This window comes from Hypanus sabinus, chromosome 15 (assembly GCF_030144855.1).
Source record: "Hypanus sabinus isolate sHypSab1 chromosome 15, sHypSab1.hap1, whole genome shotgun sequence".
Classification (NCBI taxonomy): Eukaryota; Metazoa; Chordata; class Chondrichthyes; order Myliobatiformes; family Dasyatidae; genus Hypanus; species Hypanus sabinus.
The window spans coordinates 56,456,359-56,528,447 of NC_082720.1; the positions used below are offsets into that span (position 1 = coordinate 56,456,359).

At 42.4% G+C, this 72,089-nt stretch overlaps 1 protein-coding gene across 1 annotated transcript; it reads left to right on the top strand.

The window, feature by feature from the left end:
- Nucleotides 1-16,689: 16,689 nt before the first annotated feature.
- Nucleotides 16,690-56,128, top strand: LOC132405240 (uncharacterized). Its single transcript, XM_059989925.1, has 4 exons — nt 16,690-19,190; nt 47,995-48,212; nt 51,412-51,657; nt 53,467-56,128. Exons 1-4 carry the CDS (start codon nt 16,811-16,813, stop codon nt 55,948-55,950), a joined length of 5,328 nt encoding a protein of 1,775 aa, XP_059845908.1. The 5' UTR covers nt 16,690-16,810; the 3' UTR covers nt 55,951-56,128.
- Nucleotides 56,129-72,089: the final 15,961 nt, after the last annotated feature.

Genomic DNA, 72,089 nt, shown 5'->3' on the forward strand with positions numbered 1-72,089 from the left:
TTGTTCATCATGCTTCTTGCATGAAAATAAACACATCTTAAACCACCGGTCTGAGCCTCTCCTCTCTCTTACACTGTCTCCAAGCTTTCTCTATTTGTGAATCAACCGCCCGTTTCCCCCGTCTCTTCAGTTCAATTCCCACCGCCCAACAATACGAGTTTAAATTCTTCTGGCCTTCCCTGTCCTGACTGTTACCCACTTATCTGTCCTCCGAGGCTACAGCTCCTCTCTATAACCTCTTCACTTTCCAAGACCAAACGAAGGTCATCGAGATGCAGCTCCATTTCCCTAACTCTGTCCCTAAAGCGCTGGAGCTTGACGCACCTGGTGCAGATGTGGCCTTCTGGGAGGCTGAGTGTCACGGAGACCTCCGTCATCTGATACCCAGCACGGAACACCAGCCTCACAGACATACTTCCTGTTTCTATTCTTCTCAGGTAACCTACCTGTTATCTCCAGATGAGGCATACCCACCTGCTCTGTCTACCTCTATCCACCGCGCGCTCTATGAAGCTGTCTCCTTTAAACAATTCACACTGGTTTAACTTGCAGACGTCCGCACGCTTGCGCAGTCGTCCCTCGATCAAATCACTGAAGAAAACACTGTCTCCTTTTAAACTCTTTGAGCTGCTCTAACTCGCTGACGTCCATGTGCTTTCGCAGTCGTCCCTCAATATTGCCTGGGAAACCATGTTCGTTGGTAAACGCGATAATAAACTACAACAGTCAAAGAAGGGAAAATATCTCCAAAATAAACTAAAATTATTTTTCTTTACTATACCAACCTCGGTGGGTTACTGGATTACTGACTCCACTTATTTATTCATCTTTGCCATCTGAGTGAATTGGTAGGCCTTTTCTAGACGATTCTATGTAAGGGCTGAACGCTCGAATAGTGCGTTATTGTTCTAAACCGATAAATATTTAACTGACCCAACAAACTTGGCAACAATGCCATCGATTCCAACATGCAAAGCATTGACACATAACGTAAACATAGATTCGATAGCAACACAGACCCCTGTGGAGCACCATTAGTCACCGGCAGCGAGTTAGAAAAGGCTCCCTTTAATCCCTCTCTTTGCCTCCTGCTAATCAACAACTGTTCTATCCATGTTAGAAACGGTCCTGTAATACCATGGGTTCGTAGCTTGTTAAGCAGCCTCATGTGTGATATCTTGGCAAAGGCCTTATCAAAATCCAATACATCAACCGATTTGTCCTTTGTCGATCCTCCATGTTATTTCAAACAATACTTCAAATAATTCCAACTGAAGAAACCATGCCGATGACGGTCTTTTGTAACATGTGCTTCCAATTACCTTGACACATCATCCCTAATAATCGGCTCCAACATCTTCTGGACTACTGTGGTCAGATTAATTGGCCTATAGTTTCTTTTCTTCTGCCTCTTACTCTGCGTGAAGAGTGGAGTGACATTTAAAATTTACAGACTTCCAGAACTATTCCAGATCCTAGTGATTCTTGAAAAATAATTACTAATTCCTCCACGATTTCTTCAGACATTTCTTTCAGAACCCTGCCTTGTACACTATTTTGTTCAGATTGCTTAGTTACCTACAGACCTTACAGTTTCCCAAGAGCCTGATATCCAGTTATGGTAACTTCATACCTCTTGACACGAGAAGCTTCCAACATGCAGCTGGCACCTTCAACAGTGAAGGCAGAACCAAAATACTTATTCACTTCGTCTACGTTTTCGCTCTCCCCCAATGCTAATTCTCCAGGTTCGTTTCCAGCGGTCTATTATCCACTCTTACCTGTCTTTTACACTTCCTGCATCTAAGCAGACATTTGGTATCATCCTTAATATTATGGACTAGTTTAATTACGTATTCCATCTACTTTGTTTTATTCTGTTGTTTTTTTTTTATATCATCCCAATCTTCTAACTGCCCGCTCATGTTTGCTCTTTTTTATGCCCTCTCTGTTGCTTTTAAATCGGCTTTGACTTTTCTTGTTATCCACGGTTGTATCATCTTCCCTTTAGACAATTTCTTCCTCTATGGGATGTATATATCATGTGTCTTACGAATGGCTTCCTGAAAGTGCAGCAATCGCTGAACTGCCATAATTCCTGATAGTGTTCTTTTCAAATCAGTGTTGGCCAGCTCCTCTCCCATGGCTGTGTAATTCACTTTACTCCACTGTTATAATGATGCATATGCAATGGCATCGTGACTTGGTTTGAGATGTTTTATGGACGACCTGAAATGGAGGAAACTTTACACTGTCCTTGAAATGACCAAGTGATATGCGTGCTAGGTCTGTCTCAGTACTCGTTATATCTGTGTGCCGACTAAGCAAAAGGCGCATCACTTTCTTGAAGCAGTAGTGCCTTCCACATTTCAGCCCAATGTTAAATTTCAGGGATATGTAACATCATGGCATGGCCAGCTAATGAGCGCTATTTTTTGTTTACCTGCGCAACTTGCAGCGGATATTTGTGCATTTATTGGTTTTCTGTTACGAGTATAATTATTTCAATGGTCAAAACGTTCTGAAAGGGTCGCCTCTTTTCCTTTCATTAGGAGAGAGAGAGAGAGGGCGTTTACTGTGTCGAATTTTTGGGCGAAGGATTAGTTTTGTTATTCTGCAAATCATGGTCTTTTGGGGGTTTTGATATTCCATGTTTGGTGGGTGCAGGGTGCTGTTCTCCTTTTTCTGGAAGTGGGCGGGGTTCGGGGATATTAGTTGCTTTGCCGCTGCTCGTGCAGGACTAAGGGGAGCTTTGGGGTTCTAACGTTTAAACTGTCACAAATTCTTTGGGACATTATTTTGTTTTCACGCATATCTGCGAAGAAAATAAGTTTCATGATGTATTTTTGTATTTATTTCTCATATTAAATGGAACTATTGAAATATCGAACATTGAAAAAAAAATCCGGACAACTGGTGTCACACCATCTGATCGTGGCATTTCTGAAATCAGAGAATATCACCTCTTGTGAAAGTATGACGTATACAGACAGGTTGCTATGACACTAGTTCCACAAAAGGACTTGCTGCGTGGTTCCAGTGATACGTTTGAGGTACTTTTATTTGAAAATTTAACTGAAAATATTCGTCATCGCGTTGAGTTGCATAACAGATGAAGTGCTGAGTATTCTTAAAATTAAAAGTGAAAAGATAAATGGAGATGCCGGATTTAAAACTATACATAAACAATAATGCAGTGTATTAATATATAAATGATTCAAACACTCCTGTAGCACAAACCAAAAACAACATCCATGCTTATGATATTCAGCTCCACCAACATTGAGATACAAAGCAATTATAGCGGTTTCAAAAATAGTACACCACCGTTCACTTTCTTCTTCTTCTCTCCCCGTTTTCAGTGCTCCAAAGCTATCGTTCCTTATTGAAGCCCCAACCACCTACGACCCAGCATTGCATTTTTCAGAGAAATTGCAGGTGATACGCTTACAGTCTCATACCTTTTGCTTTGGATCGGTCAGAAACTTGCAGTTTTTGGCGAAACTGTGATTGTTTGAACCTCTTGCAATTAAATCCAATATGATAGTTTGTTGCATAAATCCCTGGAAACTGATCTGGCCATTTCTGTGATATTGTTTGGAAGTTAGCAAATAAATTATAGGGGCCCATGTTTCAGGCATCTGAAGAACGGCCGATGGCCAATATTGTACCATTACTAGGAAGGGCTGCAAAGGAATGCCAAAGTCCAGCAGGCCTCTGAATTTAACAGCAGTTAAAAGCTGCTGAGGGATTGGATCTACCAGGATTTAGGCAAGGAAGGTTTTATAATGGGTTATTAGAATGGCTTTGTGCGCAAGTAAACTGGTGTGTCTCAGAATGGGCAATTTTGCTTTGAATTAGTTGAGAAGATTAGAAATGGCGGGGTGCTAGATGAATCATTATGGACTTAAAAAGTTTGCGCCAAAGAAATGGTTCTATTTTGACATTTAAGAAAAACTTGGATAGGTATATGGATGAAAGGGATTTGGAGGGATATGGCCCAGGTGCAGGTCAGTGGAACTAGGCAGAAAAAATGGTTTGGCACAGCCAAGAAGGGCCAAAAGGCCTGTTTCTGTGCCGTAATGTTCTATGGGTCTATGGTTCTATTGGATTGAAAGTTTGTATTTGCGAGTGTACAATTTTCGTCATCTAAACTGTGGCAGACTTGCAAATTAAATGCTGACAATCTGGAACAGAATTCTACGGTAGCTCTGCATATTTCTCCAAATATAGTGGCAGAGGCAGACAGGGGTTTGGCGTGTTTACCTTCGCTATTGAGGGTACTTATTACTGAGTTCGTTCACCGTGTTGCAACTGTTGGTGAGAACGCACTTGGATATTATGTGCAACGTTGGTTCCCCTCTAAACGGAAGGATATCATTAAGCTAGCAAGCGTACAGAAGGATTTAATAGATTCTGCCACCGTGACAGATGTATTTGGGTTATCAGGAGAGTTTAGTAGACTGGTAATTTTTACCTGGATGACAGGAAACGGAAAGTTGACTTCATCGAAGCTCCTGGGGGAAAAAATGGGCATAGGTATGGCGTATGATCAGAATTTTTTTTTCCGGGAGAGAATAAACAGAACTGCGAAAGTTTAAGGTGAAAGGGGTGAAACATAATCAGGTTCTGTGGGCAAGATTTTCACAGAAAGTACGGCGATTGCATGGAAAGCGATATCAGTGGAAGTTGTAGAAGTGGTACAAATCCAAAGTTTGCTAGGATACTTGCACGAATACATCGACGAAACAGAAATCACATAGTCATCTTCGACGGCATAGAAGAGCTCAGGTGCAAGATTTCTTCTCAGCTGTATTTCTTCATAATTCCAATGCAGTGAATTTTGCCTGTGCAATGTGGCAGTTCTAAATTTGAAAAACAAAGATCAAATGGAGATTGGTAGATGGGTTTGCAGAGGAAACGCGTTTTGTCGGCAGGAATGAAATATTCTCCCAGTTGCTTATCGCAAGTATTTGCTGTCTTCGTACACTCTGATCCTCTGAAAGTGGCCACCCGCACATTTGTTCATGTTAATTCTATGTCCCTCACCTCTCTTATTCTGGGAGTTTGACTTTGTGTACGATCTTATGGTTCTTCTTGGAGAGGATATTTGTAAACATTGTTGCTGAAATGGGGACAAAGTAGGATTAATAATGTGCGTGTCTACAATCTGAATTCATTATTTGGTTTGCTTTCAGCATTTGTCCACCGCTGTGTATAACACAGTTAATCACATTCAACATTTTGAAAGCAACATATTTGTTTTTATTTTATAATGCAGCTGAATAATTCGCTATTCATTATTTAAATGTGTTCATTCAGTGTAAACCTTTTGTGCTGGTCCTATTGATTTTGCAAATTGATTTGATTTTAGTCAATGCAACTCGGCTCAGTTATCATACGGTCATACGATATAGGCACAAAATGATAAAAATCCCTTCATTTCCTGAACAATCAACAATCTATCAACCTCTGCCTTATCTATACACAACTGGGCATTCACAGCTGCCTGTGGCAAAGTATCCCACAGAAACACTTCTCTCTCGGTAACGAATTTCCACAACACCCTTCTAAAAGCATGCCCCACTATTCTGAGGATGTTACTGATGGCTATAGAATCTCCCGCCATAAGAATCGTCCTCCCCATGTCCATTCTATTAAGGCCTTTCACAACTCGGTAGATTTCAATGAAGCCACCCAACATTCTTTAAGTTCAAGTGAATGTAGGCCTAGATCTATCAAGCACTTCATATGACAAGCTATTCAACCTTGGAATCATTTTCCTCAAACTCCTTTAAATCAGTCCTTGACGAATGGTCTCCATGCGAAACACCGACTGTACTTCTTCCGATAGATGCTGGCTGGCCTGTTGCATTCTACCAGCATTTGACTTAGGGAATGCAGAGCCACTACGTGTGGATGCGCCGCCATTTGCTCCATGCTGAAGAAAGCTGGTCTATCTGAACGGAAGCTGGTGACCTTTTACCGCTACACCATAGCATCTTAACATACTGCATCTCTGTCTGATATCGCATTGGTACAGGAGCTAATAGGAAAGCACTTCAGCGGGTCATCTCTAGCGCACAGAAGATCATTGGGACACAGCTCCCAGCCCTGGAGGACACCTACAGCTTACACTTCCTAGGGAAAGCTGCAAGCATCTGTAAGAACAATACACACCCATGAAATCATCTGTTTGAACTTCTTCTATCTGGCAGACGTTATAAGATTTTCTCTGCCCGCACGTCCAGACTGAAAAATAGGTTTTTCCCCAGAGTTATAATTGCTCTGAGCCAATCGATCAAGCATCATTCATAAATGTGTTATAATGCTACTTTTAATACTGGTTTTATGACTGTCTTGCATCTGAGTTGCGCTTTTGGACTGCTGAACGTCGCTTGTACTGGCTGGTTACTTGATTTTATTTATTGTTTATTTATTTTATTTGTTGTTTTATAGCATTGAGTACGAAATTTGCAAACTCATTTTCGCTGTATTGGTGCATGACAAATTGTGCTATGCAATGAAACTAAATATATTTCATTTCATTTCATTTTGTTTGTGTTGTTCCTTTAAACCCTCTCCATTTTCAGCACATCTTTTCTATGATAATGTCACAGTGACGGATTCAGCAGCACAGCAGATACGACAATTGTGCTCATGAATATGCACGTGCCAGCTAATTACTATTTAATTGTCAGAGTATTTAATTCCATTCGTTCCATCGTAGTAGTTGTCGTGACTTGGAGCCAGCAACACTTTGCCGCCTGCTTTCCACTTTACCTGAGAAGTTAGACTGTCGAGTTAACCGACTCTGTAGACGAGCGGTATTCATTTTATTCTTAGTTGTTCAGCCGCAGTGTAGACTTTCTTTTCCAATTGAGAGTTTTAGTTAACGGCCCTATTTGGTCCAGCATTTGTTGTTTTATTTTCCCTTTAACACTGTTCACATTAAACTCCGCTGTTGGACCATATCAGCACCAGGTGAAAGCAAGTCTCGACACGCAAAGATGGACCCAGCAGAGAGTGAACAGCTGGCCTTGGCCATCAGATTCATTGGTCAGCGTGATTCGTCGAGGCAACATTGTTCCGTTGGAATTCCTATGTACGAACTCTTGTTTGTCTCCAGCGTGGCAGAAGGATCTTACCAAGTAACAGACTCAGCAAAGTTTGAACAGAAACCTTTTGACATTGGTAGCCTGGGGAGAGAGTGCCTTCTGTTCTCAGTGCATGTCATGACTCCACATTCCGAGAGTCCCAAGTCTACATACCCGAGCTTCTGTAGTTTACACTGAGTCTCTTCGGTATCTATTCCAAGTTTTTCATGTCACAAGTACCCAGGTTCTCAGCTTTGTGGTTCGTTGACTTGGATGTGTATAACAAATGAGAACATCAAGCGCTCTTTTTAATTGATTCAACATATCATCATTGAAGTCAAAAGTGTAAATTCTGGAAGAGCCGTAATCCAAACGCTGATGTCTAGCTGGAATGTGCAAATACACAAGTAATGTCACCGTATCTGGAGTAATTTCAAACCTTTTGATGAAAGTCGCTACACAGAGAGGGAAGATTAAACATTTGTGTATTGATCAGATCTACAGAGAACCAGCCAGCTTAAGTGATGAAAGAAACCTGTCTATATTGTATAGATCTGTAAAATTGAGAGTATATCCTAATTGCCTCTGCAAAATAATAACGTGAAAGATAAAACACTGAGCAAAGTTTGAAATGTTCCTTTCAAAGTTTTCCAGGGAATTTTTTTATGTTCCCAGGATTTTCTTTTTCCGATCATTTTCAAGACATATTCAAGGTATTTATGGTTTTTCAATGTCCTCCCCATCTCGGGGACTCCAAATCCTGCATTTCGGCCGCTAAATGATAGGAGAAGACCAGAGGGTGTGGGATGAAGCTAAGAGCTGGAAAGGTGATTGGCGAAAGTGATACAGAGCTGGAGAAGGAAAAGGATCATGGGACAGGAGGCATTGGGAGAAATAACGGGGGAGGGGGGAAGCACCAGAGGGAGATGGAGAACAGGCAAACAACTAAATATGTCAGGGATGTGGTAAGAAGGGGAAGAGGGGCATTAAGGGAAGTTAGAGAAGTCAACGTTCATGCCATCAGGTTGGAAGCTACCCAGCCGGTGTGTAAGGTGTTGCTCCTCCAACCTGAGTTTGGATTCATTTTGACAGTAGAGGAGGCCAAGGATAGACATATCAGAATGGGAATGCGACGTGGAATTAAAATGCGTGGCCATTGGGAGATCCTGCTTTCTCTGGCGGACCGAGCGTAAATGTTCAGCTAAACGGTCTCCCAGTCGGCGTCCGGTCTCACCAATCTACAAAAGGCACACCGGCAGCACCGGACGCAGTATACCACACCAGCCGACTCACAGGTGAAGTGTCGCCTCACCTGCAAGGACTGTCTGGGGCCCTGAATGATGCTGAAGGAGTAAGTGTAAGGGCAGGTGTAGCACTTGTTCCGCTTACAAGTATAAGAGCCAGGAGTGGGATCGGTGGGAAGGGATGGTGTGGGGGGGGGGGGCGAGTGGACAAGGGAGTCGCTTAGGGAGCGACCCCTGCGGAAAGCAGAAGTGGGTGGGGGGAGGGTAAGATGTGTTGGGTAGTGTGTTTTTTGGAATAGTCAGTTTGATGCTGTATCTCCAGAGAGTGGATCTGTAGAATATCTTCGAAGTGGAGTCTGGTAGCAGCTGCGGTTGAGCCTTGGACGGAAAAACAAATCTGGATTGGGTATTGTGTACTTAACCAAATTTCATCAGGGAGCTCAAGTTAAAGGAATCCTTAGAAGACTGTGATCATGATATGTTATTATTCACCCTGCAGATTGACAGGGAGATCATGAATACAGATGTATCGGTATGACAGTGGAGTAAAAGAAATGTCGGAGTCCAGAGAGGATTTGGTAAATGCTGACAAGAAGGGGCACTAACAAGGATGACGGCAGAGCTGCAATAGCTGCAGTATTTCTGGGGAAAATTCGGAAGGAGTGGTATACATACATCCCAACGATAATGAAGTATTCTGAACGTCAAACGGAGCAACCGTGATTAACAATAGAAGACAAAGATAGCACAAAAGATAAAAAACTGGAATATACTGTAGTATAGAAAATAAAGCAGTCGGAATTTAGAGGATTTGCAAGCTTTCAACGACGACGGCAACTAAGAAGTAGTAAGAAAATACAAGGTTAAATGTAAAGGCAATCGAGCCAATAATATAAAACAGAATGCCAGAATAATTGTTTATATATATTAAGAGTTAAAGGGAGACAAGAGTGAATATTAGATCGCTGGAAAACAAGTTTGAGGAGGTAGTATTGGACGCAAAGACATGACAGACGAATCCAGTAAGTATTTTACGTCAGTCTTCACAGTGATGGACACTAGCAGAATGCTAGAAATTCGAGAGTGTCAGGGGAAGAGGTACTGTAGTTACCATTGGTAGGGACAATGTGCTCGGAAAGCTGAAAATACAGAGGTTAGATGTCATCTGGATCAGGTGGACTATATGCCGCCGTTCTTAAAGAGTTACCGGAAAAGACAGTGAACGTCATTCGCAATGATCTTTCAAGAACCGCTGGTTTTTGGAATGGTCTGGAGAACTGGAAAGCTAAAAACGTCAGTCCACTCTTTAACAAACAAGGGAAGCATAAAAATTGGAATTGTAAGCAATTTAAATGGAATTCAGTGATATGTAAGATAAGGATGACGATTCGGGGTACATGGAGGTACATGAGTCAGCATGTTTTTGGAATTTTGTGAGGAAGTAATAGATAGGGTGGGTCAAGGAGAGTTGATGAATATGCTTCACTTGTATGTTCAGAAACTGTTTGACAATTCTGGATTGGGTATTGTGTAATGAACCAAATTTCATCAGGGAGCTCAAATTAAAGGAATTCTTTAAAGACAGTGATCATGATGCCACACATTAGGCTGCTGAATAAGAGTCAATTGCATTACAGGGGAGCTATTAGCATAGATAGAAGATTGCCTCACTGGTAGGAGACAAAGAGAGGCAATGAAAGGGGCCTTTTCCTTGTTATCTGGTGGTGACTAGTGGTGCTTCGCCTGGGTTTGTACAAGGGCCTCTTCTTTTCTCGCCATGTCTGAATGCCGGAATTTATGGCTACGTGGCCACGTGTGCAGATAATTCAAAGATATTTTAATGGACATGAAGTGTTGAGGAAGCAGGAGGTTTGCAAAACGACTTGGACAGATTGATAAATGGGGTATAGTTGACGGAGGTGCAGTTTGATAGGAGGAATATAGGCATAGACAAATTTTCTAACTGTGGAGAAATTTGAAAAATTCAGAGGTGTGAAAGCCTTGCGATGTCCTGGTGCAGGAGTCACTAAAGGTTAACTTACAGGTGTAGTCGGTGGTAAGGAAGGATAGTGCAATGCAATACAATGTTCTCCTTCATTTTGAATTTAAGACCAAGGATGTAATGTTGTAAATTGATAAGGAATTGGTCAGGCCGTACTTGAATATTGTGTTCAGTTTTGGGCCCCTGATTTAAGAACAGATGTGCTAGCATTGGAGTGTGTCCATAGGAGGTTAACGAAAATTATTCCAGGACTGAAAGGATTTACATATGAGGAAGGTTTGGTGGCTCCTACTCCCAAGTGTTTAGAAGGATGAGGTGGTCTCATTGAAGTCCATCATATATTGAAATGCCTAGTGGGACTGGATGTGAAGAAGATGGTTCCTGCAATGTGCCTGTTTTCGACAAGATGGACCTGACTAAGAATGGTGGCACATCAATTTTGGGCAGAGTAGAGAAAGATTTTCTTTAGCCAGATGTTGTTTCCATGATCGCTTGCAAAGCCTAATCATAGACAATATTGGAAATTGATCAATAACCTTAATTACTGGGTGTCTCTATCTCAGAGTACCTGACCTGAACCTATCATATAAATGTAATTGCAAAGAAAGCACAAGTATGGGAACATTCAGCGTATCATCAAAAATCTATAACAAACTTCTATAGTTGTGTGGTTGAAAGTGTTTTGACCAGCTTGCACCCTGGTATGGGGACACAATTAAGCGAACTGAGCAAATACAAAACTAAAGTAATAATATCAGGAACATGAGATGATGAGTCATTGACAGTGAGTCCATAGATTGTGGGAACGTTTCCGTGATGGGCCATGTGCGGTTGAACAATGTTATCCCCTTTGGTTCAAGAGCCTAATGTGTTAGGCATAATATGGAAATATGGGTTGCCACAATCCCGTACCTTCTTTCAGATGCCAACAGCGATAAAAGTGCATGGCCTTACTGGTGGGGGACCATTTTCATGGATGCAGCTTTCCGCGAAAAAAACAGAGTGCAATATGCTCAATGGTGGAGAAAAGTTTAGCCGTGATGGACTAGGCCATATCCATTACTTTTTGAGTATTTTCCGTTCATCTGCATTGGCGTTTCCATACTAGTGTAAGCTGCAGCTAGTGAGGATACTCTCCATCAGATTTATTAAGTTCGTTCGAAAATTACATGTCATGCCGAGTCTTTGCAAACGCCTAATGAATAGAAACGTATCGTGCTTTCTTCATAACTGCGCGTATGTGCTGGGCCTCGGGCAGGTCCTCTGAAATGATAACTCGCTGAATTTAAAGTTGCTGATACTCACTACCTCTGATACTCCGATGAGGACTAACTCATAGTCTTCTGGTTTCCTCCTCCTGAAGTCAATAATCAGCTCCTTGGTCTTGCTGGCATTGAGGAACAGGTTTGTTGTTGTGGCACCAGTCAGTTAGATTTTCAATCTCTCTTCTATTTGCTGATTCATCACCACTTTTGATTTAGCCTACTGGGGTGGTGATGTCAGCAAACCTGAGAATGACACCAGAGTTGTGCTTAGCCACACTGTCGTAAGGGTAAAGCGATTAGTGCAAGCGATCAGTACAGTCTAGTTGTGCTCCTGTGCGGACGGAGATTGCCGAGTAAATATTATTGCCAATCAAAACTTCCTGCAGTTTCCACGTCAGTAAACCAGGGTTCGAAGTAGACATTAAGGCCAAGTTCCTGAAGCTGCTGATTAGTTGTGAGGGGATGATAGTATTGAATGCCGAGCTGTAGTTGATAAAGAACCTCCTATTGTATGGGTCTTTGCTGTCCGGATATTCCAAGATGAGTGAAGAGCGAACGAAGTGGCATCTGCTATGCACCTTTTGTTCTGTTAGGTAAATTGCAGCGCATTCAAGTCACTTCTCTGACAGGAGTTGATATGTTTTGTCGTCACCCTCTGAAAACATTTCATCACTGCGGATGTAAGTGCGACTAGACGATAGTCGTTGAGACAGGTTACCACGCTCTTCTTACGCACTGAGACAGTCAGACAGACATACTTTATTGATCCCGAGGGAAACTGGGTTTCGTTACAGTCGCACCAACCAAGAATAGTGTAGAAATATAGCAATATAAAACCATAAATAATTAAATAATAATAAGTTATGCCAATTGGAAATAAGTCCAGGACCAGCCTATTAGTTCAGGGTGTCTGACCCTCCGAGGGAGGAGTTGAAAAGTTTGATGGCCACAGGCAGAAATGGCTTCCTATAACGCTCAGTGTTACATCTCGGTGGAATGAACCTCTGGCTGAATGTACTCCTGTGCGTAACCAATACATTATTGAGTAGATGGGAGGCATTGTCCAAGATGGCATGCAACTTGGACAGCATCCTCATTTCAGACACCACTGTCAGAGAGTCCAGTTCCACCCCCACAGCATCACTAACCTTACAGGTGGGTACATTGGACTACCGAAGCGCAGTTTAAATGTCTCAGTGATCACACCAGTCAGCTGATCGGTACAGGTATTTAGTATTTGACTAGGTACTCAGTCTGGACCGGATGCCTTTCGTCGTTAATACTACTGAAGGATGCTCGCACTTCGGCCACAGAGACAGACTTCAAAGCTTTATTATACTCAAAGGACTTTATATTCACAGATGAGCTCAGTCCATCGACTGAAAGTAATCTCGTAGCCGTTCCGTAGTTTCCGGCGTCCACTTTTTTGTTTTCCTAATCTCTGCAGCCTAGGTCTTTAGCCAGTATCTCTATGCATGTTGGAGGACGATAGCAGTGATTACATTTTCTGAAATTAGATCTGAGCATCGTACGGTAAGCATTCCTTATCTTCTTGTATTGTGGCCTTTGTCGCGACAGGATAAATGGTGATGGTAATTCGGCAGAGATTTCTTCAAACAAGCCTGGTTGAAGTTCCTGACTATAATTTTAAATACGTCGGGATGGTCTGTTTCTTTTTTGGTGAAGGCATCATTCTGCATATCAAGCGCTTGATTATAGTTAAGCACTGGTGATACATAAAGCCAGCTGACGATCACGAATGAGAACTCCTTAGGTAAGTAGCAGGAACAGCATTTGATTGTTAGGTCCGAGGTCGGGGGTACACGAGTTCGACAAAATCGCTGAGAGTTTAACATGAGACACATCTCCATTTTTTGCCATTTACGAATCAGCAGTTTAGTCCGTCCTGTGGGTCTGACCGCCACGCTAGGTGTAAGACGTTTTTCGGTTAAACATAAAGCACAACAATCTCTCATATCCCTTCGATACTACAATCTTGCCCTATGGTCTTCAGATGTGTTCACCAGCCACTGCGCATTTGCTAACAAGATGCTGAATATAGGGGGTGTCATTCCTCTGTGTTTCCGCCTGGGTTGGAGTCACCCCCATCCTCCGCCTTTTTCCTCTTCGTACGTATCTGTTTGAGAGTTAGGTCCACCGGGCCCATCAAAGGATCGCAATATCTGTAGTTTATTAAGTAGATTTAAAAGTGCATCGCCTAAAGGGAAATTGCAGGGTCATTTTATAAACAAATACATTTCATGGTTTTACAACACTAAATATTTAAGAATCTTCTACAGCATTACACCCCGTATGCCAACAGGAATTCGCGGAATTAGTCTATTTGTAAGCAAGATATACATTTGAAAATTACTACTCTTTCGGAAAATAAGGGATAGTAATATTGTGTTCTTGCCCACGTGAATTCTGAAAGAATAACCTCTCTTTTAAGTATTCAGATTTGGTTTTAGGAGAGACAGCAATCAGCAGGATTCAAATGTCAGTGGAATTGCAAGAAACAGAAGTGAAGACAGCTGCACAGTCCTTCCAGGTGAGGACCGTATCTGAGTACATTTGAATGGATATGGCTGTGGTAATTAATTTCCTCTATCACCGTAGAGATGAGCGATACCAACCAAATTTCATTTTGCATGTGGGAAAAATTTTACAAACAACATATCAGTGGTAACGCCAAGAGTAAGGGCAGAATGCAGAGAAAAAATGGAAGATAACAGTGAATTACGGAATGATTAAGTAATTAAACAGATGGAATAAAAGAGAATATTGGAATTTCTATGGATGGTAATCGATGTATATGTAATGTGTGAATCTGTTAAAATTTCATAAAAGGTTGCCACTTTTCTTACAAACAGGGAAAAAATGGTTAACTTATTGAATTATATTATGTTCGGACTGTTGTAGAACACCCACAGAACCGAACAGAGGGCGTAATTCCGTCATCGTCTTTGAGACGACAAAGAAGCCAGTCATTGAGCAGATGGGAGATGGACAACTAACGTGACGCATAGCTGGAAACATGGGTGCATTTTTTGAAAATAAGTAATCCGATCTGTATTTAGTGGCATCAGTGTAAAAAGGGTTTTATTCTGAACATTGAATATCATGAGTCTCATTGATGAAAAAAATACCAGTGAATCGCAACTTCGCCTAAAAATGTTTAGGATCCTGAGGACTAAAAATGACGTGATGAAAGGGCAGGCAATATATTCGGCTCAGTTTTAATTAAAACTTTTCAGCCTTGATTTTATATTTCCATTTCGTGAATACCTTCGGAATATAGAACAGTTGTTGACATCAAAATGATTATGTTGGCGAATTCCCAACTTGAATATCTTAAAAAAACTACTCTGAAAATTTCAAGGATAGCTACGTTGAACGTTAATGAGGATATTATTAATTAAAGTTATATCACTAAAATAATAATAAATAATGTTATGACCGTCCGCGATAACAGAATGGATAACAACCGTCTGCGTATAATAATACAGGATAAACAAGCATGAACAACGTATTCAATAGATACAGCCATTCCAAAAACACATTACCTAGAGAAATCAATAAGTGAAAAGCACCAGAAATATATTGAATTGAAAGACTTTGGAACATGAACAAGGTATTCATTTACAGCTAGTAATACTTACTGATGGCGTCATCCTAAAGGCACTTCATATTAGCATATAGGAATTATAGCACGGAAACAGGCCATCTCCGCCCTTCTAGTGCGTGCTGAACGCTTACTCTCACTGAAGTCCCACTTCAGAATAGCATTAAACAATTAGGATGACAGAGTGATATCTATCTAAATCTTGAGAATCCTGCAATGCTGAACATCACTAGAACTTATCCGGGATTGAAAGACGTATCATGTGAGCAGCGTTTGGTGGCTCTCGGCCTATACTCACTGTGATTCAAAAGACCGAGGGGTGTTCGCATTCAAACATACCAACTATTGAAAGACCTCGGTAGAGTGGATGTGGAATGGATGGTGGAGAAGCAAGTGAGTGGCGAATCTGTGGACTTCGTTGCCATAAGCAGCTGTGGAGGACACGTCACAGGATGTATTTAAGGTAGAAGTTAATAGATACTTGATTACTCAGGGCATGACGGGATATGTGGAGAAGGTGGGACATTGGTGCCGAGAGAAAAAAAACATAATGAAATGGAGGGCCAAATGGCCTAATTCTGTTCCTATAGCTTATGTTCTTATGACGTTATTGCATACAGAAATCATGAAGTGCAAAGCACTAGCAATATGCTGAATTCATTGAGGGAATTGAAATACTACGGAGCATGAACATGGCATACATTGTCCAATAGTAGTACATATATAACTGGTATCATCCCAAAGTTACTGCACAATAGTAATCAACTATCAAACCTGCACAGCAAAATTTATGTAACTTTTCAGAAAGCAGAATAGTAAACACCAATTGAGTAGTCGGAACGTTCTTTGTAATTCAGGAGATGACTTTGCTTGGCTATGATCGTATCTCAGGTTTTACTAACTTGAGCTGAGGAAATAATAATACAACTAAAATAAAGTCCAGGTGCAAAGGAAAAGGCATTTATGTACAGCTTATTTTATTGCTACTCTTAACTGCATTTATCAGCCTCTAAAATAAATAAGAATATAAGCAAGTAACTTTTCTAGTGTAATATATTGGATTATAGAAATATCAATGCAGCATCTATGGAATATTCCCTTTTGCATTCTGAATTAATGTATACGTTGTACCAAATTTAAGACCAAAAAGCCACCCAAACGCTGGTGTCAGGACTTAAGAAGATAAATGCTGAAGAACATTGAATGGATCAGTTTTTGAACAACTACTGTATATTTTTTATGGTTGTACAACATTAAATATATTTAGGAGAGCAGTACAGCTTTAAGAATTGCAGTTGTAATTGTCGAAAAGAACTGGTCGTGTCGCTGTCTACCAATGAGAAGCGGAATTCCACAGATGGATCCATTGCCCCTCCCACATACACAAAATCAAAGGACAAGAGTCGACGAGAAGGGAAGATCACTACGTGCGCTTCTATTACGGATTCATGCGGAGGCTGAAACGTCCTGTCTGTCTAGATTCAGAATTTATCTGTAGGTGTTTTGTTTTGTAGGAAGGAAGGTGAACGGATTAACCAAGAGACGGCCGATTTTCTAAATTAATTGTCTGCGGAACAATGGCGTACGTATCCAGTTTAAGCCTCACTGTAATTGCTTCCATTTTTATCGTGTGTGCCCATGATCGAAGTCCCGGGCATATTAGCTATTCTATTGCCGAGGAAATGGAAGAAGGGTCAGTTGTTGGGAATATCGCTGAAGATTTGGGACTGAATGTACGGCAGCTAGCTGCTCGCAAATTTCATCTCAGTTCTGATGACGGAGGACGGTACATGACGGTTGGTTTAGATAATGGGCTTTTGTCTATTCGTGAAAGAATTAATCGGGAACGTCTTTGTGGAGAAGCAGAGATGTGTACTATACCCTTTGAAATAATACTGGAAGATCCGTTGGAGGTGCATCGCGGAGAATTAGTGATTTTTGATGTGAATGACAACTCGCCCGCTTTCCGGGAGAGCAGTATTCCCTTGCAGATATCCGAAGCTGTTTCACCTGGGGTTCGCTTCCGTCTCGAGAGCGCTGAAGACCCTGATATTGGAATAAATACAGTGGCCGACTACGCAATCAGTTCGAGTGAGTACTTTAATCTTGAGACACGGAGAACCGAGGAGGGAATAATAATTGCCGAGCTGGTCTTAGAAAAATCTTTGGACCGAGAGCTGCAGACATTCTTTCAGCTGGAGCTTACCGCGACGGACGGTGGGAATCCCCAGAGAACCGGAACAGCTCAGATTCTCATTACTGTACTGGACAACAATGATAATCCGCCGGTATTCGAGCATGATGTATACAGGAGCAACATAAAGGAAAACACACCACAAGGTACATTAGTAATGAAAGTTATCGCAAATGATTTGGACGACGGGCTAAATGCTAAGCTGACATACTCATTTAGTGAGCTAACTTCACAAAGAGTGCATGGTGTGTTCAGTTTGGTCCCAGACACTGGGGAGATTCTCGTTGAAGGGCTGCTAGATTTTGAAGAAACAAAAGGATATTCACTGGACATTGAAGCTGTTGATCACGGGTCTCCTGCGATAACAGGACACTCCAAAGTGCTGATAAAAATTATTGACGTGAACGACAACGCGCCCGAGATAAAAGTGAAGTCATCCACAAATCATGTTCCAGAAAATGCTGCACCAGGAACTTTAGTCGCCTTAATTGATGTTACCGACCGTGACTCTGACGAGAACGGTCAAGTGCGCTGCGAAATACAACAGAACGTCCCCTTTATGCTGCAAACATCATCCAATCATTATAAGTTAATTACAAGTGAAAAGTTGGACCGTGAAACGATGTCTGAGTATAAAATACTTATTTCATCCTGGGATTTGGGGTCACCTTCGCTGTCAACAAATAAAACCATCCTTATTGCAGTTACTGATGTAAACGATAACGCCCCACGCTTCGCTGAACTAACTTACAACGTATATCTGCCTGAAAATAATGCCCTTGGCACGTCTATCTTCGCAGTAACTGCGTCTGATCCTGATCTCGAGCAGAATTCATATGCTTCGTACTCTATTCTGGACAATCATATCCAAAATCTGCCAATTTCTGCATACCTCAGCATTAACTCTATGAACGGCACAATTTACGCCCTGCGCTCATTTGACTATGAGGAGCTAAAAAGCTTTCAGATCCATGTTCAAGCCCGGGATGCTGGGGTACCCCCACGGAGCAGCACCGCTACCGTGAATATAATCATCCTGGATCAAAATGACAATGCTCCAGTAATTGTTACACCTTCTGGACACAGTGGGTCATCAGCCGCAGTGACCATGCCCCAGTCAGTGAGCCAGGGATACCTGGTGACGAAGGTATTGGCTACTGATGCTGATTCGGGTCAGAACGCTCTTCTCGTTTACCAAATAATGAAAGCTACCGATCTCAATTTGTTTACCATTGGTCAAACCTCTGGAGAAATCAGAACCGCGCGGAATATCTTGGAGTCGGATTCCACAACACAAAGCTTGGTTATTCTGGTAAAAGACAACGGGCAGCCAAACCTATACAGCACGTTAGCGATTCATGTCACAATTTTACAGAATAGCACTGATACTGTCACCGAACGTGGTAATTTAGTAGGGAGTCCTGAATATTCCTCTGATTTAAACCTTTATTTGTTGGTTATTTTCAGTTGCACTTCCATAGTCTTTCTTCTGATTATCATACTGTTGATTGGCGTCAAATGTAAACAGGAGAGAAATATCAGCCAGGAGTATACCTCTTGCAGTTATAGTTATAAACGTGGAGATATGCACGGCATGATTAATCGAAGAACAAAGATGGAGAACACTTTACAATATCCTGGTACTGACCAGCTAGTTCGCATGCCAGTTTTGCCGCAGTACTCGGTCTGCCTGTCTCCTGAATCAGCAAAGAGTGATTTCCTTTTTTTGAAGCCATGTGTACCTCCCACCTCTCAGGCTCAATGTTAAATAACAGAGATGAGTAACATCAACACATGCTCGGCTTACGTGCACTTAACGTTGTTTATATTCTATCGTGTGGTTTGGTGGAGTAAACCGCTTCAGAAAATATTCCTTTTTTGCACTTTTCTCTTTCACTTTCTGTTGAAGAGGAGTATAATTGCTATTATGATCAAAAGTAAAGTTACCAACAACATCTGTTCACTGAATAACGTACGTAATTGGTTCGATTAGGTCAATTATGTATAAGGAACGTGGCGCCGGGATTTTAATGTTAAGTAGTATTACTACAAAATTGTGATATATAGGCATGTACACGATTGGAAATACATTACTGATGGTTGTATAATTCCGTAGTCTAAAAACAGAACCAAAAATGCCCAAAGGTGAACAGAAACGTACACTATTTACGGCAGGCACTCAATATATCAGGCTACATTTGTGGGGAAAAGCAACGGTTTTCTTTGTTTCAGATTTGGGAGTAAAAAAGTAGTCGGAGTTGGTTAAAAAGAACAAACAGCTTGCTGTTAAAGTACGAGAGCAGGCGAGAGCGTAATGAATAATACAAAGTGGAATGCTTGATATGGTTAGTCCAATTGATGGAACATGGGAGGAACGAATCGCAGTATTTAGGTTTAAATATAACGTTTCCGTTTGCTCCTTTGAACGCACTTTTAACCACAAGTATTTGGGAAATCCTGGTATTCGAGAGGGGATCTGTTCTCAATCTGCTCTTGCCCCCTCTCCTCTAAAAGAAAACACAAAAGCAGTACCCCTGCTTATTACTTCCCACACCACCAGGTTTCAAATTGAATGCAATTTACAAGTAGCAGGAAGATTCGTTTCCCAGAGCTTTTTTTTTTGGCCTTTCAAATTATGACCAGTTTACGACTTCTACTTTGTTATTCTAACTCCAGCAATCCCTTCCCCACCTTCAAAGCGGTCTAATGACCGGCAGCAGGTGCAGAAATGGCCCTTGCTACCGTCCAACGATCTTTTAATTCCAGGAAGAGGTCGTTTACATTCTACTCTTCATTCCTACTTTGAAAACATACCAGGATGGATAAATCTTCGTTACCTGATACAACATTTATTTATAAGGGAAAGTTAGATAAGAAATTGTAATAGCCTGGCGAAAATACTTCCATCATTCTTTGCCGAGTGGGATGCACCGGATGGCGGCTACGGTTGCGCTTATATTTAAGAAGTGTATCAAGAGCAAACTGGGGATCAGCACCCCAGTGAGCCGAACATCTCTGTTGAGAAATTTACCAAAGGTTTTTTTTGTAGAGATAGGGTCTACCAGCATTAGGAATTGAACTATTTATAGGATTGTTTAGTATTATTTAGTGACAGGGAATTCGCATCGCATCAGGGGGGCTAGGCTTTTTGAACAGAAGGGAAAGCCTGGCAAAGGTAGGGCAGTTGACATTATCCGTATGAATTTAAACAAATACCTTGAATGCGTTGAGCATGGATTGGCAAGATTGGAAGGACAAATCATATGGGATCCCAGATGATGCTATCAACTGCATAAGAATGAACACAAACGAGTCTGAGGGTCGTAGCAGAAGGTTGCTGTTCAGACTGAAGGGCTGACACTGGCAGTGTGCCTTAGGGTCGAGTTCTTTTTTTTTTGTTATTTACATTAACGATTTGTACTAAATCATTGTTAACAGCATCAGCATGAACAGCGGTGGGTACAGTTCCCAGCTCCCAGCAGCACAGTTTATTTTTTATTGCTCTTCTTTCTTTATATTTGCTCAGTTTGGAGCAGTAGAGTTGCCTGGCATGATAGTGGACTGTTTTTCTTGCGGGAGGTGGGAAGCATAGTGACTTCCAATGTCCCTGACGAGTGCAACTGCGAGCTGCATTTGGGGCAGCAGCTTCTAACATTCTGTGTTTAGGAATTGCAACTGTACCTGGATAAACACGCGACCATTCGGGAGGCTGCAGGGGCAATAGATACAAAATATAGAGACGTTGTGGTCTCTCAGTACAGACCACAGGAAAATGGGTGACAGCCAGGAAGGGGAGAGTGGTTAAACTGCCAGTGGTGTACCCTTATGTCAATACCTCAGAACAGCAGGTATATCACTATGGATACAGTTTGGGAGAGTGGGATGGAATAACCTAGCAGATTAAATTCACAACGGTCAGGTCTTTGGCATAGAGTCTGAATCGTCGGCACAAGAACAAAGGGACAGAAGAGGCGAGCTGTGGTTATAAGTTATTCTTTGGTGAGGTAAACATAAAGGGGGTTCTCTGATAGATAACAAGGTTTCCGAATGCTATGTTGCCTCTCGCATACAAGAGACTAGGACATCTCGCATCGTGTCTTCAGCATTCTTAGTCTGAAGGTGAACAGTTAAGGTCGTGGTCTATATGACGTAGGTAGGAAGAGTGACGAGGTTCTGTAAACTGAGCTCAGGGAGTTAGGTGCTACGTTAAAGGGTAGAACCTCCTGGGTTGTGATCTCAGGGCGGCTACCTATGCATCGAGCAGTTGAGGCCACAACCAGGAAGATTATATATTTCTTCCCATGGCTCAGGAGTTTATTGGATTTTTGAATAGTTGGGCACTCTCTCTCCCAGGGAACATGAGACCAGTACAGAATACATGGCTTATACTTAAACTAGAATCGGGCGAGCATCATAGCGGAAGGTTTGATGGTGTTATACCGTGGGGTTTAAACTAGTATGGTAGGGGGATGGGAGCCAGAGTAACAGAGCAGTTAGGAAAGAGGTTGTGGAAACAGATGCTGTTAAGAATTCGGACAACGGCTGAAGAAAAAAACGTTGAGCATCGTGCTACTACTGTCATGAACTGCGAATATTTGAATATAAGAAGCATCACAGGAAAGGCAGATGAACTCAAGGCAAAGATCAGTACTTGGAATTGCGGAGACATGTTTGCAGGAGTGGCAAGACTGGCAGCTCAGTATGCCGGGGTTCAGATGCTATGTGCGGGACAGAAAGGATTAGTGGAGGACGGGTGGCTTTACCAGAGTGGGAAAATGTCACTGCACTGCTCAGTCAGGACAGACTGTGTTCAAAAAAGATTACCTTAATCAGTACCTGGAAGCCCCAACGGAAGAATACGTGATAGATCATTTACTATTAGGGAATGAGCCAGGGCACGTAGCAGAAGTTTAGATTTATAGTAAACATACAAAAAAGATGGGTCTGGTCCATGGGTTAAAATTCTAAACGGGAGAAAGGGCAATCTTGATGATATCTGCCAAATCCTTTCAGAAAGTGAAATACTGAGAGTAGAAAGCTTGCAAGTGCCTATCAGAATAAATTGTAAAGATAGAGGGCGTTGGGAACCTTGGTTTTCAAGAGATATTGAGGCCCTGTTTAAGAAAGAAAATCAGGAGGAGCGTTGCAGTTTTAGGTAAGTAGGAAGAAATGCTAATGGAGTATAAGAAATGCAAGGTAACACTTAAAGAAAACAATCAGGAGGGCTAAAAGAAGGCATGAGGTTACCCTGGAAGACAAGGTGTAGGAGAAACCTAAGTAGCTATCACGGTGAGTAGAATGGCTGACCCTGTGGAGAATAGTGGTGTGTTTACCCTTGCCTGGGTGATAGTTTTCCCTCGAAGAGGTACCCTTTGTGATAAGCTACGTTTGGTTAACTGAAGAGTGGATTCGGAGTCCGACGAAGGAAAACCAACGGCATTTGTTTATTTGTTCATCTCCTATTGTGTATTTCACTTTGGCTTACACATTCCTCTCTCTTCTCCCCCCACCAACTCCGTGCATTGAACTGAACTTTTTTACATTACCATCTTAAGACTTTAAACCTTGCCACCGAGCTTAAATGAGTTATGGAATTAGATTTAGCCACACATATATGCATAGCACTGCTAACTTTTGAATTACTTGTTTTATGTTACTATATTAAGTAGTTACTAATAAATGGTGTTTTTTAACATCAAAACCAGACTGTAGGCGTGGTCTATTGCTGCTGGTTTATTTAAATCCTTGCGTGTACGTAATAAAATTATGGCCCGCATCCAAGATATGAACAAATTTGGAGCTTATAGATTGATCAAATGCCAATTTGATTGGGGAAATCCCTTTTGGATTCACTTGTGTGAGGGAAAATCAGTAGCATTAGATGTTGGTAAATTTATGGAGGCACCAACCTCTGTGGCATTAGAGGACGCCCGAAGTGATTATTTTCACTTGAAAGAGTTGGTTTTGATTGAGGAACTAAAAAAAAATGTATCCCTGATGAGTTAAACTCATATGAGATAAAGACGTCAGAACGTTTGACTTCTTGTGTATTGCTAAAAAATTAAAACTTACTAAGATGAAATCGTCAATGAGGAGTGCACAGATGCAGAGGATAATAGCCGTGTATTATGTATCCGAGAATGTGTTTGCAATGGAGGAGTTGGAATTGTTTCTAGAGGGTAAATTTGATGAGCCTGGGTGCCAGTATCAGATAGAAAAAAATTAAAGCAACAGTTCGAGGCAGAGGAAGCTAAAAAACAGAGGCGGTTTGAAGCTATGGAAAATGAAAAAAAAGTGAAGTTTGAGAAGAACCCATTAAACGCGGAGTTACAGCTAGCGCAGTTAAGGCTCGTCAGGGAAGTTCCTGCGACGGCTCCTACTGGCACTAATGAGAGGTTTGATGCCAGTAGGGATGTCAGATTGTTACCTCCATTTGAGGAAACTGAAGTTGATAAATATTTCCTGCATTTTGTAAATGTGGCTCAAAATCAAAAGTGGCGAAAAACAACTTGCCTATTTTGTTACAAAGTTGGTGTCAAACTAATTATCAAACACCAACTTGCTTTCCTATCAGTTCCACTTAAATCCTTATACTTTCACCTCGAACTTATTTATCCTTGTTTTATACAGGGAATAGCATTGGAAATGAAAGTTTATCTGTAACAAACTTTGTATGCAAATATAAACTATTCTCAGCTTCCATCGCTCAAAGAAAGTATACCTAGCTCATTTACCAAACATATCTTCATATAACTCAAGCAATAAATACTCAGACATAATTTGTGCTTCTGCCCTAGAATTTTTCTGTCTTCTGATGTTTCTGAAAGTGGCTTAAGCAACGTTTTGTGCAAATGCTGCTCTTATATTTAGTGTCTCAATTGACGAAGGCAAACAAAACATACACCTTCCACAGTATCCCTTTCTGCTGTTGTTTCCATAGACTGGAGATTGCATGCATGTATGCTTGTACCCAAGGATCCTTCCATTCTTTAGCACTTCCAGAAGTCGACCATTCAGTCTGCACATTTGGTTCCTCCAGTTCTTCCACCGCTTTGCTCTTAGGGATACACTGTTGAGCCAAAGAAATATAAGATAATCCTAATTGCTGCTGCATTCGCTATGTATCCCTACTTGCTCTTGTTTTCTGTTATGAACCCCAGTTTCAACAACTTAGACGGTACGAAATGTACTAGAAATCTGGAACTTTGTTTCTGTGAATGTCATACGATGACCTACCCCAACAGTATAAAAGTAGCAACGCAGATTGCTCCGCAGAGTCGAGTATGGTTTCGATCATGGAGAGACACCAGTGCGTGGGATCGCTGGTTTAAACTCTCCAAGTAGCCCAAAGGGGTGAGTTGAGATCGATTCAGACTATTGATAAACGATCCCCACGGGTGCTGCGGCTGCGGACAGTTGAAGAGAAGAGGAGAGAGAGAGGGTTTGAAACAGAAGAAACCTAGTGACAAAGAGATCACTGTTTGGACTCTCTCCAAGTAGTCCGTAAGGGCGAGTTTGATTCCATTCGAATACGGAAGTGTAGTTAATCTATAGGAGGGGGTTCTCTGGCGATGGCAACACCGTGGCAATTCACTGTTGGAGTTACTACGAATGTCGTGGAACTTGATAATCCAAACGTGGAATTTTGGCATCCACTTTGGTAAACCCTGAAAAGTCTCGGGTGTGTGGTGACCAGTCTTGGAAAAGGGACTTCTCCTATCAGTTACGTGATGAAATTCTCACTTTTTGGGTATTATGTGTCTGCCGAACCTCCTTCGGAAAGGTACGGTGGCCGTCTTCGTCGTAATTCTGCGCGACTCGCTTCTTCGCTGTATTTTGAATCTCCGTCTTCAAGATCGCCTCTTCGCTGCATATCGAATCTAAAAGTCTTTCCTATCAGTTCCCCCGTGAATCCCTGAAACCTTTTGAACTGACATTCTAAGACTGTGCTCCAGTAAGACTGTTAAAAATTGTTTCTAAATTTAACCGTTTGTTTAACAATAGACGCATAGCGCTGTTAACTTCGTTCTAATTTAGTCGCTTATATAAAGTTCTATGTTTCTGTTTGAGTGTTAATAATCTCTGTTGTTTTCCGATAATATCCTGACTCCATTCCACATCTATTATTGCTGGTTCCAAGTAAAACTCCTGATAGACATTTCTGTTTTCTGCCTTGTGGTGTTCATCTTTGGTGTTATTCAAAATTAATTCATTTTCTTTCTTTCCCAGATCTGATACCCTGTCCCATAATTAAGTGGTTGGTTCCTTCTTTACTCACTGATGACGGATAGCCTGCTGAGAGTGTTCAGAATTGGGGGTTTTTAATACCGTTTGGAATTCATTGTGGGATCAACTACATCCCACATTTATAAAGAAAAACAAAAAACAAATCTGCATGTCACAGTATTAATGATGGCAATTTTCTAAAGAATCATAAAGCCTTAATGTAGAAACCTGTATCTTGGAGCACAAAAATAAGTTAACGTAAGTCAAAAAATAAATCCAGAATAGTGAAATAATGCCTCGAGTTATTTTAAAAACAAAATTGAGTTCGACATACATTGAATTGGAGCAATGTCAAAAATAAACTATATTATGGAGACGATTGTGAGCACATAGTCTAAATTTTGATATCAAGAAGAACATTTAGCTAATATCGTAACAACAGTAATGTGTCTGGTGGATTGATTGAGTTGCCCTCCGAGCTTGGCTATTTTCTTGGAAACGTTTCGTCACTATACTATGAAACATGATCAGTGCGCTGTGAATTGCTGCATGTCCTCTAAATGCTTGTCCTATATACACCTATCGATCAGCTGATTGGAAATCATTTCGGAAAATCAATTGTGAAGAAGGGAAGAAGTCTAGTTGGCAATTTGCTGCGTAGAGAATTTTGTGTGTTTTGGTTTGGAAGTTTGACCGCATTGTCTCATAAATAGATTGAGATCAACATGCCAGGCAGCATCTTTAAGGAAAAGCACTGTCGAGGTTTCGGGCCGAGACCCTTCATCGGGACTGATGAAGGGTCTCGGCCCGAACGTCCACAGTGCTTCTCCTTATAGATGCTGCCTGGCCTGTTGTGTTCCACCAGCATTTAGTGTGTGTTGTTTGAATTTCCAGCATCTGCAGATTTCCTCCTGTTTGCTTTTGAGATCAACGTGTCTGTTTTCAAAACTGATGGCGGAAATCTACGTTTGTAGAAATAATCTTTCATAACGTGTGTTTGCTTGAGCCTTGATTTTCTCTGATATCCAGTCAAACTTGATCCCCTCTTTGTCTTTATGGGAATCGGAAGGGAACGCATACAGTTCAGATCCTAAATTATCAATGTAACCACTCCCAAATGCACACAAAAAGAGCTGTATCAAAGCTCTGTTCCGAAGAGCAGAGAAACAATGCAGCACGGCGGAAGTAAAGAATAAAGAGGCGAAACAGCTCTTTAAACTATTCGCAATATAGATATACCCACGGAGTTTTATGCGAAGTAGCCTCTAAAGTCAATAACGCACCAGAGAAAAAAGCAGCTCACGGGTTCTCCTTCAATAATTTCGATATATCTGGGAAATGACGGCCCCACTGCTCCAAGAACATAGAATTTCGGTCGCTCATAATCCAACAGCAAGGCTGAGGAGAGTAATTTGCAGACCAAAATAATGAACCCAACTATTGAACATATATCAAATAACTAAGACTTATGGTTGTACACCATTAACCTTTTAATATAAGAGTGTAGTATTAAGAATTATTGCTCTAATTATCCTGATGACGGGTCTCGTCCCGAAACGGTGACATCTTCCTCGTTTTCATAGATGCTGCCTGGCCGGCTGAGTTTCTCCAGCATTGTTCGTGTGCTCGATTGTATTTACAGCATCTGCAGGTTTTCCCGTGATTGCTGAAAAGTGCAGGTTCTGTCGCTGTTTACCAATGAGTATCTGAAGAGAACAGATAGATCCCTTGCGCTGACAACATTGCAGAATAAAGTTCCAGCATCGACGAGAAAGGTGAGCGGGGCTCGCGTTTTTATTATAGAAACATAGAGAAGAAAAAAACAACAACAGCACATCAATCCTTGAAGTGGATAGTTTACGGGAGCAGAAAACCACACCAGACTCCTCTCCTGCAAATAATAAACATAGAAACATAGAAAACCTACAGCAAAATACAAACCCTCCGGCCCACAAAGTTATGCCAAACATGTTCCTACCTTAGAAATTACTAGTCTTACACACAACCCTCTATTTTACTAAGTTCTATGTACCTATCCAAAAGTCTCTTAAAATACACTATTGTATCCACTTCCACTACCATTGACGTCATCCCATTCCACGCACCTATCACACTCTGCGTAAAAAAAAACTTACCAGTGATATCTCCTCTGTACCTGCTCCCCAGCAACTTAAATCTATGTCCTCTTGTGCGACCATTTCAGCCTGGGGGGAAAAAACTTTGATTATACACATGATCATGCAGCCCATCTTCTTATACACCTCTATAAGATCACCTCTCATCCTCAGTCGCTACAAGGATAAAAGGCCGAGTTTCCTCAATCTATTCTCATAAGGCCTGCTTTCCAATCCAGGTAACATACTTGGAAATCTCCTCTGCAGCCTTTCTATGGATTCCACATCCTTTCTTTAGTGAGGCGACCAGAACTGAGCACAGGACTCCAAGTGGGGTCTGAACTGCGTCCTATATAGCTGCAACATTACCTCTCGGCTCTTAAACTCAGTTGCACGACTGATGAAGGCCAATGCGCCGTATGCCTTCTTAACCATAGGTTCAACATGCGCAGCTGCTTTGAGCTTCGTATGGACTCGGACACCAAGATCACTCTGATCCTGCACACTGACAAGTTTGCTGCCATTAATACTATATTCTGCCATCATATTTGACCAACCAAAATGAACCACTTCACACTTATCTGGGTTGAACTGCATTTGCCACTTCTCAGACCAGTTTTGCATCCTATCAATGTCACCCTGTAACATCTGACAGCTCTCCACACTATCCACAACACCTCTAAACTTTGTGTCATCTGCAAACTTATTAACTCATCCCTCAACTTCCTCATCCTAGTCATTTATATATATCACGAAAAGTAAGTGTCACAGAGATCCCTGAGGCACAGCACTGGAAACTGACCTCCATGCAGAATATGACGCGTCTACAACCACTCTTTTGCTTCTGTGGGGTAGCCAGTTCTGGATCCATAATGCAATGTCCCCTTGGATCCCATGTCTCCTTACTTTCCCAATAACCGTTGCATGGGGTACCTTATCAAATACCTTGCTGAAATCAATGCAGTCTACATCTACTGCTCTTCCTTCACCAATGTGATTAGTCACATCCTAAAAATTTCAGTCGGGCCCGTAAGCCACGACCTGCCCTTGACAAAGCCATGCCGACTATTCTTTATCATATTATACCTCTCCAAATGTTCATAAATCCTGCCTCTCAGGATCTTTTCCATCAGCTTACCAACCACTGAAGTAATACTCACTTGTCTATAATTTCCTGGGCTATCTCTACTCCCCTTCTTGAATAAGCGAACAACAGCTGCAAACCTCCGGAACCCTATTGACACTGAACCCTATTGACGCTGAACCCTATTGATCATCGCCAGAACCTCAGCAGTCTTTTCCCTCGTCTTCCACAGTAGCCTGGGGTACATCTCATCTGGGCCCTGCGAACTATTCAACTTAATGTTTTCCAAAAGCTCCAGTACATTCTCTTTCTTTGAATCTACATGCTCAGGCTTTTCAATCTGCTGCAAGTTGTCACTGTTATCACCAAGCACCTTTTCCATAGTGAATACTGAAGTAAGGTATTCATTAAGTACCTCTGCTATTTCCTCTGGCTCCACACACACTTCCCACTATCACACTTGAGAGCTTCTATCCTTTCACGTGTTATCCTCTTGCTCTTCACATACTTACAGAATGTCTTGTGGCTTTCCTTAATCCTGCCCTTCAAGGCCTTCTCATGGCCCCTTCTGGCTCTCCTAATTTCTTTCTTAAGCACTTTCCTGTTAACCGTATATTCTTCAAAATCTCTCATTTTACCTAGCTCTGTGAACCTTTTGTAAGCTTTTCTTTTCTTCTTGACTAGATATACTACAGTCTTTGTACACCACGGTTCCTGTTCCTTACCAAAACATCCCTTTCTCAATGGAATGTACCTATGCAAAATTCTAGACAAACATCTCCTGAACATTTACCACATCTCTTCTGTACTTTTCCCTGAGGACATCTATTCCCAAATTAAGCTTCAAATTTCCTGCCTGATTGCCTCATAATTCCCCTTACTCCAATGAAATGCTTTTTTCTGACTTGTCTGTTCCTATTTCTCTCCAATGCTGCTGTAAAGGAGATAGAATTATGATCACTATCTCCAAACTGGTCTCGCACTGAGAGATCTGACACCTGACCAGCTTCATTTCCGAACAACAAATAAAGTACAATCTCCCTTCTTGTAGGCTTATCTACAAATTCTGTCAAGAAACCTTCCTGACCACACCTATCAAACTGAACCCCTTGCTCTAGGGAGATGCTGATCGATATTTGGGAAATTAGAATCTCCCATCACGATAACTCTGTTATTATTACAACTTTACAGTATCTGTTTCCTTATCTGGTACTCGAAATTCCTGTTACCATTGGCCGGCCTGTAAAAAATACCTAGAAAAGTTTTTGACTCCTTCTTGTTCCTAACCTCCACTCGCAGAGACTCCATAGACAATCCCTCAATGACGATCACCTTTTCTGCAGCCGCAACACTATCTCTGATCAACAGTGCCACGCTCCCACACTTTTGCCTCCTTCCCTCTCCCTTCTGCAACTTCTAAAACCCGTCACTTGAAGTAACCAATCCTGTCCCTGAGCCATCCAAGTCTCTGTAATTGCCACAACCTCAGAGCTGCAAGTACTGATCCACACTCTAACCTCATCAACTTTCTTCATAATACTCCTTGCGTTAAAATGGACACATCTGAAACCGACTGTCTGAGCGCGTCCCTTCTCCATCACCAGCCTATCCTCCCTCACACACTGTCTCCAAGCTTTCTCTATTTGTGACCTAACCGGATCTTCCAACGTCTCTTCAGTTCGGTCCCCACCCCCAGCCATTCTAGGTTAAACACTCCCCAGTATCCTCTAGCAAACATTCGGTCAGGATATTGGTCCCCCTGGGTTTGTTGTGCAATCAGTCCTTTTTGTATAGGTCATACCTGCCCCAAAAGAGGACCCAATGATCCAGAATGCTGAATCTCTGCATTCTGCTCCAATCATTCAACCACGCATTTATCCGTCACCTATATTCACCGTCACGTGGCACAGGCAGTAATCCCAAGATCACTACCTTTGCGGTCCTGCTTCTCAACGACCTTCCTAACTCCCTGTAGTCTGATTTCAGGACATCTTCCCTTTTCCTACCTATGCCGTTGGTACCCACATGCACCACGACCTTTGGCTTTTCTCCCTTCCACTGCAGAATATCGTGTACGAGATCTCAAGCATCCCGGACACTGGCACTTGGTAGGCACAGTACCATCGGAGTGTCTTTCCTGTGTCAACAGAATCGCCTGTGTGACCGGCGAACTATAGACCCCCTGTCACTACTGCCTTACTCTACCCTTCCGTACCCCTTTGAGCCACAGGGCCGGACGCTGTGGCAGAGGCACGGCCACTGTTGCTTCCCCCAGGGAAACTCCCCCCGAGCAGTACTCAAACAGGTGTACTTATTGCCCAGGGGTACAGCCACAGTGGTCTGCACTAGTACCTGACACTTCCCCTTCCTTATCCTGACTGTTACCCACTTGTCTGTCTCCCCTGGACATGGTGTGACTACCTGGCTATAACTCGTTTCTATCACCTCCTTGCTCTCCTTGACAAGACGAAGGTCTTCGAGTTGCAGCTCCAATTCCCTAACGCGGTCTCTTAGGAGCTGCAGCTCGACACATCGGGTGCAGATATGGCCGTCCAGGAGGCTGGTAGACTCCAGGACCTCTCACATCTGACACCAAGCAGAGTAAACTAGCCTCACACACATACTTCCTTTCCGCAATTAACACAGGTAGACCTATCTCGCCTCGTTAATGCCTAAGTCCGTTGAACCAAAGCGTTATCACTCTGCCACTCCTCACTCCGCTGCCCTCTAGATATGGCGGTCATCGGTTTAAACTTTTTCCCGCTCTGGTGGCTGACGTCACGTCCCAGCGCCGTCTTGCCTGTCTTTACCACGAGTAGGAAAAATGCCTTCGCTACGGAAATCCTTAGCCCTTCACTTGCAGCCTTCTTGCTCCAAATCTCCGAATGGAGTTAAGAGGAGACAATGGAATCACCTGTTGGTTGAGATAAGACCATAAGACCATTAGAAATCGGAGCACTATTACGATATTTGGCCCATTCCAGTCTGCCCCGTCATTTCACTTTGGCTGTCCCATTTTTCCTCTCTGCCTTCTGCTCGTAACCTTTCATGCCCTGACTAATCAAGAAATTATAAACCTCTGCCTTAAATATGCACAAAGACTTAGGCTTCCCAGCTGCATATGGCAACGAATTCCACAGATTCACCACTCTCTGACTAAAGATATTACCCGTCATCACCGTTCTAAGAGGATGACCCTCTACTATGAAGCTGTGTGCTTTGGCCTTGGACTCTCTCGCCGTAGGCAACGCCCTCCTCACATCCTCTTTATCAAGGCCTTTCACTATTTGATACGTTTCCTTCAGGGCACCCGCTATTCCTCAGGACTCTAGTGTATAAAAACCCAGAACCATCAAATGCTCTTCGTATGACGATCACTTCAATTCTGCAATCATTATCGTGAACCTCCTTTGAACCCTTTGCAGTTTCACCACATTTTTTCCAGCAAAACGGACCCAAGATTGCGGACAATACTCATCAGTCCTTTCTGAAGTTGCACTACATCCTTGATTCTTATTCTAATCGTCCTGAAATAAATCTGAATATTATATTTGCATTCTTCACCACAGACTGTACTTCAAACTGATCTTTAGCGAATCCTGTACAAGAATTTTCAAGTTCCTTTGCGCATCATTTTTGATTCTTCTCTCAAATCAGAAAGTAAGTTCTTTCACTTCTTCTACCAAAGTATCTGATTATACACTTTCCCGACACTCTATTCCATCTGCCACCTGTATGCTCATTTTTCTGATCTGTCTAAGCCCTTCATTTTCTGGTCAATTCCCTCAAAACTATTTGTTCGTCCGCCTATCTTTGTATCATTTTCAAACTCTTTAACATAACCATCAGTTTCATTATCTGCAACAGAAGAAGAATCATGTCATACGGGGGTGTTGCATCAGGACCCAAATATAGAATGGAGACACTGTAGTCCTAGGAACAGGGCTGAACGAGGAACTGGGAACAAGGAACCTGAGATGGACTTCGAGCGTGAGACTGGACAAGGATCTAGAAGCTGGGTCTTGCATCGGGCTCGGACCCCCAGACACCGGCTCGGTCGGGACGAGGCTTGGCTAGAGACTTGCGGTCTTGGGTCTTGATGCTGGGGTCTTGTGGCTTGGCTTGAGGCTGGGGTTTTGAGGCTTGGCTTGAGGCTGGGGTCGAGGTTTGTCTTGAGTTTGGAGGCAGACTAGGAACTGTATATAGAGATACAGCCAGGACTTCTCCTTGGACAAACCGGGACTCACCTTTCACACCATACCAAGATGGGGCAGGACAGTCGGGTAACAGCAGAACGGCCGGACTTACCCGACGGAGGCAAAGACAAGAAAAGACAGATTCCCCATGCAGGGTAACGGCAGAACGGTCTGACTTACCCCATGGAGGCGAAGACAAGACAAGACAAAGTGCTTCTCGGAATGGCAGGTGGTGACTAGAGGGGTGCCACAGGGCTCGGTATTGGGACCACAGCTGTTTACGATTTACGTCAACGATTTAGATGAAGGCATTGAGAATAACATCAGCAAGTTTCCTGATGATACTAAGCTGGGTGGCAGTGTGAGATGTGATGAGGATGTTAGGAGAATTCAAGGTGACTTGGATAGGCTGGGTGAGCGGGCAGATACTTGGCAGATGACGTTTAATGTGAATAAGTGTGAGGGTATCCACTTTTGGAGTAAGAACAGGAAGGCAGATTATTATCTGATCGGTGTTCTGTTAGGTAGGGAGAAATACAACGAGATCTAGGAGTCCTTGTTCATCAGTCACTGAAGGTGTATGAGCAAGTGCAGCAGGCAGTGAAGAAGGCTAATGGAATGTTGGCCTTTACTACAAAGGGAATTGAGTACAAGAGCAAGGAAATCCTCTTGCATTTGTACAGGGCCCTGGTGAGACCACACCTGGAGTATTGTCTACAGTTTTGGTCTCCAGGGTTAAGGAAGGACATTCTGGCTGTACGGGAAGTGCAGCATAGATTCACGAGGTTAATTCCTGGGATGTCAGGGCTGTCTTACGCATAAAGATTGGAGAGACTGAGCTTGTAGACTCTGGAATTAAGGAGATTGAGAGGGGATCTGATTGCAACATGTAAGATTATTAAGGGATTGGACATGATAGAGGCAGGGAATATGTTCCAGATGCTGGGAGATTCCAGTACCAGAGGGCATGCTTTGAGAATAAGGGGTAGGTTATTTAGGACAGAGTTAAGGAAAAACTTCTTCTCCCAGAGAGTTGTGGGGGTCTGGAATGCACTGCCTCGGAAGGCAGTGGAGGCTAATTCTTTGGATGCTTTCAAGGAGCTAGATAGTTATCTTATGGGTAGGGGAATCAAGGGATATGGGGACAAGGCAGGAACCGGGTACTGATAGATGAACAGCAATGATCTCAAAATGGCGGTGCAGGCTCGATGGGCCGAATGGTCTACTTCTGCACCTATTGTCTATTGTCTATAAGACAGATTTCCTTCGCAGGGCAACGGCAGAATGGCCCGAGTTACCCCACGGAGGCGAGGACAAGACAAGAGAGATTTCCCCCACAGGGCAACGGCAAAACAGCCTGACTTACTCCACGGAGGCGAGGACAGGAAGAGACAAACACCGAAGAACGACAGACAGTTCCATCTGTTCCATCTGTGCATCGGGACTGCTCCGAGTAGCCGTTATGGCCAGCAACCTTGGCTGGGAACGGAAACTATTGGGTTCCTATCTAGCTCGGAGTGGCTGACGGCCACCCAGCTGGCACGGGAAACGACCGAATCCATACCGCAATGAGAGCTCTGCCTCGGACAGTAAGGCTCCAAGAAGCAATGGTTTCTCAACGCAGCCTGAAGATGTCAAGTGACCCCCAGGCTTCCACCGGTCATTTGCTCCATGCGAAGCTTGACAAGACGACTCCCCCAACCACACTCAATCCTTATATTCCCAGCCAACAAGATGAGCGTCAGGTGTTTATGGTTTAGTCCAACCGAAACAAAGGTTAGCAGGAGGACCTGGAGTCCGGATCCCTGCGGACCGGAAGGCGGACCCCGGAACGGACCACGACAAATCATTCCCAACACAACTCCTGTGGGATACGACTAGTCACTGCAGCCAACCAGAAAAAGGTTTTCTTTCCCCCGTTCTTTGCTTCGTGCCAATCAGCCACTGCTTTATCCATGCTAAAATCTTTCGTGTAGTACCATGGGCTGGTAAATTGTTAAACAATCTCATGTGAGACACCTTGACAAAGGTCTTCTGAAAATTCAAGTACACAACATCAACTGATTTACCTTTGTCTGTCCCGCTTCTTATTTCTTTAAAAAAGTCCAGCAGTTTTGTCAGGTAACATTTTCCCATGAGGAAACCATACTGGCTACAGCTTATTTTGTCATGGACCTCCAACTACCTCGACACCACATTCTTAACAATCGACTCCAACATTTTAGCATACATTCATCTTTACAAGATATGTCTATTTAATTATATTTCGTGGGGGTACCAGCATTGTGGATCAACCAAGCGGAGGCCTAGTCGTGGAAAGCAATCGAATACAGAACCATGTCGACTCCACCGAGACTGAATTACTTTGCCTGTTTCTCCTTTGTGTAGTGTATCTAATTACCAGGAAAATTCGTTATTCTGTTTCCGATGAAATGGAGGAAGAGACATATATTGGGAATATCACTCTGGATTTGTTATTGTATATACTGCAATTCTCAACTGGTATATTTCAGTTTAGCGCTGTTAACAGAGGACAGAATATGAAGGCTAATTTAGATAGTAGGTTTTTGCCTATTCCTGAAGAATCCACCAGGAAGGGACAAGCAAATACGCGTACTATACCCTTGGAAATTATACTGGAAAATCCGCTGGATTTGCATCGCGTGGAAGTTGAAATTCGAGATGCGAACAGCAACTCGTCTACGTTCCGTGACAGCAGCATTGCAGTTCAGATACCCAAAGCGATTCCGCCAGGTATCCACTTTCGTCGGAAAGGCGCGGAAGATCCCGACTTTTGCATAACTTGCCATAAATTGCACCGTAAGCTCGAGTTTAATCTGAGAACACTGTAAACACAGAAAAAACTGAACACTGCTGAGCTACTGTTTGGATGAATCTTTGGACCCAGAGCTGCGGTCATACTTTCAAATGTTACTTACGGCTACGGACAGTGAGATCGCTCAAATAATCGGAATAGCTTGGATTTTCATTACTGTAATGGATATTAATGTTAATCCACCAATATTCGAGCATGATACTTACAGGACTATCATATGTTAAAAAAAAAAGAAACACCACAAAGTGCAATGGTGATGAAAGTTAAATTACATGGTTTGGACGAAAGACTAAATGCAGAGCTAACGTTGTGTTTCAGTGATATTATTACATTGCAAAGAATGCGGGATGTGTTGTGGCCGAATATCGGAGAGATTCGAGTGGAAGGCCCGTTAAATTTTGAAGAAACAAACTGCTGTTCTTTCGATATAACAGTTGATAATTACGAGTCACCTGCGAATATATGACTCTTCAAAGCACTGATTAGCTTCATTGATGAGAATGACAGAGCACTGGAGATAAAAGTGATGTTGCAAAAAAAAACTATCCCGGAAAATACTCTGCGGAGAACTTTGATTACCTTGATTGACGCTATGGATCGTGATTCTAGAGAAAACGCTCAAATGCGTTGCGAAGGGACACAGCACATCTTCATTACGCTGCAACTATCATCCAGTTATTCTAAATTAATTACAAATGAAACACTGCTCCGTGAAACGGTATCTGAGTATAAAATAGAAACATAAAAACATAGTAAATAGGTGCAGGAGAAGGCCGTTCGGCCCTTCGAGCCTGCACCGCCATTCAGTACGATCATGGCTGATCATCCAACTCAAAACCCTGTACCTGCTTTTTCTCCATACCCCCGATCCCTTTAGCCACAAGGGCCATATCTAACTTCCTCTTAAATATAGCCAATGAATCAGCCTCAACTGTTTCCTGTGGCAGAGAATTCCACAGATTCACCACTCTCTAAGTGAAGAAGTTTTTCCTCATCTCGGTCCTAAAAGGCTTTCACTTTATCCTTAAACTGTGACTCCTCGTTCTGGACTTCCCCAACCCCGGGAACAATCTTCCTACACCTAGCCTTTCCAATCTCTTTAGAATTTTATACGTTTCAATATGATCCCCCCTCAGTCTTCTAAATTTCAGTGAGTATAAGCCTAGTCGATCCAGTCTTCCTTCATATGAAAGCCCTGCCATCCCAGGAATCAATCTGGTGAACCTTCTTTGTACTCCCTCTATGGCAAGAATGTCTTTCCTCAGATTAGGGGACCAAAACTGCACACAATACTCTAGGTGCGGTCTCACCAAGGCCTTGTACAACTGCAGTATTACCTCCATGCTCCTGTACTCAAATCCTTTTGCTATGAATGCCAAATTACCATTTGCCTTTTTCACCGCCTGCTGTACCTGCATGCCCACCTTCAATGACTGGTGTACAATGACACCCAGGTCTCGTTGCACCTCCCCTTTTCCTAATCGGCCACCGTTCAGATAATAATCTGCTTTCTTGTTCTTGCAACCAAGGTGGATAATCTCACATTTATCAACACTAAATTGCATCTGCCATGAATTTGCCCATTCACCTAACCTATCCAGGTCACCCTGCATCCTCTTAGCGTCCTCCTCACAGCTAACACCGCCGCCCAGCTTCGTGTCATCTGCAAACCTGGAGAAGATGCATTTAATTCCCTCGTCTAAATCGTTAATAAATATTGTAAACAACTGGGGTCCCAGCACTGAGCCTTGCAGTACCCCACTATTCACTGTCTGCCATTCTGAAAAGGTCCCGTTTACTCCCACCCTTTGCTTCCTGTCTGCCAACCAATTCTCTATCCACATCAATACCATACCCCCATGACCGTGCGTTTTAATTTCGCACACTAATCTCCTGTGTGGGGCCTTGTCAAAAGCCTTTTAAAAATCTAAATATACCACATCCACTGGCTCTCCACTATCCACTCTACTAGTTACATCTTCAAAAAATTCTATAAGATTCGGCAGACATGATTTTCCTTTTACAAATCCATGCTGACTTTGTCCGATGATTTCACCTCTTTCCAAATGTGCTGTTATCACATCTTTGATAACTAACTCTAGCATTTTCCCCACCACCGATGCCAGACTAACCGGTCTATAATTCCCCGTTTTTTTCTCCCTCCTTTCTTAAAAAGTGTGGTTACAATAGCTGAACTATGTTATCTGAGAATTCGGGGTCAGTTTCATTGTCACAAAGAAACCCATTCATGTGCACGATAACGTTTCACGCTTTGTGGAAATAATATCTATGCCACTAAAAATAATGCTCTTGGCGCTAATATCTTCGCAGTAACGGTGCCCGATATAGACCTAAATCAGCATTCCTATGGTCTTATTCCATTCTGGAGAATTCTATTCAAATCTTACCAGCTTTTAAATACTTCAGTTTTAACTCAATGAACTGCACCATTTACCTACTCCTCTCTTTTGACATATCCAAAGCATGCCCAGATCAGCATAGGACAGGATTAACTTCTTGAAAGCCACTATTTACGCGGTGCACTCTTTGACTATGAGGTTCTCAAAAGCACTCGGATCCACGTTCAAGCCCGAGATGTGGAGTGTCCCTGCTGAGTAGAAACACAAAAATTAATGTCATCTGCCTGATCAAAATGACAACACTCCGGTAATTGCTCCCAGCTGCAGAGAGTGGAATATCAGTGGTGAAGATCCTTTCCCAGTCAGCGGATCAGGGATACTTAGTCTTCACGATATTGACTACAGATGCAGATTCTGGCGAGAATGTGCGGCTCTTTTACCAAATGGTGAAAACTTCACATCTCAGTTTTATTATCATTGGTCGAACGTCTGGTAAAATGAGAACAGTGCGCAGAATCTTTGAAACAGATCTCGCCACACAAGCTTTGGTCATTATGGTGAAATACGGCGGGCAGGCAAACCTATCCTGTACCATTGCATTTAAATATACGTGGAGATATGCAGATCACATTTAATCGAAGGCCTGAAAAGGAGGACAGTCTATGCTATCTTCGTAGTGTCCAGGTCGTCCGCGTGCCAGGAGTACCTCGGTTCTCCGTGTGTCCGTCTCCAGAGTCATGGAAAAACGACATTTTATGGCATGGTCTCCCACCTCTGAGGCTTAATGTGAAGTTACAAGGATACGTAACCTCAAGAAAGGCCCAAGAAATTTACGGTAATGTTTATATACTCAGAATTGTTCTTTATTCAAAGTCGATTAGTTCAGAGATTTTCCCTTTGAACAAAGTTTTTTTTTCTTTCAGTTAAATAGGAGTACATTTGTTGCAAACTTTAATAATAAAATTTCCAACAACCGGAATCAAACCATGTCAGTTTGGCATCTGTGCTCCCCGAGCTAAATTCCACTACATGACATTGGATCACGTGCAGAAATTGGTTGCTATTGGGTCAGTTCCGCAAGATAACATGTTGGCTGAAGTGGTGCGGAGCTTGAAGTAATAATAATTAGAGGCATCGAGTCATAGAAAAGTACAGCACAGTAATGGGGCCTTCGTCACATCTATACTGTGTCTAATCATTTAAACTGCCCATTTCTATCGTCCATTACTGGGACCCTGAGATTACATACCCCTACCATCCATACATCTGAAATAAATTTTCCTACTTTTCGAAACTTAGCTCGAATGCAACCACTTGGGCTGGCAGCTCGGTCCACACTCTCCTGACCCTGCGAGTGAAGAGGTTTTCCCTATTGTTGTCCTTAAGCTTTTCAAATTTCAAACTTAACTCTTGACATCTAGCTGTAGTCCGATTCGATCTCAATGGAAACATGTGCTTGCGCTTACCGTCTTTGTACCCCTCATAATTTTACATATCTCCATCGAATTCGGGCTCAATCTACTCCGTTCCAGCTAATGAAGTCATAACCTACTCAGTCATTCCATATAACTCAAGTCCTCCAGACCCAGCAAAAATTTTGTCATTGTAGTGGCCTGGTGCACATCTTTACTGGTATGCTTTAGGTAATCTATTTAGCAGTGCTGTCCGAGCAATCTTTTCTACTTTCAGCCTGTTTGAGTTATTGTTGAAGATAAGGGATAACGTGGAATGTGTGGCATTCTATTAGCGGGAGGCTTTTCTTAGTGAGGGTCAATAAGGTTGGATATGGACTTTGTTCGAGAGGCGATGAAGCGAGAAGACGCAGGAGACAAGCGGTCGTAGCATAGGATCTGATGAACGACCCGATTTTTCGAGATGGATTGGGAGCGATGTTCGGAAGTTGTTGCGTATTCTCACGTTGACCGAAGGTCCAGTGCGTGAGTGACACAGAAGTTCAAGCTGACCTCCAACTTGTGCGCATTTTACTATTTAATTAGAATGGACAGTTTTATTTTGTTACTTTTTACTAACCCTTTAGTTAAGATTCATAAATATACTTCCTTTAATCGTATCCAATGCACTGTCTGTTATTTCGTGGGATTAATTTGTACCAGCTTAGCTGATCATTCTACTATATCAACCTGCACCTGAGGAACAAAGAAAAACAACTCTTTTCCTTGTTTCTATTCTGGGATCACAACTGTAAGAAGAGAAAACAGTTTGACAGTTTAATGTCTCTGATATGGTCAATTTGAATGGCAAATTTACGATGCATTTCAACAGCTAGGTTGACATAAAGCTTGAATTTGTCTTTAATTCTAAGCATCGGAGGTTTCGGATATCCCTGATTGTGGTGATAGGACTTGCTCTCAGCCCCTATCCTCCGGCAGAGAAGAACAACACTCTCTATGATTATTATCTCCTCTCCGCCAGATTAGACAATGAAACCAATTTGCACTGATCTGCACCGAAAAATGATCCGAAATATTCGAACAATATTTTGTCACTCGGCAAAAAAGTCTTCTACTCTTACGTATTTTTAGTGTTGCACACTCTTTTATTTCTCATTTGACACCTACTCCCAAACATTGCACGTTCTGGCAACCAACTACTGAAGCTATGTGTTTCCAGCATTTTCTCAAATTCTTGGTTTTAAAGGTGAACCGAAAATCACTTACTTCTTCTATTGCCATCGACCATTGACCTGTTCTTCTTGGTGAAACACTGATTTGCATGCAGTTCTTCGAATCTAATCCTAAGGGAATACAAGGTGATTACATTCCAGTCAAAGGGAAGGTTTTTTTAATATAACATATAGTTAGAATAACTTTATGGTGGGTAAATTGTGTGTCACAAATTAGATAATTATTTTTCTGAAGAAGTGAAGAAGAATATCGGTGATGACATGGCGGTAGGCTGGTCGACGTTGACTTTTTCAAAGCCTCGGACAAGTTGCCGTATAGCGAGCCAGTCTGGAAAGTGAGATCACAAGAGATCCAGGGTGAAGTACACAGTTGTATACTTTATTGTCTAAGTTAAGGTGTTAGAAAGTCGTAATGGGGCCTAGCTATTCAGATTGGCGAATTAATGCTTGTGTCAGTGACAGGTTCATTGTTGTTGATTAGTTATATTAGCAGTTTGCAGGAAAACATTGTTAACCTGGTTAGTAAGTTTGTGAAGAACATAACTATCAGTAGAGTACCGGAAAGTAAAGAAGTTTATCTGATAGGTTTTGGTGATAAGTAACAAAATGGCAAGTACGAGCAAATATGCCACTGTTGGAAATCCAAAGCAACGCACACAAAAAGTTGGGAACTCAGTAGGCCAGGCAGCATGATGGAAACGATAAAAATGCCATCAGCCACAAAACCATATCATACAGTATGCTCTACCGGGAATCAAGTGCGCTGCCAAATAGCAAACAATGCCCCATTTATGCACCAAACATCATCCGATCGTTATAAATTAATTGTAAGTGAAAAGCTGGACAGTGAAACCTTGTCTGAGTATAAAACACTTGTTAAATCTGGAATTTCCGGTCACTTTCAGAATCAATACATAAAACCATCCATATTGTGTTTACTGATGTAGATGGTAACGCTCCACGCTTCGCTGAAGTATTCGACAACACATATGAGTCTGAAAATAGTGCTCTTCGTAGTAACAGTGGCCGATGCTGATCTGCTGTGGAATTACAGTGATTCGTATTTCATTCCGGACAATCATATCAAACAGCTGCCTGTGTCCGTATATCACAGCATTATACCAACGAAAAACACTATTAACGCAATGGGCTCTTTTGTCTGTGAAGAACTCAAAACCCTTCAGATCCATAGAAACATAAAGCATAGAAAACCTACACAATACAGGCCTTTCGGCACACAAGGCTGTGCTGAACATGTCCTTACCTTAGAAATTACTGAGGGTTACTCATAGCAAGCTGTTTTTCAAAGCTCCATGTACCTATCCAGGAGTCTCTTAAAAAGACCCTGTAGTGTCTGCATCCATCACTGTCGCCGGTAGCCCATTCCACACACTCACTACTCCCTGCATGGAAAACCTACCTCTGGCATCTCCTCTGTACCTACTTCCAAGCACCTTAAAACTGTGCACTCTCGTGCTAGCCATTTCAGCCCTGACTTTCTTCTGACTATATACATGATCAATGTTTCTCGTCATCTTATACACCTTTATCTGGTCACCTCTCATACTCCGTCGCTGCAGGAAGAAAAGACCGAGTTCACTCAATCTATTCTCATAAGCCATGTTAACTAATACAGACAACGCCCTTGTAAATTTTCCTCTGTACCCTTTCTATGGTTAGCACATCCTTTCTGTACTTCAAGTGGGGTCTGACCAGGGTGATATATAGCTGCAACATTACCTCTTGGGTCCTAAGTTAAATCCCACGATTGATCAAGGCCGATTCACCATATGCCTTCTTCATCTCAGAGTCAAACTGCTCAGCACCTTTGAGTGTGCTATGGACTTGGACTGCAAGATCCCTGTGATCCACTACACTCTCAAGAGCCTTATATTAATACTATATTCTGCCATCACGCTTGGCCTACCAAAAAGAACCAAACCACACTTATCTTGGGTGAACTCCAGCTGCAAGTTCTCAGCACAGTTTTGCATCCTGTCGATGTCCCCGTAAAACATCTGACAATCCTCCACACTATCCACAACATCCCAACCTTTGTGTCATCAGCAAGTTTACTAACTCATCCCTTCACTTCTGCATTCATGTTCAAGCCCGTGAGCCTTGCATTCCCCCGATGTGCAGCAGCGCATCAGCTAATGTATCATCTTGAATCAAAATGCCCACACTCCGGTAATTATTTCACCTTGAGCACAGAGTGGAATAGCAACCGTAAAAATCCTGCCGGTGCAATGATCTGCCACTGCTGATTATTTCAGACATCTATAGCAGAAATTGACGTGAGCAGAAGTCTGTTTTGACAATAGTCATAGGACAGACATCGATCACATAAAAGAACCGTGCCGCACCAATGGCGTTTGGGACCGTCCAGTAAAGGAAAGCATTAAAACAAAACTAGAGGAAAAAGAATTCCAACAGGGTGTAAAGTCTCGCTTTAAGGAAGACATTAAATTTAGTTTCTAGAGCAGATACCTGATTGGATGAGAACTACCGATGAGGTGGGACAGACTAGACAGGCCCAGACATTAATCCTGATAAAGATCGCAGAGTTTTCCATCGAAGCTTCGGTTATAATCGATATATGTACCCGGCTGGAACCCCGAGAAAAGTTTATTCATCGTATAAGCCTGAAAAGCACTGGATCATGTATCCACCACAGGAACTTATTGTGGAATAACATCGAAACAATCAGCTGAATCAGAAATTTATTGAAAAATAAAAAGTATTTCTTTGACTTAAATCTTTATTTATTGGTTATTTTCAGTCGCAGTTCCATTGTCTTTCTTCTGATTGCATTTCTGTTCAATGGCGCCGGATATAAACAGGCAGACATATCAGCTCAGAATATAGTTCCCCCAGTTAATGTTACAATCATGAAAATATGCACGGCACCTTTATATGACAACCTGCAATGTAGGGAACCTTACTGTATTTTGGCACGGAATAGGTAGTCAGTCTACTAGGACTATCCCAGTACTCAGTCTGTCTGCCTTCAGAACCATAACATTTTGCAGCCCTCTCACTTGCCAAGCCCAATGCTATATTACAAGTTTGCATGCATCAAAAATACTCAGATGCTTCGCTGTACTTTTTATATAACATGAAATGTGATTTATTACTTTATTATTCTAGAGAATATTCCGGCTGTGCAAAGTACTTGTTTCATGTTAAGTGAAGTATAGTCGTTTTATTGATCAAAACTATATAGTCGCACGTGGAATCTAACCGTTTCAGAGTGGCATCTATTAACTGAGAAGGGAGTTCTACAATTTGTCATTGAATTGCTAACACAAAATGGTTGCAATTGAGTTAATTACACAAACTATACTGCTGCCTGTGTTCCGTGACGTTCTTGAAGTATTTATATTTAAGGTTTGAATTAAAATATTCGTTAACATGCTGAAATGCATGACAAAGGATTATGCTGACTCATGGAATAAAATTAGAAGAGAACAACGCATATGCCAATCTGAAATTAAAACGATATAACGCAAGAACTCATCCTGTCAGGTGCTTCTTGTAGAAAAATGTAAAAGTTTACTTCACTTTATTTCCATAAGACCATAATATCATGAAGTGTCGGAGCAGAATTAGGCCGTTCAGCCAATCGAGTCCGGTCCTCCATTCCATCATGGTTGATCCTGGATCCAGCTCAGCTCCATGCAATTGTTTTCCCGTAATATCCTTTGGTGCCTTGACCAATCAGGAAACGACTAACTTTTGTCTTAAACACACCTAGGGACTTGGCCTGCACCGCAATCTGTGGCAGAGCATTTCTCAGATTCAGTACGTTCTGGCTTAAAACAACAACAAATGAAAAAAATCTTCCCTGCCTCTATTCTAATAGGATCTTGGTATTGCAGTGATGAATTGCAGGAGACTGAAAAGCTTGAGCGTGTAGATATTAACAAAGAGGATGTGCTGGAAGTTTTGGAAAGCATCAAGTTGGATAAGTCGCCGGAATCAGATCAACTGTACCCCAGGCTACTGTGGTAGGCAAGGGAGGAGATTGCTGAGCAATCATCTGGCGATGATCTTTGCATCATCAATGGGGAAGAGAGGGGTTCCAAAGGATTGGAGGGTTGCAGATACTGTTCCCTTACAGAAAAAAAGGAATAGAGATAGCCCTTGAAATTATAGACAGTGAGTTTTACCTCTCTGGTTGGTAAGTTGATTGTGATAATAAAAACATAGAAAACTTACGCCGCAATACAGGCCCTTCGGCCCACCAATTTGTGCGGAACATGTTCCAACTTTAGATATTACTAGGCTTACCCATAGCCCTCTGTTTCTAAGCTCCACGTGGCTATTCAAAAGTCTCTTAAAAGACCCTATCGTATCCGCCTCCACCAAATTTGGCGGCAGCCCATTCCACCCACTGACCTATCACTGAGCAAAAACATTACCCCTGACATCTCCTCTGTGCCTATTCCGCAGCACCTTAAAGCTGTATCCTATCGTGGCAACCAATTCAGCCCTGGGGTAAAACCTCTGACAAACCACACTATCAATGCCTCTCATTATCTCATACACCTCTATCAGGAAACCTCTCATCCTCCATCCCTCCAAGGAGAAAAGGCCGAGTTCACTCAACCTATTCTCCTAAGACATGTTCCCCAATCCAAGCAACATACTTGTAAATCTCCTCTGAACCCATGCGATGGCTTGCACATCCTTCCTGCAGTGAGTTGACCAGAAGTGAGCACAGTACTCTAAGTTAGATCTGATCAGGGCCCTATATAGCTGCAACGTTTCCTCTTGGCTCCTAAATTCAGTTCTACGATTGATGAAGATCAATACACCGTACGCCATCTTAACCACAGAGTCAACCTGCGCAGCTACTTTGTGCGTCCTATGTACTCGGACCCCAAGATCCCTTTGATACTTACAATACCAAGAGTCTTAACATTAATACTATATTCTTCTATCATATTTGACATACCAAAATGAACCTCTTCACACTTATCTGGGTTGAACTCCATCTGCCACTTCTCAGCCCGGTATTGCATCCTACCGATGTCCGGCTGTACCCTCTGACCGCCCTCCACACTATCCACAACACCTTCAACCTTTGTGTCATCAGCAAACTTAACAACCCATCCCTCCACTTTCTCATCCGGCTCATTCATGCATATCACGACGATCCCTGTAACATACCACTGGTCACTGATCTGCATGCAGAATATGTCCCATCTACAACTACCCTTTGGCTTCTGTGGGAAAGCCTGTTCTGTATCCACAAAGCAATGTCCCCTTGGATCCCATGCCTCCTTACTTTCTCAATAAACCTTGCATGGGTTACATTATCAAATGCCTTGCTGAAATCCATATGCACTAAATCTACTGTTCTTCCTTCATAAATGCGTTTAGTCACATCCACAAAAAATTTAATCAGACTAGTACGGCACGACCTGCCGTTGACAAACCCATGCTGATGATTCCTAATCATATTATACCTCTCCAAATGTCCAAAATCCTGCCTCTGATGATTTGGAGCAAGAAGACTGCGGGTAAACGGCTAAGGATTTCTGGAGTGAAGGCAGTTTTACTACTCGGGATAAAAAAGAGGAAAATCGGCGCAGGTGCGTGACGTCAGACAGTAGACCGGGGAATGCTTATAAAAGGACACCGCCACATCCAGCGGGCAGCGGAGTAATAGAGCTTTTGCTCAACGGGCTTAGGCGGTAACGGGAAGAGCCGAGGTAGGTTTACTTGTGTTAATTGCGGTAAGTAAGTAGTACGTGAACCCAGATTTCTGTGCTCGGTCTCAGATGTGGGAAGTTCTGGTGTCTCCCATTTTCCTGGACGGCCATATCTGCACCCAGTGTGTCGAGCTGCAGCTCCTGAGGGACCAAGTTAGGGAACTGGAGTTGCAGCTCGATGACGTTCGTCTGGTCAGGGAGCGCGAGGAGTTGATAGAAAGGAATTATATGCAGCTGGTCACAGCGAGGCCACGGGAGACAGACAAGTATGTAACGACAGATGGAAGGGGGAATAGTCAGGTACTAGAGAGCACCCGTGTTGTTGTACCACTTGACAATAAGTACTCCTGTTGAAATTCAGTTGTGGGGGACAACCTGCTTGGGGAAAGCAACAGTGGCCGTGCCTCTGGCACAGAGACCGGCCCTATGGCTCAGAAGGGTAGGGAAAGAGACTTTTAGAACATGGAGCTTAGGAATATAGAGGGCTACAGGTGAGCCTAGTACTTTCTGTACTCTAACAAATAGTTAGTAAGGGAAACAGAAAAATGGGAAATCACAAAGCCTATTGCTTGCTCCATTGTTTAGTTTTTTTGACATATGGCATACGTATAACCATCCCAGTTAATTTCGCCATAACCAACATTTACCTAATTACCAGCCACCTCTACTTATCTTTGAAACGATAAATAGGCGAGCAGGATGGCGGTGGTTGTCCGGAACACTCCGAAAAGAGAAATAACCGAATAAACCAGGCGTTTGTTCCCGCTGACTGTCATGTCTAACGCCTCCGTGAGGTCCGTTGGACGGGGGGGGGGGGGGGGCGGGGAGAGCTATTGAACAACACAGGCAAGTTGACTGCTGAGTCCTTTAACTTTCAGGACTCTCCGGCGAAATTAATTTGATAATTTATACGTATACTGTATGTCAAAAAACTAAACAATAGAGCAAGCAATAGGTTATGTGTCAGAGTATACCAGTGTGGCACTCTAATGTATTTTGAACAATGTTTTCTTTTATTCCAAATGTATTTACGTATACTCTTCAATATTTCGACTCTTGCTTGAGTTCCGATATGCAATTTGATATCGCTTTTGCCGCAGTTCCTTTAAAAAGTGCAACCGAATTAAAGTTCTAACTGATGAGCATGCTAATTTAACCATTACCGTCTTTTCGTATCCCTGAATCTATCAATCTAACGTTAAATATGCTGTGCTGTACTAAATAATGAAAATGGCGAATTTATTGATAGATGAAGAAGAAAGATAGACTGATTTTTCCATGTCTCAAACATTCCGGAAATCAGAACAAACAAAGCTTTCTGCTGCGGTTGGTAAGATGCGGTCACCGTGCTGGACTCAATGAATCTTTTGTTTTTTTCTCCGAGAAGACATGCTGAAAACCTTATGTAAAACCGGAAGTTCCTTCAACAGTTGGTACATCAATAGCATTACGTTCTCGAACTTCCAGTCTGAACTTCTGAAAAGTAACAATGGAAATGGATTGCATGTGGCCTATCAGCGGTTTCAACAGAGCTTTATCAAAAGGGATTTCTTGCAGGTCGGCGGCAGTTATTTAAAAAGGGAGCTTCGAGCACGTTTGTCCACTGTACGTAACCTATCAGCGGCTATAACGAGAGCACCAATTGTCAGTTGGAAGGTTAACTCAAAAAAGGGAGACATTGCCTGGCCAAGCGGTCATCAGAGGAGCGATCTCAGGCAGAGTGATAGGGCTTTGGCTCATTAAGGCTTGGCGGTAACGGGTGTAGGTGAGGTAAGTTGACAGTGACGAATAGAAACAGCAAACATGTCTGTGAGGCTGGTGTTCTCCACTGAGTGTAAGATGTGGGATACCAGGGAGACTCCCAGCCTCCCGGATGGGCACATCTGCGCCAGGTGCGTCGAACTGCAGCTCCTTAGGGACCAGGTTAGAGAACTGGAGGTGCAGCTCGATGACCTTCGTCTGGTCTGGAAAAGTGAGGATGTGACAGAGAGGAGCGATAGGCAAGTAGTTATACTCGGGCCTTGGGAGACAGTTAAGTGTGTAGAAGTCAGGGGAGGGAAGGGCAAGAGACAGATACTAGAGATTACCCTTGTGGCTGTATTCTTTAACAATAAGGACTCCTGTTTGAGTTGGCTTGTGGAAGGGAAAGGCCTACCTGGGGAAAGCAACTGCAGCCGGTCCTCTGGCACCGAGTCTGGCCCGGTTGTGCAGGGGAATAGGGAAAGGAAAAAGACAGCAGTAATAGGTACTCAAAAGTTAGGGGGTCAGACAGGCGATTCTATAGACGCAGGATAGAAACGCAGATAGTAGTTTGCCTCCCAGGTGCCAGGGGCCGGGATGTTTCTTATTGCGTCCAAGATATCCTGAAGTGGGAAGGTGAACAGCCAGAGGTCGTGGGACATATCGGTACAAACGTCATAAGTATGAAAAGGGAGGAGGACATGAAAACGAACTACATGGAGTTAGGAAGGAAGCAGAGATGCAGGACCTCAAAGGTAGTAATAACGGGATTGCATCTGGTGTCACGCGACAGTGTGTACAGAAATAGACGGAGTTGCCGAACAAATGCGTGGCTGTGGGATTGGATCATATAACGATATAACAATTACAGCATGGAAACAGGCCATCTTGGCACTTCTAGTCTGTGCCGAACGTTTACTCTCACCTAGTCCCACTGACCCGCACTCAGCCCATAACCCTCCATTCCTTTCCTGTCCATATACCTATCCAATTTTACTTTAAATGACAATACCGAACCTGTCTCTACCACTTCTACTGGAAGCTCATCCATACAGCTACCACTCTAAGTAAAGAATCCCCCCTCCCCCCGTGTTACCCTTAAACTTTTGACCCCTAACTCTCAACTCATGTCCTCTTGTTTGAATCTCCCCTACTCTCAATGTAAAACACCTATCCACGTCAACTCTATCTATCCCCTTCAGAAATTTAATATCTCTATCAAGTCCCTCCTCAACCTTCTACGCTCCAAAGAATAAAGACCTAACTTGTTCAACCTTTCACTGTAACTTAGGTGCTGAAACCCAGGTAACATACTGCTGGATCTTCTCTGTTCTCTCTCTATTTTGTTGACATTTTTCCTATAATTCGGTGACCAGAACTGTATACAATACTCCAAATTCGTCCTTAACAATGCCTTGTACAAATTTAACATTGCATACCAACTCCAATACTGAATGCTCTGATTTATAAAGGCCAAAATACCAAAAGCTTTCTTACAAATACAAGTACTTTATTGTCACCAAGCAATTGATAATGGAGCGTACAAACTTCACAGTGATACCTGTTTCTGCGCTTCGAGCTCCCTAAAGTACAAATCGAAGTAAATATAATAAAGCAATAAATTATGTCATAATTAGAAAATAGAAAAGGGGAAGTACGGTAATGCAAGTCAGGACCAGTTCCAGGTCAGGTGGTTTCTTCACCACCCTATCGACATGAGATTTCACCTTCAGGGAACTATGCACCATTATTCCTAGATCACTCTGTTCTGCTGCATTCTTGAATGCCCGACCATTTACCATGTATGTCCTATTTGGATTATTCTTACCAAAATGTAGCACTTTATACTTATCAGCATTGAGCTCCATCTGCCATCGTTCAGTCCACTCTTCTAACTGGCCTAAATCTCACTGCAGGGTTTGAAAACCAACTTCATTATCCACAACGCCACCTTCCTTAGTATCACCTGCATAAATCAGGATCAGGGGCAGGGATTCAGTTTTCTTTATCATTGGAAACTCTTTTGGCCCAGACGTGACCTGTATAAAAAAGATGGGTTGCACTTGAAGCTGATGGAACCAAAGATCCGACAGGGATGTTTGTAAGGCTGTTGGGGAGAGATTAAACTAGAATTGTTAAGGTGTGGGAACTGAACTGAAGAGACAGAAAAAGAGGCGGTTGGCTCAAAAATAGTGACACTTTGGAAAAAATGCCAGAAGGAGGATAGGCATGTGATAGAGAAGTCATAACCTGAAGCCGATGGTTTAAGATGTGTATATTTTAAAGCAAAAAGTATCACTAACAAAGCAGATGAACTTAGAGCGAGGATCATTACTTGGAGCTATGATGTTCTGGTTATTACAGAGTTTTCGATGGCTCAGGGTCAGAAATGGTTACTCAGAGTGCTAGGCTTTAGCTGTTTCAGTAAGAACAGGGAGGTAGTCAAAAGAGAAGGGACGTGGCACTACTGATCAGAGATGATGCCACGGCTGCAGAAAAGAAGGAATTAATAGAGGTATTGGGCTTCTGAGTTTCTGTGGGAGGAAGTTAGGAACCAGAAGTGGTCAATAATTGTACTGGGTGTTTTTTTTTTAGAACACCCAATGGTAACACTGACATCGAGGAGCAGATATGGAGACAGATTCTGGAAATGTGTAATAATATCAGGTTGTCGTTGTGGGAGATTTTAATTTCCCAAATATCGATTGTCGCCTCCCTTGATCCAGGGGTGGAGTTTGTTAGGTGTGCTCAGGAGCGTTTTCAGGCACAATATGTAGATAAGCCTACAGAAGAGACTAGTACTTGATCTGGTAATGGGAAATGACCTTGGTCATTTGTCAGGTCTCTCAGTGGGAGTGCATTTTGGAGATACTGATCACAATTCTATCTTCATTATTATTACACTGGAGAGGGATAGGAACAGAAAAGTTAGTAAAGGTTTTATTTGGAGTAAGTGGAAATAAGAAGCTATCACGCAGAAGCTTGAAATCATAAAATTTATGATTCAGAATGCAGCAGAAATGTGGCTAATGTTCTGGGAATATTTGCTTGGTGTTCGTCACAGGAATGTTCCAATGAGACAGGGTTGCGTACAGGAAACGTGGTGCACCAGGCTGTTGAAAATCTAGTCAAGAAGAAAAGCAAAGCTGACGAAAAGTTAAAAATAGAAAAACTAGCCAATGGTGCAGATCTCGTTAATTGTAAGTCTAGCAGGAAGGAGGTTAAGAATGAGATTAGGGAAGCCAGAATGGGCTATGAGAACGTCTTGGCGAACAAGATTAAGGAAAACCGTAAGGCATTCTACAAGAATGTGAAGAGTAAAAGTATAAGACCGAAGAGAAAAGGACCGATCGATTCTAACAGTGGAAAAGTGTGTATGGAACCGCAGGAGATAGCAGAGATAGGTAATGATTACTTTGATTCAGTATTCAATACCGAAAAGGTTCTTGGATCTTGATGATTTACAGCGGAATGAAAAGCTTGAACATGCACACATTAAGAAAGGGGATGTGTTAGAGCTTTTGGAAAGCATCAAGTTGAATAAGTCTCCGGAAAGGTATGAGATGTACCCCAGGCTAACATGGGAGACGGGGGAGGATACGGCTGAACCTCTAGCAATGATCTTTGCATCATCAATAGGGACGGGAGAGTCTTCAGATAATTAGGGGGTTGCAGACGTTGTTCTCTTTTTCAAGATTATTTGGGGAGGCATAATGTCAGCATGGCTTTGTCAAAGATGGGTCATGCCTTACAAATCTGATTGGATTTTTTGAGGATGTGACTAAACACGTTGATGAAGGTTGAGCAATAAATGTGGTGTATATAGATTGCAGCAAGGCATGTGATAACGCTTATTGAGAAAGTAAGGATGCATGGGATCCAAGGGATACCTTGCTTTGTGGATTCAGTATTGTTTTGCCATCTTAAGGCAAAGGGTGGTTATAGACCGGTTATATTTTGCATAGAGGTCGGTGACCAGCGTTGTGCCTCAGGGAAGTGTTCTGGGTTGCCTTCCCTTCCTGATTTTTATAAGTCACTTGGATCAGGATGTGGAGGGATGGTTTATTAATTCTGTTGATAATACAAAGGTCGGGTGTGCTGTAGATAGTGTGGAGGGCTGTCAGAGTTTGCAGCGGGACTTCGATATGATGCAAATCTGGGCTGAGGAGTTCAACTCTGATAAGTGTGGAGTGGCTCATTTTGGTAGGTCAAATATAATAGCAGAACATAGTATTAACGCTAAGACTCTTGGTAGTGTGGATGATCTGAGGGATCTTAATGTTCGAGTCCATAGGACACTCAAAGCTGCTGTGCATGTTGAATCTGTGGCTATGACGACATGCAGTGCATTGGTCTTCTTCAACCGTGGGATTGAATTTAAGAGCCAAGAGGGAAAGTTACATCTATATAGATCCGTGAGCAGACCCCATCTGGAGTACTGTGCTCAGTTCTGGTCACTTTGCTAAAGGAAGGATGTGGAAACTATGGAAAGGGTGATTTACAAGGATGATGCCAGGACTGGGGAGCATGTCAAATGAGAATCGGTTGAGTTCACTCGGCCTTTCCTTCTTGTAGCGGCGGAAAATGACAGATGACCTGATCGCGGTGTACTAAATGATAGTGTGGGTAGTCAGGCTTTACCGCTGGTCTGAAAAGGTAAGTACGAGAGGACACAATTTTACAGAAATAAACTTTCCTCTCTGTAATCCGATTGGTCACTTTAATCATAGTTCCACTCATTCTACGTTCAAATCTGACAGAATTGGTAGGCTGTGTTAAAATACGTCGGTAAAATGCCTCCTAAATGAGACCGTATGTCTTTCGATGTTCTCTGTTACAAACAAAACTGAGCAGTTGATTTTATTAAATAACGAATTTTAATGGTTGTACAACATTAAACTTTTAATGTAACAGTGCAGCTTTAAGAGCTGTAGTTGTAATTGTTGAAAAGAACGGGTTGTGTCGCTGTCTACCAATAAGAAGCTGGAGGGCACAGATGGATCCATTACCCCGCCCACATCCCAGAATAAAAATCCAGAGTCGACGACAACGGCGTGTGATGCCTGCGTTTATATTGTGGAGCTAAGAAGAGTAAAGGAAATCGTCCCCCTCTCTTTAGATTCAGCGTACTCGATTTATTTATAGTTACTGGGAAAACAGCATTACTACTAACCGAGCAGAAGCTGTGATGTTGAAATTAATTGAATGCGGCACAATGGCGAACTCACCGAGGATTACTTTCGTAGCGACTGTTGGCATGTTTCTCCTGTGTGTAGTGGGTATAATTACCGGGAAAATTCGTTATTCTATTCCCGAGGAAATGGAGCAGGGGACATTTGTTGGGAATATCGCTCAGGATTTGGGAATGAATGTACTGCAATTATCAGATCGGAAATTTCGTCTGAGTTTTGTTGATGGAGGACGATATATGAAGGTTAGTTTAGATGATGGTTTTTTATCGGTTCGTGAACGAATGGACCGGGAACTTATTTGTGAGCAAGCAGAAATGTGCACAATATCATTCGAAATGACACTCGAAAATCCTTTTGAGGTGCATCACGGAGAGGTTGAGATTCTTGACGTGAATGATAACTCACCTTTCTTCCGAGACGGCAGCATTGTAGTGCAGATATCTGAAGCGATTCCACCGGGGGTACGTTTTCGACTCAAGAGCGCGGAGGATCCCGATATTGGAACGAATGCTATTGCATCTTACGCGATAAGTTCCAGTGAGTACTTCAGTCTGAAAACACAGAGAACCGAGGAGGGTTTCGTAATTGCCGAACTGCTGTTAGAAAAATCTTTGGACAGAGAGCTGCAGTCATCCTTTCAACTTATGCTTACGGCTACGGATGCTGGGCACCCTCAGAGATCCGGCTCAACTCAGATTCTCATTACCGTACTGGACTTCAATGATAATCCACCTTTATTCGAGCATGTTGTTTACAAATGCAGCATTAGTGAAAACGCACCACAAGGTGCCGTAGTGATTAAAGTCAAAGCACACGATTTGGACGAAGGGTCGAATGCAGTGCTAACATACTCTTTCGGTGATCTTACTACCTTGGGTACAAATCGTGATTTGTTCAGCATGGACCCAAATACTGGAGAAATCAAAGTCGAAGGGCCGCTCGATTTTGAAGAAACAAGAAGTTATTCACTCGATATTCTAGCTATTGATCACGGGTCACCTGCTATTACTGGACACTCCAAAGTACTGATCAAAGTCATTGACGTCAACGACAACGCACCAGAAATAAAAATGACGACAGCCAGCAAACAAATCTCGGAAAATGCTCCTTCGGGAACTTTAATCACCTTGATTAATGTTAACGATCGTGATTCTGGAGAGAACGGCCAAGTGCGCTGCGAAATATCACGTATGGTCCCCTTTATGCTGCAAAGATATTCCAACCATTATAAATTAATTACAAGTGAAACGATGGACCGTGAATCGGTGTCTGAGTATACAATTCTTGTTTCCGCTTGGGATTTGGGGTCACCTTCGCTCTCAACAAACAATACCATCCATATTGTAATTACTGATGTAAACGATAACCCTCCAAGCTTTGCTAAACTCCCTTATAAAGTATATGTGACTGAAAATAACTTTCCTGGCTCTTCTGTCTTCGCAGTAACGGCGTCAGATCCTGATTTGGAGCAGAATTCCTATGTTTCTTATTCCATTCTGGACAATTACATTCAAAATTTGCCTGTGTCCACGTACCTGAGCATTAACTCAATGAACGGCACTATTTACTCTCTGCGCTCTTTTGACTATGAGGAACTGAAAAGTTTTCAGATCCATGTTCAAGCCCGTGACGCTGGAGTGCCACCGTTGAGCAGCAGCGCTACTGTGAATGTCATCATCCTGGATCAAAATGACAACGCGCCAGTGATTGTTTCACCGTCAGAGCATGGTGGATCATCAGCCGCGGAATTCGTGCCTAATTCAGCAGGTCAGGGGTACTTGGTCACCAAGATAATCGACACTGATGCAGATTCGGGTCAGAACGCGCGGCTCCTCTACCAAATGGTGAAAGCTACTGATCCAAGTTTGTTTACCATGGGTCAAATGTCTGGTGAAATAAGAACAGCGCGCAAAATCATGGAGCTGGATGCCATTACACAAACTGTGATCATCTTAGTGAAAGACAATGGGCAGCCAAACCTATCCAGCACAATTACTCTTCACGTCACAATCTTACAGAATACCACTGAGTTTCTCACAGTAAGCAGTAATTTAGTGAAGAATCCCGAATATTTGTCTGAACTAAATCTTTATTTATTGGTTACTTTCAGTTGCACTTCCATTGTATTTCTTCTAATTATCATTGTGTTGATCGGTATCAAGTGTAAACAGGACAGAAATATGACCCAAGAGTATAGTTCCCCCAGTTATTATTACAAACGTGGAGAAATGCAGGACACGTTTAATCGAAGATCTGCAATGGAGGAAACTTTACGTTATCCTGGCAGTGACCAAGTAGTCCACATGCCAGGACTGTCTCAGTATTCGGTTTCTCTGTCTCCAGAATCAGCAAAAAGCGATTTTCTTTTCTTGAAGCCATGCGGCCCTCCCACCTCTCAGGCTCAATCCTAAATTGCACCTTTTGATTACTTCAACGTGCACCCATAGTATGTGTGCTTCTTTTTGTTTATAGTTTGGATTGTGGTTTACTGTGTAATGTTTGCCATTGTTTTGTCTTTCGATTGATGAGAAGTAAATTTGTTGTAATGGCCAATGATGAAAAAATACATCAACGGAAATATGACCACCTGAGAGTGGCATCTGTTTTACCTGAAGAGGATATAACTAACTGTCGCTGAATGACGTTTTCAAATGGGTAGCTATTGAGTCAGCTGAGTCACTTGAAGTGTTGCTATTTGATGACTGAGAAAAAAAAATACATTGGCACATTAAAATTCCAGATGAAGTACATTCAATTCACAGCATAAAAATGGAGGTAAATATACAGATGTTTTAATTTGTGATCGCACGATGTACTGCAGATACTCAGCATGTCAGTTTGCACATCCGGGTTGTTTATCAGAACAGGTATCGTAAAATAGAGATGCAATAGTTTGGGTGAAATAGAGATGTCTCTGCTTCTGTAAACCGTACTGTTAAGAACAGTGCTTTAGTTTACTTCAGGCAGTCGCGAAGGAATCTATGCAAGCTGTTGTATTTTGGTGCACTAAACCAGGGAAGGAATACTCAGTAACGTCTGTTACTCTTAAGAGCATCAAAGAACAGAGACCTAGAGGTAGAGGTCTCTGAAGGTAGATCTGGAAATGTATATGGTGGTGCTGAATGCATTTAGCCTACTTGCTTTCATAAATCAGCCTTAGTTTTACTGTAGCTGTGTAGCTGTGAGTCTACACTTATAATACACTTATAATGTTATAATACACATAATACACTTATAATACACTTATAATATTATAATACACATAATACACTTATAATACACTTATAATGCACTTATAATATTATAATACACATAATGCACTTATAATACACTTATAATATTATAATACACATAATACACTTATAATACACTTATAATACACTTAGAATATTCTACACAACCCATGCTGGCCAAATATCAAAAAGGTATCAATGAGCTAATCATGGTACAGAAATATTTCGCAGGGGTGCAACCAGTTTGAAGATTCTATACATATATCAAGAGAAAGGGAATTACTAGGGAAAAAGTATGATCAATCAATAATTCAAATAAAATGAGTATTTGTTGGATATGGAGAACGTGAGTACGTAGTTAACACTTTGCTTTAGTATTTACCAAGGAAAAGGATATGCAGGACCAGAAGATCTTTGTGGAGATTAGTAGTTAGGGCGATTAGAGGTCAAGGGAAAGGAAGTGTTATGTCTCCTAATGAGTATTAAGGTGGACAGACCCGTAGGGCCTGTTTGGATTTCTTGAGGGAGTCGAACGGCGAGATTGCTGGAACTTTAATCAGTACCTTAATGTCATGTCTGGGCGCAGCCGAAGTCCCGCAGGATTGGACCATAGTTAATATTGTACGTCTGCTTATGAAGGGTAGAAGGGGGAATGCTGCAGCTTATAGTCCAGTGAGTGTCACAGTAATTGTATTGGAATAATCGTTGGACAAATGTGTTAGGGCTGGGATACTGTATATGAATATTTGGAAACCTAAGAGCTAGCTCCGCATGGCTTTGTGCGGGACAGGTCGTGTCTAACCAACCTGATTATGCTTTATTTTCGCAAGGTGACGAGAGATATTGATGAAGGGAGAGCAATACATATTGTTTACATTGATGTCAGTCAGTTTGAAAATGTCCAAAATGTCACTCATGCGAGTTAATCAAAATGACTGATTGGATTAAGAAATATCTTATTCATAGAAGAGAGAGGGTAGTTGTCGAACGGCCATGTTCGAGAAGGGGGTTTTTAATTAGTGTTGTTTCACAGGGGTCTGTGTTGGGAATTCTCCCGTTCGTGATGTCTATAAATTAACTGAATGCAAATGTCGATGGGTGGATTGTTAAATTTTCGGATGATGCCAAGACTGGTGGATGAGAGATCTTGGAGACAAACTTCATAACTCCATGAACGTAGCTACATAGCTCGACAGGATGATTAAGAACGCATATGGAATTCTTGATTTTATTCGTCGAAGCAATGAGTTCAAAAGTCAGCGCGTTCTATTGCAATTTTATAAAACTGCTTTGACCACGTCTGGATTATTGGACATAGGTCTGATAGCTTCACTATAGTAAATATTTTGAGACTCTGAAGAGGATGCAGTAGAGATTTGCCACCATGCTGCCTGGTTTAGGGGTCATGTGCTATCTTGAGAAGTTGGAAAAATGTGGATTATTTTCTTTGTAGCTGCGGATGATGAGGGGAGAGCTGATAGAAATTTGTAAGCTTATGAAAGGCAAAGGTAGAACAGACATGGAGTATCGTTTTCCCAGCGTAGAAATATCTATTACCAAGGTGCATGCATTGAAAGTAAGAAGGGATAGGTTCAATGGAGAGGTGAGTAATCAGTTTTTTTTTTTTGTTCAGTGTGGCGGATGCCTGATCTGGTGGTAGCAGCAAATACATTAGAGGCTTTTAAAAGACGTTTAGAAAGGCACATGAATATGTAAATCACAGAGGGATATGGATATCGTTTAGGTGGGATTAGATTTTGGAGGTTTTGTTTTATTTTAACGCAGTTTCCGAACGACATTCTGGGTTGAATAGTCCGCTCACGTGCTGCAATGTTCTATATTCAATCTTCTATTTTCAGTACTGGAGGGCTGAAGTTATAAGCAGAGCTGGAGGGGCCAGTCGGACAGGATGCAAAGGGCTGTCATGAAGGTTTATAAAATCATTATGCGAACAATCAATTAGAGTGTAGGTCTCAAGTGAACTGAGAAAAATTAAATTCGATTTGAATAGACAGTGGGTAGTGTAGAACCACGTACATTTGTCATACCGACAAGACATTTTGACGTGCGCTTAGTGGGAATAAGCCGAGGAAAATGGGCCAAACTCCAGTGGATTGGATACACATGTGGGTTGGCATTGACCTGTTGTGCCAAAGGACTGATCCTCGAGTTATATGAATCTCAGACTCCAATGCAATAAACTGGCATTCATAATGTCGCAGATGTACATTGGTGAAATAAAGGCAGACTTAATGATAATTTGCACTGGGCACGTCTTTACTTGGCATTAATGAAAACATGCCTCCGGTAGCTAAACACGTTGATTTGATGTCCGTTTAACAGGTTAACCTTTCTGACTCTGGCCTCTTAACGTGTTACAATGAGGCCAACTCAGGGCAACAAGATTGTTTAACAGTACATCATCTCCCAATTGGAAACCTTTCAGCAATCAATTCTGAATAAAACTTTGGACATTCTTTCTTGCTATCTGTAACAAAGCTCATCATTCTTGCCGTCCTTAGTTTCCCTTGTCTTCTTCAATTTAATTTTATGATCTGTGGCTGTTCAGGTAAATTTGAGAAAGATGTCTTCGGCCAATCGTGTCTAGTCAGACCTTATTCCTAATTCCGCCTTCTTGCATTAATTTTATATCTCTTAGTAGCATGCTCATCCAGTGACGAGCAGAATGACACTTAGGTATTATTTTTACCCTGTTGTTCACCATTTATCAATGGAACTAGGTTAGGAAAAACGCTAAGAAATTCGAAATTAATCGAAGCTCGAAATTCATTGTCTACACACTAACAATAACATGATTGTTTTGAACCTGGATGGAACATCCTAGAACATGAATTCTGCTAGTATCATCTTCTCTCAGTCGCTGGCAGGGGCATGTTTCCTCGGAATGGCGGATCTTCGAAATTCTTGCAAATTTGCATTCGAAGACTTTGCTTTTATATTCATTCCTCACCAGTTCAAATGTTGAATGTCAGTGTTATTGGCCGTGAATCAGCTTACCTACCTAAAACACCTTCTTATTGGGTCTGCACCAAACCAACATCCATTTATTTCCCTCTTCTGCAACTGACAACTGGTAATTTATGGCTATTAATGGGTCTGCCAAATCAGTTACCAAACCAGTAACCAAATCGAATCTTTTAGAACAGGCACGGACCACACAATTCGCATACCTGCATGGTATATTTAAAAGCTACACAATTTATTCTTCTTACATGTGAACATATCGCAAATAACTTCTTGCTTCGAAGTTATCTGTAGTTCAGCAAATTACCTGGAGCATCATTGCGTCTAATTCAATCAGCCAAACGAAACGAGCTCATAAAATGGAGGCTGTGGATAAATTTGACAAAATGGATTTCTACATTCTTTCGCCATCAAACAAAAAACAAAGACAATTGGTTTGTATCATTTCACTGTCCTTGACCCATTAGAGTTCGATATTTTCCTTCATATTTGAAATCTTCCATGGCCAACACTATATTACTCTCTATTACTCAGCTAATTTCTAATACCAACTACATTTGTGTTAAGAATGAACACTCGGTTCCCCTTCAATTTTCAATGCAATTATGAAATCTTATTGCTGAAAGCTGTAAATTTGAAAAAGATAACCAAAATAATTTAAGACATTGAAATGTAATACCGAGAATACAGAAATAATACAGGATGTTGACTTTTTCATAAAATTGAATTGGAGCTAGGGCAAAGGGAACCTGACTAAAGGGACATTGGTGAGACAATTTTGCCGAATATCAGAAAATAAATATTGATCAAATATGATTCTTTCAGTGGGCTGGGAAACTCGAATTGCATGCTTTAACATTGGACACTCTACTTTCTAACGGTGGTTCATTCTTTTTGAAAACTATATAGAACGCAAAACAGAGGGAAACTACATAGGCCCATCGGCTTACAATGCTGTGCCGAACATGTATTTACTTTATAAATGACTTAAGGTTACAAATAGCCCGTTATTGTTCTAAGCTCCATGTACCTATCCAGTAGCCTCTTAAAAAACGCTATTGTATCAGCCACCACAGTCGGTGGCAGCCCATTCAAGGCACTCACCACTCTGCGTGAAAAACTTACCCTAACATCTCCTGTGAACCTACTTCCAAGAACCTTAAACTGTGTGCTCTCGTGTAAGTCATTGCAATCTTAGGGAATAAAACGCTGACTATCCCCAAGATCAATGACTCTCATCATCTTGTACATCTTTATCAAGTCTCCTCTCACCCTACGTCATTCCAAGGAGAAAAGGACAAGTTCGCTTAATCCGTTTTCATAAGGCATGCTCGTCAATGCGGGCAACATACTTATAAATCTCCTCTGCACCCTTCTATATTTTGCACATCTTTTCTGTAGTGATGTGTCCAGAACTGAGTACAGTACGCGAAGTGGGGTCTGACCAGGGTCCTACATATCTGTAACACTACCTCTCGACTCTTGAACTCAATCCCACTGTTGATGAAGGCAAATACACCGTATGCCTTCTTAACCACACAGTGAAACTGCGCAAGAGCTTTGAGTGTCCTATGGACTCGGACTCCAAGATCCCTCTGATCCTCCACACTGCCAAGAGTCTTACCATTAATACAATATTCTGCCACCATACTTGACCTACAAAATGAAACACCTCGTCCTTATCTGGGTTGAACTCCATTTGCCACTGCTCAGCCCAGATTTGCATTGTATCGATGTCCCGATGTAACATCTGACAGCCTTCCGCACTATCCACAGCACCCCAATCCTTTGTGTCATCAGCAAGTATACCAACCCATCCCGCCACTTCAATATCCATGTCATTTATAAAAATCACGAAGGAAAGGAGCCCCAGAACACATCCCTGATGCACGACTGCGGTCACAAACTTCCACGCAGAATAGTATCAATCTGCAACCAAACTTTGCCTTCTGTGTGCAAGCCAGTCTGGATTTACAAAGCAATGTCCCCTTGGATCCCGTGCCCCCCTACTTTCTGAATAAGGCTTACATGAGGTACCATATCAAATGCCTTGCTGAAATATATATTCACTACGCCTACTGCTCTACCTTTTTTAATGAGATTGGTCACATCGTCAGAAAATTCAATCAGGCTCGAAAGGCACGACCTGCCTTTGACAAAGCCATGCTGACTATTCCTAATCATATTATGCCTCTCCAAATCTTCATAAATACTTCCTCTCAGGTTCTTCTCCATCAACTTACCAACCACTAAAGTAAAACTCACTGGTCTATAATTTCCTGGACTATCTCTATTCCCTTTCTTGAATAACGGAACAAGATGTGCAACCCTCCAATCCTCCGGATCCTCTCCTGTCCCTCTTGACAATGCATACATTATTGCCAGAGGCTCAGAAATTTCTTCCCTCGCCTCCCACTGTAACCTACGGTTTATCATATCTGCTCCAGGCAACTCATCCGACTTGATGCTTTCCGAAACCACCAGCATAGTCTCTTTCTTAATATCTATACGCTGAAGCGTTCAGTCAGCTGCAAGTGAACCCTACTCTCCCCAAGTTCTTTTTCCGTAGTGAATACTGAAGCAAAATATTCAGTAGGTAGCTCTGCTATCTCCTCGGGTTCCAACACCTTTCTTCCCCTTTAATACTTGATTGGCCCAATTCTCTCACGTCGTATCCTCTTGATCATTACATACTTGTAGAAAGACTTGGTGTTTTCCTTAATCCTGTTCGACAAGGCCTTCACTTGGCCCCTTCTGGTTCTCCTAATTTCATTCATAAGCTTCTTCCTGCTAGCCTTATAGTTTTCTAGAACTCTATCATTACTAAGTTTTTTGAACCTTTCGTAAGCTTTTCTTTTCTTCTGGACTGGATTTTCAACTGCATTTGTATACCACGTTTCCCGACTTGTACCAACGTTTCCATGGCTCCTTGGTACGTAACTGTGCAGAACGCCATGCAACCATCTTCTGGACATTTGCTACATTTCTGCCGAACATTTCACTGCGAGCATCAGTTCCATTTAATGCTTCCAATTTCTTGCTTGATTGCTTTATATTTCCCCTTACTCCAATTAAACGCTTTCCTAACCTGTCTGATCCTGTCCATCTCTAATGCTATGGTAAAGGAGGTAGATTTATGATTACTATTTCCAACGTTCTCTCCCACTGAGAAACCTGACACATAACCAGGTTTATTTCCCCATACCTGATCAAGTACAGTCTCCCCTGTTGTCGGCTTATCTACATAGTGCGTCAGGAAAACTTCCTGGAAAGACCTAACAAGCTCCACCCCATCTACGGGAGATACTATTCAATACTGGGGAAATTAAAATCCCCCATGATGACAACACTGTTATTACTGCACCGTTCCATTATCTGTCTCCCTATCTGCTCCACTATGTCCCTGTTACTAATGGATGGTCTATAAAAATATCTAGTGGAGTTATAGACCCCTTCCTGTTTCTAACTTGCACCCACAGAAAATCAGTAAACAATCCCTCCATAACTTCCTCCTTTTCTGCAGCCGTGACACTATCTCTAATCAGCAATGCCACGCCCCAGCCTATTTTGCCTCCCTCCTGTCCATTCTAAAACATCTGAAGACAGGCACTCTAAGTAGGCATTCCTACCTCGAGCCATCCAAGTTTCTGCAATGGCCACACCATCAGAGCTCCAAGTACTGATTCACCCTCCAAGCTCATCTGCTTTACTCATGATGTTTAATGCGCAATAATTCGCAATTTCTGCACAAAACTTAAAATAAAATATACGATTAATTTAAACGGCGCTGTTGTTGCCTTTTTTGGAGCTGCCAATTTATAATGTTTTAAACGGTCAGGTGAGGCGAGTGCGAGATACAAAACAAAGCCTACTTTATGCTACAAGCATCATCGAATCTCTATAACTTAATTAGAAGTGCAAAGCTGATCCTAGGAAAGGGTGTCTGAGTACAAAAGACACGCTCCAGCCTGTGATTTGAGGGGTTAGCTTCACTGTCCACAAGTAAATATACTGGTATAACAGTTACTATTCTGAAGATAGAATTGCTGACCACTCCTGCAATATATAGCTGATTGAAAGTATCATCCTGGCGTTTCCATCTTACAGTGACTGTGTCCGATGGTGATCTGCAGCAGACTTCCACTGCTTCATCCTTCATTCTGGACATTCTCATCGAAAACTTGCCACTCTCCACTTACGTCAACATGAACTCAATGAATGCCAATATTTGCGTGATGGCCTCTTTTGAAAATGAAGAACTCAGAAACTTCCAGATACATATTCAAGACTCTGAAGTCTGGACTTAATTGAAGATCTGCTAAGGAGGAATCCTTATGCTATTCTATTACCGACCAGGTAGGCTATAAAAAATCCTCAGTACTCAATCTGTATATCTGGAGAAGCAGCAAAAGGCAGTTTCCTATTCTTGAAGCTATGTGCCCTTTCCACTTCACTGGCCTAAATTGCGAGGATGTCTAACATCAAGAAATGCCTGTTCCTAGAAGTCCTGTAGTGGGAGTGGACAATACTGAATCTGTTTTGAGGGAATGAGACAGAAGGGTGACATCTACTGATATCTACTATAAGCCTGCAGATCTACAAATATCTACTATAAGCCTACAGACTCCCAGAGTTACCTGAACTATTTCTCTTCCCACTCTGTCTTTTGCAAGAATGCCGTCTCCTTCTTGTAATTCCAACATCTCCGCCGCATCTGCTCTCAGGATGAGGCTTTTCATTCCAGGATGAAGGTGATGTCTTCCTTTCTTAAAGAAAGGGGCTTCCCTTCCACCACCATCAACTCTGATCTCAAACGTATCTCTCCCATTTCACGTACATCTGCTCTCATGCCAGCCTCCTGCCACCCCTCTAGGGATAGTGTTCCCCTTGTCCATATAACCATATAACAATTATCGCACGGAAACAGGCCAAATCGGCCCTTCTAGTCCGTGCGGAACGCTTACTCTCACCTTGTCCCACTGGCTCGCACTCAGCCCATTACCCTCCATTCCTTTCCTGACCATATGCCTATCCAGTTTTACTTTAAATGACAATACCTAACCTGCCTTCTACCACTTCTACCACTTGTCCACACCTACCACCCCACCAGCCTCCGGGTCCAACATATAATTCTCCATAACTTCCGGCACCTCCAACAGGATCCCACCAACAAGCACATCAACTACCCCCCCCCCCCACCACCTTTCTGCTTTCCGCAAGGATCGCTCCCTACGCGACTCCCTGTCTATTCGTCCCTCCAAATCGATCTCCCATCCGCGACCTATCCTTGTAAGCGGAACAAGTGCTACATCTACCTCAGTTCCAAAATGGACTCAGTGCTACACTTCCTCCCTCAGCACTATTCAGGGCCCCAGACAGTCCTTTCAGGTAAGGCGACACCATCTGTGAGTGGGCTGGTGTGGTATACAGCGTCCGGTGCTCCCGGTGCGGCCTTCTATATGCTGATGAGACCGGACGCAGACCGCGAGACTATTTCGATGTACACCTATGGCCCGTCCACTAGAGAAAACAGGATATCCCAGTGGCCACATATTTTAATTCCACTTCCCATTCCCAATCTGATATGTCTATCCATGGCCTCCTCTACTGTCAAGATGAAACCACACTCAGGTTGGAGGAACACCTTATATTTCGTCCGGGTAGCCTCCAAACTGATGGCATGATCATTGATTTCTCTAACATGCGTTAATGCCCGCCTCCCCGGCTTATCGCATCTCTTATGAATTAATTAATTGATTGATTGATTAATTAATACATTCATTCATTCAATCAATCATGTATTCATTTATCTATCTATCTATCTATCTATCTATCTAACTAACTATTTATTTATTATTTCCCTTTTTTCCTTCTCTCTCTGATAATCAGTCCTTTCCTGCTCTCCATCTCCCTCTGGTGCTCCCCTCCCCCCTTCTTCCTCCCTAGGCCTCCCGTCCCATGATCCGCTTCCTTTTCCAGGGGTGTATCCCTTTTGCCAATCAACTTTCCAGCTCTTAGCTTCATCCATCCCCCTCTACTCGTCTCCTATCATTTTGGATCTCGTCCTCCCCCTCCCACTATCAAATCTCTTACTATCTCTTCTTTCAGTTAATCCTGACGAAGGGTCTCAGCCCGCAACGTCGACTGTACTTCTTCCCAACGATGCTGCCTGGCCTGTTGCTTTCAACTAGCATTTTGAGTGTGTTGCTTGAACTTACAGCATCTGCAGATTTCCTGGTGGTTGCGGGAGGTGTCACGTAAGTTCGTTCACGTGAAAGCTTTGCATCCCGTGATCACAGTGTCATCAATTTCAAAGTAAATATGCAAAAAGTTGGGGCTGGTTCACAGGTTCAGATTCTAAATTTGGGAAAGGCCAATTTTGGTCGTATCAGAACAGTCCTGGCCAGTATGCATTGAGACAGGCCGTATTCTGGGTGAGTTTTACTTGGTCAGTGGGAGGACTTCAAATATGAAAGTTTTTCATACAAAGAGTGGTGAGTGCACGGAATGCATTGCCACCGGCGATGGTAGAGGCAGATACAATAGGTTACTTTTAAGAGTCTCTTAAGTAGGTACATGGAGCTCAGGAAAACAGAGGGCTATGCGGCTGGGTTCTAGGCAGTTTCTAGACAATACACGTTCAGCACAACATTTTGGACCAAAGGGCTTGCAATGTGTTCTAGGTTTCTGTGTTCTATGTTCTGTCCTGACTGAGAACTGACGCTACCCACCGAGGTTCAAACCGTCTCTTCAGCAGAGGTCTCCATTTCGCAGGATGGGAGCCCAATAATCCAAAAATCTCATGTCCACCCGTCCTGCACCAACTGCTGAGTCATATTTAATCTTATTTTGCAACCATATTTATATTCATGTTTTTTTTTTTTAAATATCCCCTTTGTGCAATGTTATTTCTTTTAATTAAGGAGAAGTATATTTGTTATAATTGTACAGTGTCCTGGGTATGTTACTCAAAATGGCCTCTTTGGTTTGTTACAAGTAGGAATGTTCCTTTGTCGGATAAGTATTTCTCTCGCCGTTGTTTCACTTTAGAATGGCTGATATGGTAATTGTATTCATTTGTTAATCAATGGGGAATGTCATTGTGTCTTGTGATGCTGGGAACTTGGGGGAGGGGTTTTCGCGGGTTTTTTGGAGAGGCCGAGGAAGACGCTGAGGAAGGTGGACGTGTGCTGGACTGCTCGTAAGACCACCGGGGTGGTCCCAGGTGCGACGGCCGGATGGGTCGATTGGTTCGTTGATTGACCTCCAACGAGTGCACTGAACAGACTGAACTTTGATAAGTTTGCGCCTTTTGTTTTTTTCCTTGTATATATATATATATATTGTATTGCCTACTATTTTTTTAATTTTAGTAAACTCTTTAAAGTGTATTTCATAACGGTATTTGTTGTGGGTTTGATACTGTGGGCGGGCGCGAGGCATTAACTCGATTCTCACAGCACCTGCGTGTACGGGAGGTGGGTTGGAGAGTGGCTGGATCTCCTTTTTCCCCTAGACATATACCAGCCTGTTGGGTAAGGGTTACATAATGTTCAATAAAACAAGTCCAACAATTGGAATCTGACCGCTGATAGTAGCATTTATGGCATCAGAGGTGAATTCTTCTACTTGACACAAACAAACGTGCACAAGTGGGATGCCATTGGGTCGATTTCACAAAGAAACCTGCTGGTTGAGTGTGGTGATATGCATGGACCATGATTATTTGAGAACTCGTATCAAGTTGTTTGTTGACGCACCGAAAAGCATGACACATGAAGTACTGAGAATTCATGGAACAAAAATTAACAAAGAACAACCTAAATGCCGGATGCACTTTAAACTATACGTAATGCAAATATGCATCATGATATTATTACAAATCAACAGCAATAGATCACAAAATGAGTCAGGTTTTAATATTAAAGCCGCTATTTTTATTAGTATCTACTCATGATATAGAAAATTAAACTAAATAAACAGAAGTTAACAGTGTTCTGTGTGTGTGGCTCCCAAATTGTCAAGCTTAGGAACAGTTCTTAAAGTCTTAAGATTTCAAGGTAGAAAGATCCAGTAATCCACGGAAAGAATGAAGGGGGGCAGATTTGTAAATCCACGTTAAAATGTACAGAGGAGACAATTACGAAGAATTCCATAGATTCCACGCTGGGTGAACGAAGTAACAGTCGTCGAAGATCTTATCCATCGAGTCGTTCCGAAATCCATGTAGAAATACCCAACAGTGTCAGTCACAGAATATCCCTTCACACAAGTGGTTACTACATTGTACACCCGAATACAGATAAGGGTTAACGAAAGTGGTGGCTACAGGTTACTCGAACAAAATCCACGTATGGATCATACGAAGTGACAGTTACATATCCAATGTGCACCGTGTGCCGTTAATCAACACAATGTTGAGCATGGGGAAGTATCAGATATTACCCATTATTGCAGCAAACTACTGCAGGCAGCTTGCAGTCCAACCTTCCACTCTATCACTACTACTCAAAATCTCAGCGGTCTGTCCCAGCTTGCTATACTGACATCATAATCCCGCCTCATCCAAGGGTTTTTAAAGTGACAGCCAAAGTACGAAACAGTGGTCACGAAACAACATCATATCTCTCTACATCTCTGGAAATTGCAACCGTTTTCTTCGCTTCATTCCCCGAACTGTTACTTACAACATTTCAGAATTAGAATCCGAATCAGACTTTAATCGCTAGGTACCTGTACACATACAAGGAATTTACTTCCGGCAGATGTTGTCTCTCCGCTCATAACAATAATAATGATAAATATAAATGAAAATATAGATTATATATACAAGTAGTGCAATCCAAGTAATAGTTAGCCGACAGTTAACCGGCAGTTAACTGTTCAGCAAAGTGACCGCAGTAGGGAAAAAACTTCTCTAGTGCCTATTTGCCTTAGTCTGGAGGAATCTGAAGCGCCTACCAGACGGAAGCAGTTCAAACAATCCGTGCGCAGGATGGAAGGAGTCCTTTATGATGTTCCCCGCCCTCTTGTTCAACCTGGAAGAGTACAGGTCCACAATAGAGGGCAGGGAGGCTCCAATGATGCGCTCGGCAGAGAAAACACTTTAGTTTTAAAACTGCAAAGTGTTTCAGGGAGCAATGGGTACAATAAAGTGAATATCGCCAATATGATCAGTCTATTTGGTGAATGCAGGACGAATCGTAACTGTTTCATTGATACGGAGCTTAATTTTTTAAATTTTGATTCAGTATAGTGCACTTCAACTGATGAGCATTTACGGTATTCCCAGTTGTGGTGAAGGGACCTGGTGTCATCGCCTATCCTCCAGTACAGGTCAAAAACAATTTCCATAATTATTACAAACAAGGAAAATGCGTAGGTGCTGGATTTCGAGGAAACACGTACAAAATACTGGAGGAACTCAGCAGGTCAGGCAGCATCTATGGAAGAGTAAACAGTAGCCATTTCGGCCGACACCTTTCATCAGGACCTGCTGAATTCCTCCAGCATTTTTGTGTGTGCTCCATGATTACTACCTCCCACTCAACCAGTTTTGACATTCAAGTTAATTTACGAAAAATCCTACAAGATTTTGTCATCATATAAAATCTTCCCCCTTCCCCCGTTTTAGTGTTTCAAAGCTCTCAGTTCTTATTCCCTCCCCAACCAACTAATACACTTTCCGGTAAATGGTAGGAGATCTGCATGAAGCAAGTTTACGGCTTACCCTACCATTGGCCATCGACCTATATTTTTTTTAGGCGAAGCAGTAATTTATTTGCAATACTGTGAAATAAATTCAGAATCATTGTAAATAAATCGCGAGGATCTGACTAGCGTTCCCTGGACATTGTGGGGCGTTGCAGATAAATTTGCTGAAGCTTTGACATAGTTATTTCCAGTTTCTTTGGCATTGCCAGAAGAACGGAGGATAGCTAATATAGTGTCTTTATTAACGAAAAACTGCATATGTAAGTGAGGTATTTGCAGGCCCGGGAACCTACCATAATCGGTGGGAACATAATTACCGGAGACTGAAGTACCATTCTACCAGCATTTGTTAGGAATTGTTTTATAAGAGCTTAATCACATTTATTTCTAGAGGAAAAGAATATAAGAGCAGGGGTTGTCATACATCTCTCTCTTCCCCTTTATCAGATTTCCAATAACCCTCGAAAACAAAGGTTCCTTATTCGTATTCACTTTGCCTTTAATCCTGTCAGGAACATACAAACTCTGCACTAACAATCTTTCTCCTTTGAAGGCCTTCCACTTATCACTCACATCCATTCCAGAGAACAACCTGTCGCAATCCTCGCTATTTAGATCCTTTCTCATTTCTTCAAATTTGACCAGTCCAGATTAGTACCTCAACCAGATGATCAGATTAAGTATTTCCATGATCAAGTTGAAACTAATGGCGTTATGATCACCAGACCCAAAGTGTTCACCAGCATACACTTCCGTCACTTGTCCTAACTCTTTGCCTAATAGGAGATCTAATATTGCATTCACTCTAGTTGGTACCTCTATATATGGATATAGAAAACTTTCCTGAGCACGTTTTACAAACTCTAACCGGTCTAGACTCTTAACAGTATGGGAATCCCAATGAATATGTGGAAAATTAAAATCCCCTATTATCACAACTTTATGTTTCCTACAGTTGTCTGCCATCTCTCTGCAGATTTGCTCCTCTGATTCTCGCTGACGATCGGGTGGTGTATAACAAAACACCATTACTGTGGTCATACCTTTCCTGCTTCTCAGCTCCACCTATATAGCCTCGGTAGACAAGCCCTTTAATCTGTCCTGCCTGAGCGGTGCTGTTATATTTTCCCTGAATAACTATGCCAACAACAACTCCCTCCCCCCCCCCACCCCCACCCCCCCCCCCCGCCACCCTTCTTCCCTCTGCCTCTATCACGTCTGAAACATCGGATGCTGGAACATTTAGTTGCCAGTCCTGCCCCACCTGTAGCCAAGTTTCACTAATGCCTATAATGTTATAATTCAATGTGCCAATCGGCGCCCTCAGCTCATCTGTCTAGCCCACAATACTCATCGCATTGAAATAGACACACTTCAGAAGTTTATTACCACCTGACACAACCCTTCAATTTCTGATTTTGCATGAACTTTTAAATTCATTTATTTTCACCTGCGCTCCACTACCTGCTCTGGCACTCTGTTTCCCATCCACCTGCATATCTAGTTTAAACCCTCCCCAATAGCACTAGCAAATCTCCCTGCAAGGATGTTGGTCCCTCTGTCGTTCAGATGTAACCGGTCTTTCTTATATAGGTCTCACCTTCCCTAGAAGAGGTCCCAAAGATCCAAAAATCTATAACCCTGCCCCCTACACCAGTTCCTCAGTCGCGTGTTCATCCTGCAGAGCATCCTACGCTTCTCCTCACTGACACGTGGCACAGGTAGCAATCCTGAGATTACTACCCTCGAAGTCCTGCTTTTTAACTTCTTACCCAACTCTTTGTACTCATTCTTCAGGACCCCCTCACTCTTCCTTCCTACGTCATTGATACTGATGTGTACCATGACATCTGGCTGTTCACCCTCCCACTTCAGAATGCTGTGCACGTGATCAGCGACATCCCTGACCCTGGCACCCGGGAGGCAACAAACCATCCAGGAGTCTCTGCAACGAGAACAGAACCTCCTATCTGTTCCTCTAACTATCCAGTCCCCTAGCACTACAGCTCTCCTCTTCTTCCACCCTCCCTTTTGTACTCAGTGCCAGAGATCCGGCTGTCCCAGGTAAGTCATCCCTCCCAAAAGTATCCAAATCGGTATACTTGTTGTTGAGCGGAATGGCCACAGGGGAACCCTGCTCTCCCTGCCCTTTCCCCTTACCTTGCCTGACGGTAATACTATTAGCTGTGCCCTTCTCCTTTGGCCTAGCTACTACACTGAAATTGCTATCTATAAACTCCTCATTCTCACGAATGATCCAGAGGTCATCCAGCTCCAGCTCCAGTTCGCTAACGCGGCTTGTTCGGAGCGGCAGCTGGATGCACTTCTTGCAGGTGTCGTTGTCAGGGACACCGGAGATCTCACTGACTTCCATATCCTGCAAGAGGAGCATTCCAACATCCTGACTGGCATTCTCTGCAAACTTACCAGTTAAAAAAGAAAACGATTTTCAAAACAACAACAACAACAGCAGCAGCAGCAACAACAACAACAACAACTTACCGGAACCTACCGTTGCCGCTTCCTGTTGACGCCGAAGCCTGTTCAGCCAAAGCCGTCCCACTCTGACCCAGTCCACTCCAACGATGGGCGCTTCGCTAGACAAAACTTATTTTAGA

Excerpts from the sequence above, each read along its gene's own strand:
- LOC132405240 (XM_059989925.1), top strand. The coding sequence starts at position 16,811 with ATGGCGTACGTATCCAGTTTAAGCCTCACTGTAATTGCTTCCATTTTT. Across the intron at positions 19,191-47,994 it reads TCCCACCTCTCAGGCTCAAT|ACATGCTGAAAACCTTATGT; the intron begins GTTAAATAACAG and ends TTCTCCGAGAAG. Across the intron at positions 51,658-53,466 it reads GTAAGGCATTCTACAAGAAT|ATTCAGCGTACTCGATTTAT; the intron begins GTGAAGAGTAAA and ends CCCTCTCTTTAG.